The following is a 72,089-nucleotide window of genomic DNA, read 5'->3' as shown; positions in this document are numbered from 1 at the left end:
CATTATTCTTTCATATACGTTCTTAGTAAGGACTCTTGAAACTGTGATTTTTCCATGTAGCATTCAAAAAAAAAAAACCATTAAAACAAATTTCCTTCATCAAAAAATTGCCTCTCTTCAAAGGATCATTATATTTTCGGGGGAGGGGGAGATAGCACAAAATGCCTTGGGCTCCTTTGTTACGTGTTTCCAACAAGGATAGGTGCCTCTAAATCATTCACAGCTCCCATGAGCAGCCTGCAAAGCAAAATGCAAGGGTATAAAACGCCAGAGGAATCAGCGACGTGAGCGATGTCTACAGGAGGCTAGACTCCTGCCTAACAAAGAATGAACTCTGCTGCTGCTATAGTACAAGACAAAAATGTGTGGGGGGGTTGGGGGGGAGTGTTCTGTCTTGGAGGAATTCAGTCCTAAACTAGGTAGAAATTGATTTGTGAGTAATCTTGGTCTCCACTGACTATCTCTGTGTACATTAGGAATCCCATTGTTGGGCACAGGACCCCATTCAGCCATTCGCTGGGAGGTGGTCATTTCTGTGAAGAGGTTTACAACAAAAAACAAAACTAGAAACTTACCCACAATGTGAAAGTCTTGAGGAAAGTCACCCCCCATTGAGCTAGTTATTCCAGCCAAGTAAAGGGACTGAAAGGGCAAGAGATACTTAGGGGGTTCCTGACTTTGAGCTGTTTGAAGGATCTCTAGTTCTGAGTGTAGTGTTTAAGATGCTCTTTGCTGCTTTCCTGACCGTTTCTCTGCTGACTTCTTTAACTCCAGCAAAGGACGCTGGCATCGGGGAGGGTGAGTTTTTGAAAAAGAAAAATGTTACCATTAATTCACACACAACAAAAGCATTTCCATGGGGAATTCCGAACAAGCGTGGGCCAAGTTCTGCACTTGCACTGGAGTAACTACATTGGCTTTAAACCAATGTGAGATCAGACTCAAGCTCTGTGTGCACAGGACATGGCATGCTTTCCAAATCGTACTCACTAGGCATCAGATTGGTATATGTGGGTGTAGATGCGATTGAGTTTAACTGAGATAATATTTAGAAACCTTTGTTTTTCCTGGCTTGCACCTGAATTACTTTCATATACGACTTTATTGTTTTGTTAAAAATGTTAGGGCATCGAAAGCCTTGGATAGGCATCTTTTTAGTATTTTAAATCTAAATAAATAAATGTATTAGAATGTAATGGTTAGTTGTACCAGCATTAAATATGTCCCCATTATGTGATCGGTTGGTAAGTGTAAGCACTGCACATTTACAATTAAGCTTTAAATTAATCCTGACATGGAGCTTTGTTTGAATTGCAATTACTACTATTCTGTTGCTGTGTATGTTTTAATTAGTTTTGGGCATCAATGTTGAGCTAGCATGTGCATTCTTCTATGTATAAATCAACTTGTATTTTATAAAATAACATGAGTCAGATACTCACAAATTGTTGGAGTTCTTATATTGTAATTTAATGATACTCCCTCTCCATTCTGAGATGCTAACTGAATTGCTTTGTTAAGAGAAAACTGGAACTAATCATTTTATACACTAGCAGGCTACAGTGAAGAGATTTGTAAAGAAATTAAATTTAAAGAAAGGAATATATGCAAAAAAATCTGTTTTTTCCCTGTCATACTCCAAATCTGATGTAAGGTTTCGCCCCCTCCCAAGTGCTCCTCCCCGAACAGTAACACAATTTCTCCACTGGGATTCAATATTTTTACTTTGTGAAATATCAGAGCTTCTGGATTTTGTTTCTAATCCAGACTAGAACATTTCAGTCTCGTGGTTATGCCTCTAGCACTTGATCCAGTGACTTCAACAGGTGTTTGATTAGGCGCCATGTGGGTGGGTGTTCTGTCATGGAGGAATTCAGTCCTAAACTAGGTTAACGAAAAATTAAAAGCAAATTGCTGAGTGAAAAGGTGTAAAGAAAACACTGAATGCTGCCACATAGAAAATCTGAGGCTGGTATCTCTTCTAGTCAGATTACTCATTCTGGGTTTTTATATCACATGCTGCTGCATCACCTCTAATTTTATTGTGCAATATATTTTTCCTCTCTGATAACTTATCGATACCTTAACACAGCAGGAAACATATTTTGCCTTTGGTCCCTGAAGAACTACACGTCTCTGTCAGCAGCCTTTTATTTTGAAATCATGATTTGGTGTTAAATATGTTGATTGTCCCTTAAAATTTCTCTTAATCTCTCTTTTTTTAAATACAAAATTGTTCTGAATTACCTGGGAACTGAAATAACAGCATATATTACAATATTTATGAAAACATTTTTCCTTTTCTTTTAAACTGTTGTGAAATGTTCATTACTTTTTGCTAAGCCATTGGGGAAATCACTGGGGAACATTCCGGTAAGCTAGTTGTTAAGCAATGCTGTGTTCCTAATCCTTTTCTTTACACAGCATGTTGCTGAGGTGTCTGACAGATGTAACCTGTGCTACACATTTTTAAGCAGTTTCAGTGAATGGGATTGCTCTGAGTAAATTGCATGTAGACATCTCCTGGTTTTCAGACTGAAATGTCTGTATTAGAAAACACGTTAAAAGGGACCTATAAAAAGGGCAAGGGGATATAATGATCCTGTACCCTCTTGCTTCTTTCTAATGTATAAAGAAGGTCTGAAAGGATTTTTTTCCCCCTGCTTGTTTTTTTAACTTAGAAATTCCAGTCTTATTTACCCTGCAAGGTTTCATGGGCTCCTGCAGAGCTGGTAGGTTTATGACATCTCAGTCCAAGGGAGTGACACCTGATTACTTGAAAGAGTGTTTTGATTTTTATTCCAATTTGTTTATTATTAATATATCACTACTCATTGTAGTCAGTTGGAATTGGGCCAGCTGAAACTGAAGCCAAGTCCAGCTCTGTTTTGGAACTAAGTCAGATGGCCAGATTTGCTCTCTTCCCATCCTTCGTTTTGAGGCCTCCTGTTCTATGGAACTGAGATAGTGGTATTATTCTGCTGGCTTGCCTGCTAAACTGTAGTGTACTTCTGCTTTTGTGGCTATAAATCACCTCTCATCCGTCCCAGGTATAAAGAATCAGCATTTTCTAGATTACATTTGGAGAAGTCAACTCCTTGAGTCTCTTGCTGAGTAGCAGCTCAGGCATGACTGTTTCAGGAAACCATATAGCTATGAAAAACCAAAAATCGACAAAGTTACTCAATCAGTTACACTTAGCGTTAACTAGAAGCAGGGGTGCTAGTTTCACAGCAGAAAAAATAGTTGGTAAAATGTTTGAAAAAACAAACTTTCTGAAAGAGAAAGTGGAAGTGAAGATATTATAAATAAGGAATGTGTATAATTATTATTATTTCTTATTTGTATCACAGTCACACCTAGAAACCCCAAAAGAGATCAACCCCTCCCCCCCACCCCCCACTGTGCTGGGAGCTCTACAAACAGAGCCTGATCCAAAGCCAACTGAAGTTAATGGGAGACTTTTCATTGAATTCAGTGTGCTTTGGTCAGTCCCACAGTGAGACAGAAGAGCTTACAGACAGGACAAAGAATGGAAAGGGACACAGAGAAGCGACTTGCCAAAGGTCACTCAAAGGCAGAGCCAAGAATAAGTACCCAGGCTTTCTGATGTCCAGTCCAGCACCCCATCCATTGGAATGATGTCTCCTACATGCATTTGTTGTAGGCAGCAGCAAACCAACCTAGATCTGTAGAATCTGTCATGTGAGGATGTTAGCACAGTCAGTCCAGGGGCCCATTCATTACTTGCTGTTGCTCACAGTGCTTGCTAGCACCCCTTATTCCTGTCAGAAATCAGCTTTTTGCTGGCTGGTTTGCTGACCAACGGGCACCATGCAGACTCTGGCTTTTTCCAAACAAACCCAGGGAACATGACAACAATGGGTTGATTCTAACCGTGCATACTCCAGTGCGCAGTAAAAAGTCACTCCGGTGAAGTCAATGGGCCAGATTCACCACCCACTGGTTTTAAAATAATATTGACTTCAGTGGAATTACTCAACTGTATATCGATGAAAGTGGTAACAGCCCCAGCAGAGTTATGTCTATGTACAACTGAGGCAAGGAAAGCAGAATCGGACTAAAATTATTGTTGTTTTCTTACAATGTTCACTTTTTCTTAGGACTTGGTGAAAATTTGGTGTAATATGGACAGGATATTTGGTAGATGCTGCTCTTTTTACTAGATCCTAGTGGGAAGTAACCAATAAGACAAGCCAATCTGGACTCTTTTTAACCTGAGGAGGAGTGTATTAGTCAAGGGATGGAACAATAGTCAGAGCTTGTGGGTCCAACTCCCCACAGCTCACTGTGACTGTCAGTAAATCTTACAAGCTGTCTGTTTCTCAGTTTACTCATTTTAAAATGGTTATAAGACTTCTTGAGCTAAAGAAGCTAGTAAATTACTAATGAAATTCCCTCTAAAAGTGGAGAAAACACTGGCTCAAGCAACAACTTGGAGGACAGTAGTTCTTTAGAAATGGGAGCAATGCTGTTAACACATTTGACTAGATCTTTCTGATGGGTTGATACTCTCTGATATACTCATTATACAAACACGGAGGAGAAGGAGAAGATTTTATATCAAAGGATAATGAACATAACCAAAAATGCTGAACTATACAAAGTATAATTGTTACTTGCATATTGACTTCTGAGAGAAACAGATGATAAACTGTTCAACCTGTTAATGAAGATGATTGAACCTGAGGAAAAAAGCTCCAACGACCTATGTAAACTATGGGTTCTACAGGTCTTCTTCCAAGAAGATCTGACAGGAAGTTGACAAAGATGACGCACCCAACAGAATGCTGCTGGCAGGAGGGATAAGCATGCTTTAAACAGGATTAAAAAGCTTAATCAATAAATTGTAACTACAGTGTCGGGCCTGTTTGCTGCGCTTGTGCACAGGAATAGCCTAGTCATGGCTTTCATTCCATTTAGTTTTCATTTGTTGAGTCTCACTTTGTCAAATAAACCTGCTTTTAATTTAAAATAACCTGAGCTTGGAATGCAGGGTGTTAATAGGGCAAGTGCTGCGAGATGTTCACAGGGGAAACAACCTGACATCTGACCCAATGGGAGGCAGAAGCTGGATAGAAGCGACAACTTGAGCACGAGGTCAAAAGCAAGGGCACAGAGGGGACTATTCCTAAAAAGATTTCTCTAAGGAAGCTGATGGCTTGGGAAAAGTTTAAAGGCTTTGGGACATCTTTTGCCATCGTCACTCCAGTGTAAATCTGGTGTTTTGGAGTTTCTCTGTACTTACACCTCGTGTAACTGAGGGCAGACATGGCTGCTTATACCTGCTGAGATCAAATTCTGCTCACCTTCTCCATGTAAGTATCCTTATTGACTTCAGAAAGTTCTGCATGAGTGAGAACTTCAGGATTTTGTTCCAATAATACTTAACGCTGAGGGCTTGCCTACACGGGGCTTTAAAACTGTATCAAATCCAGTTAACCTGGATTGAAAATGCTTGCTTTACACACAATGCAACCTATCACTGCATACTGACTCCACATTGGTGGGAAATCTGGAGTCTTCTTGCAAAGTGAACTGTGTTTGCTTTGAATTGGTTTAGCTTTTTGTTTCTGTGCACACAATTGCTATGTACCACTTTTTGCACAATTTCCCTTCCGCCCTCCAAGGATGATGGGCTCAACCCATCAGAGGATAAGCAGGAGGATGCCGGAGAAGAGCTGTCTCCCCTCTAGCCCCCGCCCCAAGATCTTTTTGTGACTCAGGACCCTGATGACAGCTGCTGGAAAGCCAGCCCCTGGCCTGACCTGCTACCATGGACCAATCCTGCCCTGAATAGGCTGAGCCCAAGTCCCAGCCAGAAAGCCAGGCCGGGACTGAAGAGTCCAATCCTGTGGAGGAAACTTCAGCATGTAAGTACCTATCTTTGAAATGTATTATTATTGTTGGCAGATGTGAGCTACCAGTCCCCGCCACCTCCCCAACCCTCCTTTGTGCTGCTTCAAAATGGCACCCGCCAGCATGGTGCGGTCTGTCCTGCTCCCTTTCCCCTCCTTCCCCCCACCCCCGGCAGATTTGAATACCGAAAACATTCATTTGTGCAGAATTCAGCAGTTTATTGAGACCGTGCTTACAGGAAGAGAAATGTGCTTAGTTTGCACAGTTTACATGAGGTATAAGGCTAAATTTTTGTCATAGATATTTTCAGTAAAAGTCAGGGACAGGTCATGAGCAATAAACAAAAGTTCATGGCCTGTGACCTGTCCCTGACTTTCACTAAAAATATCCCTGACAAAAGGGGTAGGTGGCTCCAGCACCCACTGCTGCTGGGGCTCCTGGGTTCCCCATTGCTGTGGTGCATGGGAGCTCCAGGGTCCCCCTGCCGCAGGGCTGAGCAGCTGCAGGGTCCCCCTGCCACGGGGCAGGGGCTGGGAGCTGTGCGGGCGGGGCTGGCTGAGAGCTCCAGCCCCGGGGCAGAAAATGTCACGGAGATCAATGGAAGTCATGGATTCCGTGACTTCCATGACGTAACTGTAGCCTTAGGTATGAGTGCACGTTGCATGCCTGCTCAAGGCACAAACACTACTGCTGCCCACTGAAGTACAAATGCCCCGTAACACGCCGTCTGGCTGACAGCGATTGCATGACTATTTTCCCCTGCAGTTTCTCCATGTCTGCAGGGGAGATCTAGCAGAATGTCAGTCTGAGAAATAGCTCTGTTTTGTTTTGCACATTATAGGGAATAGCCCCATACGCACGCTCCTCAGTATAGCTTGCAAGCCCCTTCCACTCCCGCAGCGCTTTTGGGGGGTGAATAACTTCACAGCGTATCTCACTAGTCTCCCTTTTGTCTTTTTGAATAAGACCATTCTCTGCCTCCTGATCATCTGCCTCTGTGAAATGTCATCAAGAATCAGGATGGCCTAAAGGGGCTATAGAAGGTATTACTATTCAGCTTGCCCCCCTGCCCCTCCTCCTCCCCGCCCCGCATAGCCCCCTCTTTACACCTCCAACACCATAGCACAAATAAAACTGCCAAAACAAATCTGGAACGTAACTCCAATCAAGCCACCCCTACCAGCATGAAAGCAGACACAGACTGAAATGCAAATGCACCCAGCACCTTTCGTACATGCAGACCACTTACCATTGCGGAGGTGCCCCCAAGAATGGGAAGAGTCTCCAGGAGAGATATCCAATGAATAAAAGCTAGCATGACTTCTCTGGGATATGAACAATAAGCAACTGGGTTTTTTCTCTACAGCCCCGGCACCTGCAACAGACTGTCAAGGAAGGGCCTCTATCTAATGCTGACAAGCCTTCCAACCTGAGGGAGGGAAAAAAGAGGACTTGAGAGGAGATGTTTGCTGAACTCATGGCAGAGTCAAAGAGGAAAACAAAGCTGGCTGAGAGGTGGAGGCTGTACATGAGAAAAAAAATGCAGCTGCCCCATGCAAAGGAGAGCATGGGAAAAACAGAGATGCTGAGGCAGTTCATGGATGCTATCCCGAGTCAGAATGCCCTCTGGCAAAACATGATTCAGCTAGGCCAGCGGGCCCTGCAGTCCCATAATTTAGGTTCCAGCCATCTCCTTCAGCCCTTGAACAATGGTGGCTACTGAGACCAGCAGCAACTCCTAACATCTGCATTCCAGCCGCAGTGTTCCTAGATGGAGCGTTCATTCATCTCCCATATTCAACCTCTGGCCGCCGAGAACATTTGCACCTGGGAGTCCAGCACTTTTGAGCCCTGTGATCTGTCTGAGAATTTTGAACTGTGGCGCTCAAGCCCAGAACCCATGTGGATAAGAGGAATGGGAGGCAAGGGCTATACTTGCCTTTAACTCCCTTTCTCACTCTCCCTTCTCATCCCCCATTTGGTTATACTTGGAATATTGTGACTGTTGCACTTTGAATTGTGTTCGCACTGTGGGAGTAATTAAAAGGTTTGTATATAGTTGGTTACTTAAGAAGACTGGTTTGTTAAATGTATTTCCAAACACAAATAAATTATTTTTCCATTGCCTTTATTAAAATGTTATTGTTTTTTATTGTTGTTTCATAATAAAACTGTTCACAGTACATCCCTTGAGTCGTCATTGCATTTAACACAGACAATCTTTTAAATAAAGCTGAAATGTTTTACAAAAGCACATAGGGAAAGATAAACTTCAATCATCTACCCGCAGTACCCCAGTGCTTGCAATATGTGCATCCCAACAAACACCTCTTCCAATCCATGATCTAACATGTTTGGGCATCAGACTCAAAATACAAACGGTGGGCATTCCTGACTGCATTCACACAGATGTTCGTGTACTCTGTGGGACGCCTTGCTGGGTGCTTGAACCTCCAAGAAAGTCTCTGCACCTCAGCCTCTCACCCATCAGTAAAGCTTTCCCCCTCCTCTCACAAGTATTGTGAAAAGCACAACATACAATTATAATGGTTGCAAAGTTTTTGTTGCCGCTTCCAAACTATTCCAAAAACTGCACCATCTGCCTTTCAAACGGCTCAATACACACTCTGCTACCATTCTGCAGCTATTCAGCCAAAAGTTAAAATGTTCCTTCCTTCTGTCCAAGTGGCCTGTGTGTGGCTTCATTAGCCAGGGAATCATAAGCCGGGTCTCCCAGAATAACCTGATCAACCACAGTGCTCCTGGGGGGGGGTGAACAGTCTTTCTCCGTAACTCTAAATAGAACTGAGTTCTGAAAGATCATCGCATTATGAACCCTCCTTGACCTCACTGCATTTATATCTGTCAACCTCCCACAGTGGTCAATCAGTCCTTGAGCACCATGGACAACTACCCCTTTCTATAGGTAAATTCAGCTTCCTAGTGCAGCAGGGATGGGGGTGGCAAATGATAGGCACATGGGTTATATCAATTGCCTCAGTACTGTTTGGTCCCCCCATGCATGCAAAGCCACCAATAGTCTCTTGAGCATTACTCAGCTTCATGACCTGGTTAGATAGCATCTAATCAATGGCATAGCAGCCTGCTTCAGACTGGCCCTGTCAAATATAAAGGGAAGGGTAAACACCTTTAAAATCCCTCCTGGCCAGAGGAAAAATCCTTTCACCTGTAAACGGTTAAGAAGCTACGATAACCTCGCTGGCACCTGACCAAAATGACCAATGAGGAGACAAGATACTTTAAAAAGCTGGAGGGAGGGAAGACAAAGTCTGTCTGTGTGATGCTTTTGCCGGGGACAGAACAGCAATGGAGTCTTAGAATTTAGTAAGTAATCTAGCTAGATATGCGTTAGATTATGATTTCTTTAAATGGCTGAGAAATTAAGCTGTGCTGAATAGAATGGATATTCCTGTCTGTGTGTCTTTTTGTAACTTAAGGTTTTGCCTAGAGAGATTCTCTATGTTTTGAATCTAATTACCCTGTTAGGGTATTTACCATCCTGATTTTACAGAGGTGATTCTTTTTTATTGTTACTTCTTTTTCACTGTTTCTTCTATTAAAATTCTTCTTGTAAGACCTGAATGCTTTTTTCATTGTTCTTAAGATCCAAGGGTTTGTGTCTGTGGTCAATTATGCAAATTGGTGAGAATTTTTACCAAACCTTCCCCAGGAAGTGGGGTGCAAGGGTTGAGAGGATTTTGGGGGGAAAGACGTTTCCAAACAACGCTTTCCTAATAAAATAAACCCAGATAAATGTTTGGTGGTGGCAGTGGAAGTCCAAGGGCAAAGGGTAAAATAGTTTGTACCTTGGGGAAGTTTTAACCTAAGCTGGTAAAAGTAAACTTAGGAGGTTTTCATGCAGGTCCCCACATCTGTACCCTAGAGTTCAGAGTGGGGAAGGAACCTTGACAGGCCCCAACAGTTGATCTTCTCAGGCTGAATTGGTTGGTTAGAGCTTGGTAATATTCTGTGGTGGCCAGCTTCCAGGTGGCAATGGTGACCTGTTTCTCCCTGGGTATGGGGTCCTACATGTTGTAGGTTGTTGCTGAAACTCCAAAGTCAGTTCTGCAAAAATCTCAATACAGGTACCCCCTCCATCCTGAAGTTCTCTCACCACTGCAGGTCATCCCAGTTCTGCAGAATAATCCTCTCCCACTAATCCACACTGGTTTCCGAGGCCCAGCAATGGTGCTGAATGCTGTGTAGGTGATCCAGAAATCTTGTTCCAACAGCTCCATATCATCCTGTCCTTCCTCCTCATCCTGCTGTTGCCACCACCACAGAGTGTCCTCCTGCTGCCGTAGGAGCTACTGCTCTAAAAGAACATTGTCCTGCTCCTTTATCATCTGGTCAGTGGTGTGAGGGGTAAGGTCCAATGCAGAATTCATCTGGCTCTGAGGGTTGTAATAGAGTCCAAACAGCCTGTGCGTACTTGCACTTATCACCACTGTGGTGTGAAGAATTGCTGGATCCATGCTGGAGGACAGCAATTGAAAATAGTACGAGGTTGCCTGGAAAGGAAGCATGTGGTGGAAACTTTTTTTTTTTAATTGAACCTACCTGGCTTCCCACAATTCACAACAAAAACTATCCCAGGATGCATGCACTCAGCAGTGAAGCAAAGGCCCATGGAATATCCCCTGAAAATGCTATGCCCTTGGTTTGCAGCAAACCACGCCTCTGTTTTCATACAATAGGAAATGAAAACAAAAGAGGCTGCAAAGAAGCAGGGAATGCTCAGAAATTACAGATTACTAGCCATGAACAGGCTGTAGTGAAGAGTCCTGGAAGTTTGGACTGAAACTCCAGCCAAGTAGAGGCTGGGAGTAGTCTGCTGAAGCAGGAAAGGCCCTGGGCAGGAAGGCCTTGGAGGAGGAAGAGAAACCTTGGTTTATTTTTGGATAGTCTGGAAATTTTTATTTTGAATGTCTGTCAATTTAATAAAGAAGGAACAGGAATGGATAAAAGTGTTGAACAGTCCAAGAGCAGAGATTTAGGCAGGCTGTTTGTAGCATGGCCGTAGGACATGAGGGGGCGAACTGAAGGTGCCGAGCCCCGTTACAGGCATTTTGAGACTTAGCTCAGAGTACTTTCAGGTCCTCAGAAGCTGCTACAAAAGTGCGCAATATTAGAACATGCACAAGTTCTTTTACAAGAGGATTGCTGGGGGCTCAGGACATCCCTTCTCCCAGTGATCCCCTGTGAAAACATATCACAGCCAGGGAGAGAGACACACACAGTCTTCTTTGATCCTTACATGAAGAGGGAGTCAAGTTTTGAGAAATTCTGTTTTCTCATTTATTTTATTAATTCCCCTTAACTTTAGCTGAGATTTCAGTGGGTGTTGGGCACCTAACGCCCATGGGCTCCTTTGAAAATCCCAGCCTTCCATTTTGCTAAACCATGGACATATATGGCGTGATACTTAGGCTCCTGCAAGCAGTCTGAGGCCTCAGTCCAAAATGAAGACTAACTGAGATGCTGAGAAATGGAGATGGTTTATTGGAAAAGGGGGAGGAAAGGAGAACTGCTTCTCAGATCTCCTTATCCTCTCCCCACGCCTGCTTCAGCTTGTAAGAAATAGGAGCTATTCTAAATTAGATATGCTCTCTGGTAGCAACTATATACAGAAATTAGACCCCCCATAAATATCAGCTGCCTGTGGAAACTACCCACAGCTAATGAGCCATTCCAGAATGTAAATTAAAAACCAATAACCACTGTGACATTTTGGAAGACAATTAGCACAAAAGGTTGCTCATGAGCAGCTTCAACTGAAGCAAGAACTGCTCATAACATTCGAAAGACTTGCTGTCTGCAATATGGAAAAAATATTTGTAGCTTATTGTGCCAGCCTTAACTGGCAGACAGAATTAAATGTTTGTACTGAGGTGTAATAAACTAGCTGCAGCTGACATGAATTGGTAGTTTGTACAAGAGGAGTAACTCAACTCCAAGCATGCTAAATGAGAGCTGAAAGTATCTGTATAGCACCTCTACAAGCTTTGCAAATAATCCTCCCTGTATCCTTTCAAACACACAGGTAAGAAAGGCTGGGACAGACAATTGCAAGGGCCACATCCTAAATACAATGTTTCCCTCATCTTATCTAGTGCAAATGAGAATGTGTGTTTATTGACATGACTACTAACTGGGTATCCAGCAGCAGGCTTGAGTCTATTTGTACGTCTGATTCACAAGTACCCAAAACTTCAGTGAAGGACAATGATAGCGAGAATTTTTTTTTTTTTTAATTGCTTGCTCCAGCCCTAGCAAAGTTATCTCGGTCTTACCTGAAGCCACTTGTGGCAGCTAGTCCTCATCCAAGCCACAATCTCCAGTAGCATTAGGTCAACTGTTCCACATCACCAGCAGGACTGACCATAATGAGGCTATACAGCTGGGGATCATCTGCATGCTATAAACACCATAACCAGAATTTCCTTACTAACCTACCTAGTGGCTTCATACATACGCTGAAGGAGGAGTGAGAGAGTAGATTCCTTCTCTAGCAGAGGAGTTTTCACCCTGAGGGTCATGACTCGCCCTGTCCTTCCCATATTGCTAAACGGAAAGGGAATGGGGGAGTGTCCTGGCATGGCAAATGTTGGGAATTATGGCTATAATGCCCCACATGAGAGAGCTACTGAGATGGATGAATAATTGCCCATAATCATCCTCTGCATACTTCCACAGGAGGAGTTAAATCTCTTCAAGGCATCCACTCCCACTAAGGACTGCATCTTTGTAAACAACACCGTGTGATCAGCCGTATCAAAGGCAACTGGCAAATCTAACTAGGGCATTGTTGGTTCATACCTTCAGCTGGTGGCACTGACTTACACCAACTCCAGTTAGGTTCATTGTCTCCATCCACAGCCAGGAGCAGCCAATCAATCATCAACAAGTGCAAATACAGCAGTTTTTGTCCCATACCTAAGTATAAATACAGATTGAGCAGGAGAAAGGAATATGAAGACATCAAATATTTCTATACTTGCTCTGCAACCACCACCTCAATAATCTTTCCTAAAGATGGAGAACTAATGCCAGTCTATAGTCAACAAGATTGTCAGTTGACAGTGTCCACCAAACTGAGTCACTATCTCCCCTGCTGGCCTTAGCCAGCCAGGTGGGACAAGCATCTAGTTCACAGATACTGGCCTGAAGTCCTCCACCCACCTCCACCCATCCCCAAAATCCTAGCAAGTAACACTGGTAGAAACTGACTGAGTGTGTGTTCCCTAACTCCTCTGACCCCATGGACACAGCAAGCTCCATTCAGATTTTTACTCACAAAGTAACTTAAATATTCTTCATTGCGAGAAAAAAGTAAATTCTGTAACCACACAGAGGCCTCCTGGAATAATCAAGCTCTCTATCACTTGCTGGTTATGACTTCAAATATGCACTGAAAGCGGCAAAGAAACCTTTCACTGATTCCCACGCAGCCAGGGTGTAAGACTTCATAATCTTTTTATGTCACAATCAGGTAAACTCAGATCAGGACTTCTCCCACTAGCACTTTAGCAGTCTTCCCTCTTGCACCACCTGGACCACAGTGAGCTGTGAGAGGGAAGAGTGTTTAAGAGCCACGGTATCAATAATCATGGATAAACTTATTCATAATAGCCATCCTGCCAGCAGTGCCAAGAAGCCATTAGGTAAGAATACACTTCCTCAGAGCCTTCTGAAACCGTTCTGGTTCTGGCTGTCTCCTTGGGCAGTCCATCAAAATATGTCTCACTCGGATGGGCTAAGAATGCCCAACCTCAAACCTTATCAGTCCACGATAAGCTTGTCATCATTACCTCTCCAATCTGCATCCAAACACTAGATCCAGAGTGTGGCCAACTATATGGGTGAAGACATCAATCACCTGTGAGAACTCTGGCCATGGTAGCCAGGAACTCCACCCAGAAGAATCATTGTCACGAAGGAGTATCAGTTTTAGTACTAGTATCACCGCAGTGATGAACCGGAGGAAACTCAGAAAGGGCTTTCACGGTGCAACGGATTATTTACAACATAAATTCCATCCTGAGATTTGTTCATAAGCACTCAGCTCCAAATTTGGAGTCAGTAGCAAAACCCAAGGCCACTCTTCCTCCTCATTATTCTCTTGGGTCTGAGACAAGTACCTATTCAGAACCAGCTGGAACAACATTAGCTCTGCAGACTCATCTTAAACAGGTCTGTTATACATAAATCAAGGTTCTTATCCCTGGTCAAATCATAGATGATGGTAACTTTTATTGATCGTTGCTCTTGCATTAAACAGCATGAACAAACACCCAGGCTCAGTATAAGCCAATGCCTAGTTCCTGGGCAAACTCCCATTTAAGTCAACAGGAATTTTTCATGAGTAAGAACTTCAGGATTTGGTCCTTTATTATTATTTTAATGTATTATTTAATATATTAAGAAGTAAGTGTGTGTGTGTGTGTGAGAGTGAGAGAGGAAAAGGAGGACTTTTGTCCCTGAAAATTACTCCAGGATGAAAGGTTTCAGAGTAACAGCCGTGTTAGTCCGTATTCGCAAAAAGAAAAGGAGTACTTGTGGCACCTTAGAGACTAACCAATTTATTTGAGCATGAGCTTTCGTGAGCTACAGCTCACTTCATCAGATGCATACTGTGGAAAGTGTAGAAGATCTTTTATACACACAAAGCATGAAAAAATACCTCCCCCCACCCCACTCTCCTGCTGGTGAGTATTTCCTTCAGGTTGGGGGGCTGTCTGTAGGCAAGGACTGGGAGTGGCTAAGTCATTATGCAAGGTAACCTATTTCCCCTTGTTTTTTCCTAACACCCCCCCCCCCCCGACGTTCTTGTTAAACCCTGGATTTGTGCTGGAAATGGCCCACCTTGATTATCATACACATTGTAAGGAGAGTGGTCACTTTAGATAAGCTATTACCAGCAGGAGAGTGGGTTTGTGTGTGTGTTGGGGGGGGGTGTGTGAGAAAACCTGGATTTCTGCTGGAAATGGCCCAACTTGATTATCATACACATTGTAAGGAGAGTGATCACTTTAGATAAGCTATTGCCAGCAGGAGAGTGGGGTGGGGGGAGGTATTTTTTCATGCTTTGTGTGTATAAAAGATCTTCTACACTTTCCACAGTATGCATCCGATGAAGTGAGCTGTAGCTCACGAAAGCTTATGCTCAAACAAATTGGTTAGTCTCTAAGGTGCCACAAGTACTCCTTTTCTTTCTCCAGGATGAAAATTTCTCAAGCCCACAGAAAGTTTAGTGTATAATTTTTTAAAAATTGGTTCTGTTAAAGAAATAGCAAAAATAATAGAAATGTTGTCATGCCGTAGGTCTTTTGCTATCATGTATAAAAGATTTGTTGTTTCCCTTTTAGTACCAGAAAGAAAGGAGTTGTGTTGTTTTATTATTTCAGTGATCCTTAAGAACTCTGACATGACCTTTGAGGCTTATTGATCCAGTGAGCTGTGAATGAGGGAATTGCTAAATTAGGTCTTAACATGATAGAGACATAATGATTTACAACAACCAGAAACTCTGGATTAAAGGTTCCAAAGTAAGCTTTGACTCACTGGGATATTACTATCTGTTGTATTAATAATTTGCATTCTAAAGATTCTCCAGTATAATACAAAGACTGGGATGAGTGCACAACAAAATGTGTACTATGTAAGTGTCTCTACAAATGAGAGATGATTTTTCCAAAAGGAAATGTATATTACACTAACACTAAAAGCAAAATGTTCCGATCTAATTAAAACTATGGCTCTCTAAAGCATATTCTATACTGATTCTGTACATAGAACAATGCAGAATATACAAAGGAAATCTGCTTGGATAAGAGAATCACAGTGTGGCTCAAAGAGGAGAATTTTGTATATAAGAATGGCCCTACTGGGTCAGACCAAAGGTCCATCTAGCCCAGTATCCTGTCTTCCGACAGTGGCCAGTTTTAAAAATAAAACTAATAGAAGTTCAACTTGTCTATGCCTTGTACCATATGGCATGCAAAACCACACACATAATGCTGTGTTTCCTGAAGTCCCTGGGCATAACTGTGTAAACTGATAACTGAGTTGCAGCCATAGTCTTGTTCCTATAGCTGGTCAGGAATTTCCTGTCAAAATCATTTTCAATGGAAAATTTACTTTCTGCAAAATCAAAATTTTCCAAGGGAAAATTTCAATTTTGCTGAAATCTCCATTGGGAATTTCTCCATTGAGAAAATGGAAATAAAATTTCATTTAGGGAAAGTTCAGTGTGTTAAATTTAAATCAAAACATTTTGTTTCCAGTCAGTTTGACATTAAATTGTATTTGCCTAAGTTGACACCGTGCCTCATGGGAGTTGTAGTTCAGGTGCTTCGTGCCCCCATTCTCTCCTGTGGGCCAGGTTATTTGGCCAGACTACATCTCCCATTATGTACCCACAGTCTCTTGTATGACTGAACTGTGTAGTGCATCATGGAAGTCACAGGTCTATAGTGCATCATGGGAGTTCTAGTCCAGCCCATCGAAAAGAATGAGGGTATGAAGCACCACCATGGCACGTGAGGTAAAGGCGGTTTAATGTCAGACTCACTCAGAACAAAATGTTTGGATGAAGGAATGTCAATATTTTTTTGACATTTCTGAACAGAAATTTTTCAGAACTTTCTGATCTTCAAAAAATGTTAATATTTTAATTTTTTTTGGGTCAGGATTTGAATGTCAAAATATCAGAATTTCCTATGGGATGGGATGGGGTTCTGATTTTTGCTCAGTTCTGCTTGTTCCCTGATTTTTTATTATAGCATTTTTTTTTCTTTGTATATATTGTCATTGAAGACATTTCAACCATGGAATCTATTACTCAGCTATAAGCAGTAGGCTTTTTGTTAAATACATACTGGATGCAGAGTCAACTTGGGTCAGGCTACATAGCTTTATTTCACTCATTTAAAATGACTTCAAACTTCATGTTCCGTCCACCATACTGCATTAAGCAATTCACTGTGGAGAGATAGATGGTACCTGTCCATGATATCTACACATGTCTGAAGAATAGCACTTTGGGAAATAGTTACTCTCCAAGACTAGAAAGCAAACATAACAGCCACGTATCTAAATCATAAGATCTTTCATAAGGTTTAAACCTGGCCAATAAAAGAGTTTTACACTGCATCATGCACTGTACAGCAATTCATATGCAATTAGTGGTGTAAATGAACACAAAATCTTAAAACAAAACTCTGATGAAATTGCCAGGTTTCATTTGACTGTGCATTGAAACTATAAATTGGCCTAGGCTCAGTTGCTCAGGGTTAAAAGCCTTTCAGTGAACCTGCTCTGAGACCATAACTACCCAGGATATTAATACGGACCCCAACACCATAGTATCTGAGTGCCTCACAATCTTTAAATACTTAGCTTTAAAATGCCCCTGTGAGGTAGGGAAGTGCTATTGTCCCCATTTTACAGATGGGGAACTGAGCCGCAGACAGACTGACTTGCCAAGGATCACACAGAAAGTCTGTGGTGGGCCAGGGAAATCACTCAGGCCTCATGCCAGCACCCTAACAAATGGCTCCTCCTTTCTCTCTAGGATCCTTTTCTAGTTATTTAGCTATCACCAGCACAAGCCACTACTAGTGTGGACAAGGAACATAGCCATTTACGCTGATGTAGCTGACCCCTGCTAGACACAGCGGTTATCTCAATAGGTACAAATTGTGGCTTTCTTTATCCATAATAAGGGTTTGCACAGTTGCAGCCGTACCAGTTGCTGGCCACTGATGGTTAAATTAAAGGTATTCCCAAAAGTAAAGAAGGCCTGAGTGTAGTAACAAAACCACAACCCAGATGAGGCTTCAGTGTCAACATACTCCACAGTTTTGGAAGGAAAAGCCCACTTCAACAAATGCCAACTGGACAAATAAACTGGAGTCTTGTTCACTTGCAGAGCTCAGCAAGGCAGCTAGGAGTGTTCAGTTACAGGAAAAGGAAGAAATAACATTCCTTACAGAGACAAAGACATTTCTTATTGTACTTTAAATGCAGGTGGGGACAGCAGTAAAATGGAGATGTTGCTATTAGAAAGTAACTGATATTGAAAAGAATTCCTTGAAGAATTAATTTTTGCCAATCAGAATACTAAATGCATACAACTTGGTACTCAGATCTGTGCAAAACGTACTTGTTTCATGCCCATTGCTGTGGTATAAAAAAAACTAGGTAGATAATTTGTTTGATCGAATGTGATGGTGAAAGTCCTCACTCTTTAATATGCAGCAACTTTAATGTTTATACAGAAATCAATGAAACCATCATCTGTACCAAAGACCTGATTGAGGTGGAGATTCCAAGTAAATTCTTTCTATCAAAGAACCCTCCAATCCTAGTAAGTACTCTAATATGTTAAACAGCTCAGATGCTTTAAAAATAAATAAATAAATAAATAAATAAAAATACTGTGTTCACATATGTCAACTTTTTTTCTGGTATGCAATATGGTTTCCCCTGATCTCAGTGACTATTATTCATACCTGTAGTTCATATCATCATGATATTGTGCAAGCTCCTGAATTTGGGTAGACAACAAATGATGGTCCAAATTCTATCATCCTGGCAACTGTTGAGGTCAACACGATCCACCCATGCACCATATGTGACCCTATAAACTATATAATCTAGCAGTGACCGAGAGGAAACAATGCGTGTTTTTCTCCTTTATTCCTCCTAGTACTTTTCCTCCTTGACTCAATCAGATATTAAGTTGTAAAGTCTCATGGTCCTGGCAGACACTATGGTCCAGGCAGACACCTGCATGGAAGGGACAGTGCAGATTAGACCAAAATTTGTGAAAATGCATTCAAGTATTAAGCCCCTTTAAATAAGTTTTATTTGACTTTGTTAAGGGGCCTTAATAAAGCATAATGAGCCAGATCCTCAGCAGGTATGGACAGTACATCTCCAGTGAAGACAAAAGTGGAAGGTTTGTCTGTATGGCTCTTTCTAGAAAGAGCAATTATTTATCTTTTCAAATTGCGATTCCTGAAATGTCAGGAGGGATTGGCAGGAGTTTCTGAATGTTCCTTCTATCAAGAGAGCATATTTCTCCCTCTTGGTTTCAACAGTTTGCAATCCAGGGATCTTATTGCTGATTCACTTTTGACTTTTGGTGGGGGCATGCCCTACAATCAAATTTCACAAACACTCAGAAACAAGAGAGCTTGAAATGAAAACTTGGCTCTACTGTGTGTCTACCAATATTTTTAACAGAGTGAAGTTCTGCTTTGCATGCAGCTTATGCACAGGGATATGTCATGTAGCTGTTCCCTTGAGCTTTTACATAACTATCCAGTACTTAACATTATGTTCTGTATCGCAAGAGAGACATTTCCTTAAGATTCAGGTTACCCTTTTAAAGAGTCTCTTCCATCATTATTCAGGCAGAATGCTTGCATGTTTCAGCAACACTGGAAGAGAAATTTGATGGCAGTTAAGATATTTTCAGTTTGCTGCATAATTTGCTGAGTCATTACGAGAACTATGTTCACATTTGTTGCTTTTTATTACTTGTTGATGGATTGGTCTACTTAGTGACTGGAGTGGGGCAGGCAGAGAGGTGTGAAAAGATTATATGTATGGTAATGTCTTGCCGTATTCTTTGCCACCATTTTCCTGGAACTGCTATGAGAACTGAGAGACTTACTCGCCTGCCTTCAGCTGACAACACATAAATTGGCATGAAAAGTCAGGCATGCTGGCAGCACAAGCCATAACAAAAAAGGAGCAAAGTTTACATTGGAGTCATCTAAATCAAACTCACAGGGTTTTGTTATGCCTGCACTGGGCAGGGGTGGAAGATTAGAGGGGAGAAAACACAAGAAACTGATCCTCCCCAGCTCTCTAGTATGACATTGTGAGAAACAGCTACAATGCTTCTGCCTGACTTCCTGCAGTGCTGTATGCCCCAGAGAGATTGTGGTCATGGCCCTGGGTCGTTAGAGCAATGCTGGATCAGGGCCCTGGGCCAGCAGAGCATTACTCAGGGAACACTTGCCCCGTCTGTAGAACAGATATAACAACTGCTGCTGCTGCTCAGCTCTCTGTCCCCCAGCACCCTGAAAGCATTCCACAGTCACCCTGTAACATGCTGAAAGTCTTGTGCTCCACTGGTCCTCAGAGCCATAATTTGGCCCATAGTATTTTAGACCCTGATTTTGATCTCACCTACGTTGGTGTGAGAGCAGAATCAGGCTCTTTTTTTAAAGAGTCTGGTCATCCGGTTGGCGGGGGTGTTTTTGTTTTTTTTACTCTGTGTAGTTAAGATTAATAGTCTCCTCTTTGTTTTACTATCTGATGGTGAAACATTATGTCTTAAGACCCAGGATGTTGTATAGATTAGGTAGTGATTAAATAAACTGGTGCTACAAGTGTGATAAATTGTACAAAAAATGATCATTTCATTCCAGATCTCTGATTTACACCTCAATGACCCAGAATGCCATGGTACTGAGACAGGAAGCTTCTATGTATTCAGCATTAAAACCAATTTCGCAGACTGTGGGACTAGAATGGTAATATGCACAAGAGGCTGTTGTTGTGAAGTAGTTGTATTACCTCCTTTGAATGCCATGTTTGTTTCTGTGTGCTACAGCTGTGGTAGATTGCAACTGCAGAATAACTCAAATGTTTAACTCTGAATCAAACAATTCGGTATTTTCTCTGCATGTTCCATTGCTGCTACTCAGTCTTAGTTTCTTGTTATTCTCTCAGACATTCAGCAAGACTGATGCTGCCATAAAGAGTTCCTAGAACATTGTAGCACTAACACCAATCATACATGTAGTCTGAATTATTATTAGTAGTAATGTGGGCTCACTAGTAAAAATATTACTAACGCTTAATGTGTTAATGGCTGACAGGGAAGTTATACTTTAACTGTCACTGATCAAAAAGCTCATATTGCCAGAGGTGCATCTGAACAGGTCTTATTACAGGCAATTGCAAAGATTTGCTGTACATATGCAGTTTAGGTTGGAAAGCCCCAGCAATAATAAAATGCCAAATTCTGCCATGAATAAAATCCCATGCAACCCCTTAGACATCAACAGAATTGTATTAGGAAAATGCAAGGAAGAATTTGATGGAGAAGTAGCAACTTTCTCCAATTACATTTATTGGACTAATAAGTAAAATTATTAATCTAACATGAATTACAATTAACAGACCATTGTAAAAGTAATAGGTATCAATTAAATTTCTGAGTTTCAAATCAAAGATGCTTCTTTACAAAAAGTTCCTCAAATACCTTTGTCTCTAATTTCCAATGTATTGTGGGTCTGATAATTTCTAGCACCTAACCACATTCAAAAAAAAAAAAAAAAAAAAACCACTCTGGTCAGATTAAAACTGCTTCACTGAAGGTGCATTGTTCTGTGTTTTTAAAATGTAGATCCCAATCATGCTCTCCTTTACTCCAGTTACACCATCTTAATCCTGTGACTGCAGCGAAGTTACCCCCAATATATACTGGTGTGAGAGCAGAATCAAGCCCATAATATTTTTTCTAATGTCCCCATCAGATGATCCATTACCCTGATATTGTATGAATGTGTAAACCTAGACATTTCCCTTTCTAACCAGTCTCCTCTTGCACAGTATTACATCTCTGTGGAAATAACTGGGAAGCCAGTTATTTGCACAGAGATGAGATTATTGAGTGATTCAGAAGGATGATACGGCTGATTACATGGGTTTATGTGTTTTTTCCTTTATAATCAGCAACCGTAAGAAAGAAAATACAGCTAAAACACAAGACAGAGTTTAGGTAAAATATTATGTGCCATATTTTATTCTCATATATGGGGGATGCACTTCCCACTGACTTCCATGGGAGTTGTAGATACTTGGCCCTAAATTTGTAAAAATTTTACAGTACTCTATGTGACACCCAGTTTTTAAAAAGTTCTTTATCTGGGGAGCGAGGACACTGGACTAGATGAATCACTGGATGTGATCCAGGTCTTTTACATTTATTAAGACTAGAAGGGGCAAATTCTGCCCTTGGTTACATGAATGCCACTCCCACTCAAGTCCAGAGAAGTTACACATAAGTAGCCTTGGTGCAATATTAACTAAAACAACATTTGGAACATTCAAACGTGAAGGATGAGCAAAGCAATAAGGTAGCACAAGATTTTTGTATTTTGTATTATTGCTTTCCTTGAATTTGACATCACCTTTCAGATTCTCAGTATTTGATTATTGAATGAACACACAAACAAGAACAGTTCTACAGCTATTGTGGGGGAAAACAGATACAATCCCCTGTCAAGTATGGAATGGTTTAGTTAAAAGCAGGTTCCCTTAATAGCTGACATCTTTGGAGAGAATAGAACATATTGCCCTCTAATGCTGTGCAAAGCAAAAACCAACATCTGGCCAAAAACTTTTATAATGTTAGTGAGCTTGTTTTGTTACAAAAATCAAACATGTGTACCACAAAAGGCATACTCATTGCCACAGCTCTATTCACATGGTTGGCTCACCTCCACACTCATTAATTTGCCTCCGGGAGCACATGCACTTCCTTGCTTACAATCGTGGTTTGCCTCCAGGCATTACAAGGTCTTCACACACACCTAGCGCTCCACCTCCATGAACATTCTTTATCATATGTCTATACACAGCTTGCCATGACTCCATCTACGCATGTCTTTTACGAGTCTATTACTGGGTCTCCTTGTATGATGACAGTCATATCTCCAAGTCCTGCATATCCATTACCACACACCTACTACCATATCTGAATGCAGAGGCAGGACCATACCTTTAGATTGTAAGGTCTTCTGGGCAGGAGCTGTCAAGTGGTGTATGTTTGTACTGTGCCATAGACTTAATTAACTAATAAATAATAATTAGTTTGAATGGAGTTCCAGAATGTACAGTGATACATGCATCCCTAAGTGTCCAGCGTATTAAGCAAATTAGGCTCTTTATACAGAAATAGCAACAACTCTCTATATTTTGTATTATCTTTCAGGATTCTGATGGTGCACACATTGTTTTCATCAACACTATACAAAGCAACTTCTCTGATATAATTACAAGGACCTTTATCAATATCACATTTGCTTGCCGATACCCTGTTAATTACATGGTGCAACAGCCTAACGGAGAGAATAAAATCAGTGTTGACATCAGGTAACTCCTTTTGTTTTTGTTTTCTAGCTTATACTATTAAAATTGCCCTGCATAAAGCACCATTGAGAACAAAGGCAAATTAAGCCAGAAGGTATACGCACTTCTCATTTGTCTAGTATTACATAGCTCATTTCATCCAGAACCAGGCTGCATAATATTCAGTAATATTGGCTGGGGCACATTTATTGAGAGGAAGGACGGCTTTTTTTTTTGGCTAGGACATTGGACTGGGATTTGGAGATTTCCTTCCAGTCCCTGGCTCTGTAATGGACTTTGATTTAAGGCAAATCACTTAATCTCTCTGTGCCGCAGCTGCTCATTTGTTAAACTAAAATATAGGGCTAATAATACTTCCTTTGTCTTGTCTGTTTTACACAGTAAGCTCTTCAGAGCAGGGGTTGTCTTTCTTTATGTCCATACAATGGAGCCTCTGGGTACTAAAGTAATACAAATTGTTACTAAATTACTAAATCACTGACTAATACGAATTACTAAATCACCAACTGAGGAGCTCTTGAATCACTGCCTCAGTATGCTACTGGCATTATGGTGCACAGCTGATTGCTGCTGGTCACCCATCTACTCCCAGCCCAGAACTCAGAGAAGGAGAAATGAATTCTGGGGCCACAAGGCACAATGTCAGCCAAGATAGGGGAGGTACCAGCAACAGATGGGAGGCATGACTGGGTCATCTGGCATGCATGAACACACTCTCAGCTGTCAGAGTAACCCCAGAGTGTAAGTGGATCTGGGCCTAGATTAATTAATTCACCCCTAAATACCAGAGATGGAATCTGGCCAGGACACTGGGGTTAACAGCCCTATTCTTGTGAAAAATGACCGTGATAGGACCCCAATTCAGCAAAGCACTTAAACATATAGCAAATTTTTAACTTGTGCTCAAGTCCCATTGACTTCAGTCAGACTTGAGCTTGTAATGAGTGCTTTGCTGCATTAGAGTTGAGCCTCTAACTTTGGGCCTCAGTTTTGTGTGTCTTCTGAAAGACAGAAGCATCAGCAGCACAGGGCCCCAGCACCACCCTGGGTAAAAGAATGCTTTTAAACTAATATTCTCTTTCAGCCTGTTTTTTGTTATTTTAAAATAATTGATTCTGTTTCCTGAAACAAGAGGACCTCTGAAGGCAAAAGGGAAAAATCCAGAAACACTAGCGTGAAAAAAATAGAGGAATCCCTGTAAGAGACACTAAGAATTATTTCTAGCTCAGACACACTTTCACAACTCATACTGGCTTGGCCTTCCTGGCTCGTATTATGATAGCCATGGTTTGAGTCTTAGCTAGAGTACTGTGGAGTCTGCACACATGGGCCCAGATCTCCAAATCTGACTAACCTGTTTTCAGGTCATAGAGTGACCAGATAGAAAGTGTGAAAAATCAGGACAGGGGTGGGGGGTAATAGGTGTCTATATAAGAAAAAGCCCCAAATATCAGGACTGTCCCTATAAAATTGTGACATCTGGTCACCCTATCAGGGCAAGACCATTGAAGTGGGGATGCAAAGGTAGCTTTATGCTAACCTCTATGCTAACCTCGTCCTGGAGACAACCATGGGGTGGGCCAGATTCTGTCATAAACTGAAGAAGATCAGAGGCTGCTCGAACTTACGCCTGGCTATCAATGGCCCCAAAGAATCATTTTGGCAGTCAGAGATAATTAGGGCTTACACCCCCTTGCACTAAGCAGAAAGATAGCGGCATAGGAACCAGTAGAGCAGCTCAGACCATCTGAGGATTCCCCTGGCTAGGGAAAGTCCTCAGTGAGTCAGATCCATTGGCTTTATAGCTGTTTTGCATCACTGGAGAGTAGAGCTGTATGGCAGAATGCAAATTCCATTTTGTGAAGCATTCTGTCCCTTCATTCTAAATTAGGAAGGAAATCCGTAGACTCTTGAAAATTCTCAGTGAAAGAAAAGTCTGAAAAAAACCCATTTCATCTTGTTTGGATTTTGTCATTATTTTTATTTGCCATTATAATAGAATACAAAATGAAATGAAAAGTCATTTCCAAATAGAAATGCTTCATTCTGAAAATGTCAAAATGGGATGTTGCAACATTGTCAAATGCATTCTCTGACGGAAAATGGTTCTGTCAAAGATTTTCCAACCAGCACTACTGTCATGATGTTAAGCAGCCAAAGGGTGTGGGACAGGGTCTGCCCCATGGTGAGTCAAGCCATTGAGTGTAGTAATCTAACTGGTTATACCTGATCACCAGGCACCTTGCTGCTTCTCTGTAGTGCAGACTTTAATAAACACTTCAACCATGGCAGTTAAAATGTTTTAGCTTTACTTTTGCATACACTCATGATAACGTGTGTGCCATTTTAATTGATTGATTGATCTGAACTGTTGTTTACAGAACCATTACACTGAACACAGAAGATGGGAATTTTTCTGTCTCAATGATGCTGTACAAGGACCCAAATTTTGAGGATATGTGGACTACTGTTCCCTTTCTAACCCTAGAGGATAACATCTTTGTCAAAGTCAATATGGTACCTAATACACTTGATTCCTTGATTAAACCCTTGCAGGTGAAGGCACAGTGCCGAGAAAGTGAAGGCAAGCATCTGTACAACCATTGGTCTTCACAGTGAGTATAACAGAGACCTTCTGATAGTTAACCAAACAAGGGAGAGAAGGAACAGAAAAGGAAACATTTCAGTCATTAGGCATTTTTATGATAATTTATTTTGATCCTTTAAAACAGATAATAAAATAAAGGGGTAGTAAGGAAAAAAATTTCTGGATGGAATGGATTTGGATGGTGTGGTTGGACAGAGGCCTATGGAATAAGGGAGCAAGGCTGTCCACTGGGGCCAGGGAACTGGTCTCTTTAGCAGCGCTAGGAACCAATGGTCAGAGGGGATGGGGGTGAGAGTCAAAGAGCTCCTCCACTCAGCCTACCTCTTCAGCTCTGTTCTCCAGCCTGTTCAACAACCTCTGAGCCCCTTGCCATATCCGCCCCCATTCATACCCTTCACCATCTACACTCCCTGCCTACAGCTACATCCCCCCATTTATGTATAATGCCCCCATAATCTATCCCCACCCTTTTGTGGCTGTAAAGCCTACGGAAGCCCAGTCTGACCAAGGGTCTATCAGACCTTCATCTATAGTGAATTATGGGCAGTTCACCAGAGAAATAATCTGCCAGAAGAAAGGACTGGAGCTGGTAGCACTGTTCAGCTGCAAAGCTCCCCCTCATCTTGTCCCCTACCACCATGTCCCAGCCCTTATTACAGGGAGGAGATCCTGGAGATGCGGATGCTTGCAGCTCAGGATGTTTCAAGAAGGAGCTACAAGTTTAACTCTGGAGATAGCTCCTTCTGGAGAACTTCATTTGGGAGAGGAGTTCTCATTCTGGTGGACCTGAGAAGGCCTGTTGAACTGGAGATCCTGTGGGGATGGATTAAGACAAACCAGTGTGTCCTTCTATGTCCCCCATTTTTCTTCTACTCCCCTTCCCCCCCCACACACACATAATTTCCTTGACCGCCCCCATAGTTCAGTGAAGTTTGAAAGTTGATGCGGAAATGCTTCAAGTGGATGCAAAGGGGTCTCAACAACACAACCTCTGTTGGAGAGTTTGAACCATGACATAGTGTAACCAATTTGATCTAACTAGGGTGACCAGATGTCCCGATTAAATATCGGGACAGTCCCAATTTTGTTGTTTGTCGTGCATCCTGACCCATGTACCGTCAGGACACCATTTGTCCCAATATTTTGCTTCGGTGGCACTCCGACTTTTTGTGTGTGTGTGGCTTCAGCGGCACTCTGGCTTTCCAGCCCTGAGGGGGTGGGGGGGACGGTGAGCCTGTGGCTGCCCCCCCCATGTGTCCTGATATTTTGTTCTTGTCATCTGAAGAAGGTCTAACTATTGGTTTCATCCTTCATGTATTTTGAGCTTGTCACAAGCACCTAGTAGGTGGTGAGAATATTATATGTTGAAGATAATGAATCTGATAAGAATGCAGATTTCTTTTTCTGTCCTCTGGCAGGTTCCAGGTCATTTAATAATCCAGCTTGAAAACTGCTGGTCTACACCAACAAAGAATCCTTCTCATGCTGTTCAATATTCCTTTATAGAAGATAGGTTTGTATCCCAGCATACATAGTAGATGCATCATTCTAAAAGTACATTAGCTGGGCCCTGTGTATAATGTGATTATGCAGTCATGTAAATTGTTACATCATTTTAAATTCCCATGCAATTATATTCCAGAATCTAAGATTTCATTTAAAAACAAAACACAATATTACCAGTCTGGGTGATTCCCAAAATGTCACACTATACCATACAGTTGGGAAGGAAAAATTTTTCACGTGTGAGCTAAATGTAAACCAATCATGTGAGATCTGCTTGAGTCTGCACACAGCTTGTAATGTAAGTAGCATAAATTTCTGTAATTCATCTCTGTGGGGTGGTGACAGTGAAGACTGAGAACAGTTTAAATACACTAGCTTTTTCCACTGATGATAATTTTAGCAGAAATACCAAGTTAATGTGCTTATTTTCCATTGTTGGATGGAATGGTAATGTCACGGGGCGGCGACTCACCCCTGCAGCACCTCCTGCTGGTGTCTCAGGGAATTAGCTCGTCCAGCCTCCGGAGCGCCCTCTGCAGGCCGGTGTCCTGCTTTCCGCTGGCGCCCATGTCCCTCCTGGATCCCAGTGCCCTTTTACCTTTCTGGGTCTCCCCTCCCTGGGGAACCCCCACCCTCTAACCCCACCTTGCCTCAGCCTATGGGCTACTGCCAGTCACCATCTAGCCCCCTTTCACTGGGGCCGACTGCAGTCTGTACAAGCCAGTCATCATAGGCAAGGGAGGTTTTGACCTGCTGCCTTTCCTGCAACCCTGTAGGCCTTGGAGTAGGCCGTGCAGCCTGCGGAGTTACAGGCCTGGAGCGCCGCAGCTCCTCAAGCCTTTCCCCAACCCTGCTTCACTCCAGGCACCCTTAGGTCCTTCTCCCTCCTCAGCTAGAGGAGGACTCTCTGCTCCTGGCCCACTGTCCTCTTATAAGGGCCATCTGCACACAGCTGAGCCTGCTTCTCCCAATCAGCCTGGGAACTGCTTGCTTCCAGCCACAGCCCTCTCCTGCGCTGTTTTAAGCCCTGCAATTATTTGATATTTGAAATTAAAATTGTGTCGTTTAGTTTTGACTGGACATGTAGATCACATGCTATTATTTCTGTTCCTAGATTGGATGAGAGCAACTCTTAGTAACAAGGTTCTGGTGTGAATACTCAAATTTCTAAGTTCATAGTTTGCATTTGAGGAATCTCAGTGTTGCCAACTTTTGCAATTTTATTGTTAGACTTGCTCTATTTGGTATTTTTCTTAAAACTGCAGTTCCTGAAGTGAAGGGACAATGTGAAAATCTCAGCTATCATTTAAAAAAAGAGAAATTTTCTAGCCCTCATGGTTGCGGAAAAAATCTTGAAAACATGACTCAAGTGTACCCTAATGTCTCAGAAACCAGAAGGCAAATAAAAAGAATCCCACATTAGTGCTAGTTGAATAATGCCCATCAAAACTCTTTTTCAATGGAAAACTGGGTTTTCAAATAAACAAAATATTTATTAAAAGTTTCTCCTATCCTTAGGTAATTTCAATGTTTCATTGAAAAACTTTAACACCTGAAAAACCAAAATATTTTGGCCAAAACTCAAAATATTTCAATTCAAAATGGCACTGCTGTGCATCATTAAGGTTGTAGTTTAGGTGCCTTACTCTCCTACCCTTTGGGGTTGATACATTCACATTGTGAAGGTGTTTATATTGAAGCCAACTACCTGCAACAATTTTTATTAGGCTTGAGGAATTTTTTCAATTAAAATTTTTTAAATGCAATTAAATGTTTCAATTCATTTTGAATTAAAAAAATCATTTAGATATTTTCTTTTTCCTCTTACTTTTAGTGTTTCCCTATTTTATGCACTTGAAAAGGGGGATGACAGTAAAACTTAGAAGAATGGGTGTTTTACTCACATTTCCTTGCTTTTTTCCCCACTGGAAAAATGCGGGGGGGGGTGAGAATAGGGAAGAATAGTTTTAGAGATGAGAGAAGGGGAGGGTTGAAAACAAACAGATCTGAAGCTTTTTCTAAATGAATTTTTTTGTTTTGAAGTTTTTGTAACAATAAAAATTCAAAAAAGTGTATCAAAACAAATTATTCTGCAATTTTTTTTTATTTTGGTTGCAAAGACATTTTTCTGACCAGCTCTAACCTTGAGTAATATGAGGGACGCACAAACAAGATCAGTCATCAAACTGAGACTCTGCTGTTTGGCTAAATCTCCTCTAGTGTCTGATATAACACAGATGAATGCCAAAGATTTATGACCCTTGGATCTAATTATTTTATATCTTTTATCCTACATAGCTGCTCCCAAGTTGTCAAAGATGAAACACTGTCAGTAATAATGAATGGCGAAGGTGCAGAAGCAATGTTTAGGATCCAGATGTTCAAGTTTGTTGGCATCTCTTACAATGACATTTTTCTACACTGCACAGTTCAGATTTGTCACAGTAGAGCAGCTGTTTGCAAGCCAGTAAGTTTTGTATATATCCATGTGTGCATGAGGATTGGGGTGGGGTTATTAATTAATTATTATTATTATTGTTGGGCCAAACTGGAGAAACTATGTGGTCTAGTAGACTGAGTACAGGTCTGGAAATCAGGAGCTCCTAAATTCTAATCTCTATCATTTACTTGATGTGTGGCCTTGAGCAAGACACATAGCCCTCTGCCTCCACTTCCCCTGCAAAATTAGAATAGTAATCCTTAGCGCAAGTTGGTCGAATGACTAAACAGAAACAAAACCCAGGAGCAGTCAACGTGGTTTTTATTTAAGGATAATGTTTATAAACAGAAATCAAATCAAGTTAACCAAATAAAAAAGAGTAACAGAAAACTCTCTCCACCAGAGTTTCAGCCAAGTTCTCCAACTCTGGTTGTGGACTTGATTCCCACTGGCATCCCCCCCTCCAGCCCCCATCTCCCAAGTAGACCATTTTTAAATCCTTCCACCCTGTGACAAGGGAGGGGGAGCTGAGTTTATCTCCGTGCTCCCTAAGGACAACATCGTGTCCCTGAACGCCATCACACTTGCCTAACTCTCAGCATTGTCATGAGAAATTAATATTTGTATAGCAATTTTCAAATGTGAAGTGCTATATTAATTACTGTTGTCCTGTGGTCCTTATTCAGACCTTCCAGAGGCAAAATTCCCATTGACATCAAAGAGTGTTTTGCCTGAGCAAGGTCACATAGTTTGGACTGATTTATAATATTATTTTTAGAGCACCATCAATGTAACCAATGTTGTACAAACACATATCGAAGATGAGGGCCCTGCTGCTGGAAGCTTACAGCTTAATTCAGACATGTCAGTATGGTAGCAAAACATATAGCAGAGTTTGCATCCGTTTCATGTGATAATATAATGTGGTAAGAAAAAGCATGAAATATTAGTTGATCCTAGAGGAGCTATAACTAAGTGACATTTACCAGCGTTCAGCTGACAATTTATGGGCTGGTGACATAGAAGACAAGTTTTCTAAGGGGAGCAATACAAAATTCCACCTCAGAACCACACTGTTCTTAAAACTGTCCATGCAGTTGAATTTTATATTATTAGCAAGGAGATTGATTATATCTTTGTTCACAATACAGAACAGGAGAGAAATCTTTTTGATATCATAAAGGAAGATACAGTACAGCTTGCTCAGTACTTGTCCGACATTATGGCACAGAATGCAATATCAGTGTGAATGATTTTTGATGGTAGATGTTTAGGCATTAACAGCAGCTTCATAAGCATAACAAGGCTTTGTACGTTGGTTTATTTCCTCAAGAATTACATCTGAAAAGCTACCAGGATGACATATTAAGCAAAGAAAGAAATCAAGGAAGAAGTCAGGTTTCAGAGTAACAGCCGTGTTAGTCTATATTTGCAAAAAGAAAAGGAGTACTTGTGGCATCTTAGAGACTAACCAATTTATTTGAGCATAAGCTTTCGTGAGCTACAGCTCACTTCATCGGATGCATACTGTGGAAACTGCAGAAGACATTATATACACAGAGACCATGAAACAATACCTCCTCCCACCCCACTCTCCTGCTGGTGATCACTTTAGATAAGCTATTACCAGCAGGACAGTGGGGTGGGAGGAGGTATTGTTTCACGGTCTCTGTGTATATAATGTCTTCTGCAGTTTCCACAGTATGCATCCGATGAAGTGAGCTGTAGCTCACGAAAGCTTATGCTCAAATAAATTGGTTAGTCTCTAAGGTGCCACAAGTACTCCTTTTCTTTTTAAGGAAGAAGTCAGTATGACATTTTGGAAATTGACTCAAATAAAACCAGATGCTTTGTCTGAAAGTCACACAAGACAGTAGTTCAGCATAAGTAAAATCTGCCATAGACAATTTAGGGTATGCGTCTGTTTCCTGATACATGTGTCATTTGTTGCTACGCACCTTGTTATGTAGGCTGGTTTTTATAAGATGCCCAGAAAACAGTGTACACTTGCCCTTAAAAAAAAACCCAACCTCTTTTGACCTGTAATGTGTTTTCACGTATACTGGTGTAAATCGGAGTAAATCTATTGCAGTCAATAGACGTACCCACACGTAAAGCTGATGTAAGTGAGAAGAGAATCAGGCCTTAAATATCTGGGACCAAATTCAGACCCAGTATAACAAAGTGCAATTCCATAGGGAAATAGCATAGTTCAACCTCCATTGCAGTTGAATCCCTTTACGCCAAGCCTGAATTTGGCCTCTGGTGTTGGGTAGATTTTTGCAGTCCTTTACTGCTAACCAGTTTTTTCAGCAAAAAGAAAAGGAGGACTTGTGGCACCTTAGAGACTAACACATTTATTTGATCCGATGAAGTGAGCTGTAGCTCACGAAAGCTTATGCTCAAATAAATGTGTTAGTCTCTAAGGTGCCACAAGTCCTCCTTTTCTTTTTGCAGATACAGACTAACACGGCTGCTATTCTGAAACCAGTTTTTCCAGGTTTTGGAACAGGATGAAATTGTGCATGCTGGTAGTCTAATATATGGATTGGGATCTTTTAAAGCCTGACCCAGAAGAAAATGCCTATGTGGGCTGGGAACCCAAAAGTTGGGAGGATGTGGATCCCAGTTCCTCAGCAGAAAAGTCAGCCTGCAATAGAAGCCTTTAAGTAAAGGCTTTGTGGCTGCACATTGTAGATGTACCCAGGAGGAAGCGGACTTCTGTCAATGAGCCAGCCCTCTTTCTATAGGTCTGCACAACTCCCATGACTCAGGACATTCACAAATCTCTCGCAGCACAATGAGGGGATAACTACAGCCCTAGTAACTTCCCTGCACAGCTGTGAGTGGAGGGATTGATGGGCTCAGAGCCCAACCAATGAACAGAGTTTTATTTTTGTCTCTGCAGCTGACCTGGATGTCCAGTCCCCAGTGTGTTGCAAGGGAGTGAAAGGGTAGAATTTCTGCCTCCTGATCTTTGTTTTGTTATGGATGCAGAAGGTTTCTTGAATCCTGATCCTTGTTTTTAAAATTCTTGTCTCCCACACTGTACAGCTATTCAGATATATAAACCTTTTAAGCCTCCTCCCCGTCCAGATTACTGAGTGCTGGAAAGAACCCAGTCTCCCACAAGAATGTGAGATTCCCTGTCATCCCCAAGAACTAGAATGCCAATACAGTACTTGGGCTGGGAGAAGCCTCTAATTTTGTCCTCGGAAAGGCAAAAGTACAGGATGACTGATTTGACCTGTGACTGCAGGAAAGGGGACATTTCTTCCTCAGACTAGAGATTATCTTCCATGATTGCAGAGACTAAAGGTCCTGTACAGTTTCCATGGGACAGCAGCCATGTAGGATCATTTTGGATGGATCAAGCTCATTGTTTATTTTGGGGTATAAAATGAGAAAGGTCAAATTTATTAATATCTGAAAATTGTCCCCTCTGGATGTGCAGGACCTTCCAAAATAATATTTTTAAATATGTGCATCATTGTGCTATTGCTACCCCGGCCACGTCTCCTTCCCAGCAGTATTACTCACTTCTGGAGGTGTCAGTGTTTTGTACTGAGAGCCCAGTGTCTTTTATTAAACTGGCAGACGTGCCCCTGATTTTTCCACTTGTGATTTATCCGCTTGAGCTTTCTGCAGTGCCAACCCATTCTTACTGCAACAGCAACTATCCTTTGCATCTGCAATGCACCAAAAGTTAAACCACAGTTGTGCTTTCTTGCCATGTATATAAAATTGCCCTCTATGGGATTAGGCTCTGCTAAAGAATAGCATTTCTTTGCACTGAGCTAATATGGACCTTTTTCTTTAGCCATACCTGTTAATATTTGAGAGAAAGAAATAAGAACACAAGTCTGCAAAGTGAGTAGGTGCTTAAGTGGGTTCAGGGGCTTGTCACAACCCCCCAAACTTTTAACTATTACCCCAATGCTTAGTATTCTGCAGTCTAGAAACTACCTTTCAATTTACTTCTGTATCCAGTACTTTATTAGAGGACCTGGTACCAGACCTGAAATGTAAGTACAGCTAGAAATTATGCATTAAGGTATCAGACAAGAACCCTGTAGTTTGTGATCAAATGTCCAGGTTTGAATCCTATTACTTCCTCTCTCTGTTGTTGTTCCTGAATATATCTATTTGCAATGATTTGTTCATAGAAACACACACATATATACACATATGAATAGATCATTGCAAATTTATTCTTAGATGATAGCTTGTCTTGAACACATAAATTTGAGAGAGTCTTGTTTTTCTAAATGATTTTGGTGCTTGTAAAAGATTGGCAGCCGAGGAAAATGCACTCCAATTTATCCACAGAATAAGTACAGAATGATCAGCAGCTAGCAAACTTTCCCATGCTTCCCTAACACTAAATTGGGGGTGAGGGGGTGAGAGGGCAGTTCTATCTCCAAGTCTATTCAGTCCTTTGTCTTTTTGCTGAGAAAGGCATAAAAGGTCCCAGTTAGTACCATTGTGCAGGTGAGGGTTTCTTTTCTTGTAATATGGACTCTTGTCCACTAAAATTGAACCTACCAAATTCATTTCTAACAGGTCACTGAACAGCCACCAGATGGTAACAATTTAGCTTTGCTCACAGGTAACCCCACTGAGTTTAATGACACTATGGTTCAGCAAAGAGAAGCACATGCACGTGTCTGCAAGATCAGGTCACTACTGACCTGACCCGAATTTGAGCCAGTGACCTACATGATAAGGGTTTGTGTTCCACTATGACTCTCCTGAATAGCAGCTACTCCTGCTTTGGACTTCAGGACAAGCTCTGTCTTAAGTATTGAGTATATGATGTGTGTGTGTATGGTTATCACTGCCCTCTCTTGGAGCAAGATGACTCTGCTCATCTCAAACATTATTCTATTCACAGCATTGCTCTATTCTGTTGCTCCTTCATCTAATCAGAGGCCTGTGTTTATCAGGCAAACAGTTTTAAGTGTGAATTACTTGACCTCCCTTTGTGGAGCATGTATGAATATAGGCATGGACACTTACTGTTTGCAATCTCTTTTTTATCAGAATTGTACTAATTATGGTAGAATAACCAGGAATAAAAGAGAAACTACACCATTTCCTACTCACACAGTCTCTTATGGTCCCATCAAGCGAAAGCTGGAAGATGATGGAGAAGCTAACATAAGTAAGTGATTTATGAAGCCATGTTTCAATGTTTAAATTGAACGTATAAAGCCATGTTTCAAATGTTTTATGTAGCCTGGTGTGATCCATTTTGGTATATTTTAAATGTTAAAAATGTCAAATATTCCATTAACAGGAAAAAAAAATTTAAACACACAAAATCCAAGAAATTCAAACTCATGCATACCACAGACAACTTAGCTTCCTTGCCCAATGCATATTAATTTTTATTATGTGCCAGTTCCTGGATGGTTCTGAAAACCTTAAACTCCCAGAGAAGTCAATGGCCCTATGAGCTGTGATGGAAACCATAAATATGTGTTTTCTTATTTATGTGATTAAGTCAATCTATGTTGCTTTAACTTACTTCCATGACTTCAGTGGACCTCCCATGACTTATTTGGCTTTAGTCCGCTACAGCAGCGAGGCTGGAGCAGCTGTCAGCCCCCACTCAGAAGCAGAGGCCAGAGTAGTGGCCTGGGACCGAAGCAGTGGCCGACAGTCAGCCCCTGCCCCAGGAGCAGTGCTGGGGCTGCTGAAGCAGCAGCTGCCACTGTCACACCAGAAGCCTGGGGCTGGAGCACGAGCAACTGCCAGGGCTGGCGGTCAGCCCCCACCACAGGAGATGTGGCTGCAGTCAGCCCACCGTGGGGATCTGACTGTTCTGTAGCCTCAGGGCATGTCCACACAGCAGAATTCTGAGTCTACAAAATTTGTGGCAGCAAGTCTCAGAGTCCTGGTCTGCAGGCTTGGGTTTGTGGGGTTTGCACTATGGTGTTAAAGATAGCCATGTAGATGTTACAGCTCGGACCGGAGCTCAGGCTCTGAAACTCACCCTCCTTCCTGGGCTTCACAGCCTGAATCAGAATGTCTATATGGCTATTTTTAGTGCTGTAGCATGAGCCCAACCTGGGCTCTGACACTCAGTACCATGGTTTTGGGTGTTTTTTTTTTTTTTTTCTGTGTAGATATACCTTTAGAAGCTAATCTTTGTCCTGTGCTGGGGAGATCCCCTGGAAATAGCCATGTCCAATTCAGTCATCCACCCAGCTTCTCAGAGTGGTGGAGTCTGAGGGCCTGATTCTTCTGTCACTGACCCTGTTGTAAATCAGGAGTAACTCCATAGAAGTCACTATAGTTACCATAGTTACACCATTGTAGAAATTGTGTAACTGAAAGGCGAATCCAGCCCTAACACTCTGCCCAGCCCAGTTGCCACACATGGGATTATATCAGAGAATTCATTAACCATTCTGATCATCTCTCCAACCTCTCAGCAAAGGAATCAATTCTTTCCCAGTTGACAGACAGAAGGGGAAAAATTCAGAAAGGGCCGAGTGAAGACTTGGCCAATAGCTGAAAGGTCTGAAACAATAGTACAAAGGACCCCCTGGGATCAAGATAATCACCTCCCCACTATAACAGGTTTCAGAGTAACAGCCATGTTAGTCTGTATTTGCAAAAAGAAAAGGAGTACTTGTGGCACCTTAGAGACTAACCAATTTATTTGAGCATAAGCTTTCGTGAGCTACAGCTCACTTCATCGGATGCATATGCCACAAGTACTCTTTTTCTTCTCCCCACTATAGCAATCAGTAAAGGGAGGAGAAGGAGGACATCCATCTCTTGCTGGGCAGACTTTTTGCTGTTTTATTTAAAGACAAGACCAGAAACCTGATCCTTTCCTCACCTCCACTAAACACACCCTATGCCACCCTTGCTGCCTCCATATGCCACCTGCAAATAGAAGAGATAGTGAAGGTTTATGATATGCAATGTAGAAGATGGAGAGATCACTTACATGAATTCACACTTCACCCCCAACAAGCTGCCTGAACCTGAGTTTCAGGTGTGATTTCCTTCTTCCTGCCATTACACATCAAACTAACTTTCCCCAAGATAAGTGAGTCTGGTGCCCCTCACTTTTGCCGCCTTCTGCAGCTTATGCATTCGATAGAGCTATGTAAATTTGGTTCCGAATTGGATCCTAATTAATTCTTATACCTTTAAGCAGTGATGAGCTGCCAGAAGCTCAAGAACCGGTTCCTTCACTCGCTCCGGGTCTTCGGTGGCACGTCCTTCAGTCCCTCCGGGTCTTCGGCAGCACTGAAGGACCCGCCGCCGAAGACCCGAAGCGAGTGAAGGACCTGCCGCGGAAGTGCCGCCGAAGGCTCGGAGTGCCGCCGGGTCAGTAAAAATTCACATGGGAGCCTCCTCAGCCGAGAGCTCAGGTGGGACGGACAGGACGGTCCCATGGGCCACATCCTGTCCGTCCCACCTGAGCTTCCCCACCCCTTTAACAACCGGTTCTAAACCGGCTTCAAAATTTAACAACCGGTTCGTGCGAACCGGCTCCAGCTCACCACTGCCTTTAAGACTGGAAAAACACCTTCTGTCCCAAGTAACAATACTGTCAGATGGATTTGATGACAGGGAATTCCTTTGTAAATCCTCTCTGTTTTTTCCCCCCAGATAAAGGAAAACTTCCAGCAGTTGAAACCTTGATCCTTGGAGGATTGCTTATGGCATTTTTAGTTATAACTGGAGTCTTTGGAACACTTTTGCTTCAGTCAAGAAGAGCATATCCTCCTATGCAAGCTCAGCTGACTATGTCACATTTTCATAACTCAGAAGTAGCATCATGATTAGTTGATTCCTCTATCTTACAATATTTGATCTGAGTCACAGCCAGGGTCATGAGGCCTAATAGGGTGCCAATCTCAAATTAATGTTTATTTTATACATGTGATTTTTATTTTTGATTCAACTGAAGGCCACAGATTAATGAGGCTACACTTTTCTGTTCATTTTCATAATAAACAGTACAGTTTATTATGCAATTGGTAAAGTAATGCATGCTGAGAACCTATAATTATGATTTCTGGAGAATTTTAATTTACCATAGACTTGTCATTTTCCCCTACCTAAAAAACCCAGATATTTTTCACCTCTTCCTACTCCACCCCAAAAGGCCACCCCAATTGTTATGGCATAATCACCAATTGGCTATTGTCTCAAAGATAAACAGATTGTTTCTGACTGAAGCTGATGCTGAGTCACTAGTAGAAGTCATGGAACAGACACTTAAACTACTACTGTTTCAGAGACTATGATGGTATCAAAAGTATCATTTGCAGGATCATTAAAGTCATCAATGTTCTACTCTTCCAATTCAATAGACAAGTTTCATTCATTGGCATGTTTTATTTTGAAGTACATGAAGAAACTAAATTTCTGCATTCTTTGAGATGAGCATTAATCCTTTGTATCTTGCTATTTGACACTTTTTGACAGATTTAAGGGATCTGGTTACATCATGATCAAAATTAGTAGTCTAGACTTAATCCCATCCCTGTAACAGTGTTAAAACACTAGACAGGCCATGATTTGTTACAGAAACCCAGTTGGCACTTTGCTGTTTACAAGTTTTAACTATTATAACTGGGAATGGGAATAATTGTGTTGAAAGCAGGAACCCTGACTCAGTCATAATGATAATGTAGAAGGTGGTTAGAATACCCTTTCTTCCTACAAGCAAACAGGTCTTTCATGATTAAAGGCAGAATGCATTGAAGCAACAGTAAGAAAAATCTAACCGGTCATGAGAACTTCTCAAACCACTTTTCTTATAATGTCAGTATGCCAAATGCTGTGAGGCTTAGTATTAGTATTATTGCTATCCTATGGTATGAACCCCAATTTTTACTGTTTGATGTTTTTAATAGGAGCAGATGAGCTTTGCTGGAAAGGATTGTGAAGTGCCATCATGTGTGCCTTTGTTTGAAAAGTTGGCCCTCGATGTGTATTTTAAACTTAGTATGAGGTCTCTGTTTATATATCTTTCCCTCTGAGATCTGTGCATACAAACAGTGGAAGATGCATGTGCAGATCTGCAGGCATAATTCGATACCAAAACTTTTGATTTTTACACCTTGCTAAATGGAAATGCTTCCATACTTGTAAATCTGTTGCAAATGTGTGTTGAAAGCATTTGTACCTATTTTCATATTTACAGCACTCACCAAAACTTTAAATATTTTTGGTGTACACACCAATTCCCATGCACAAATTCTTGCAAAAGAAAAACTATTCTAAACTTGGGTATTTATATCTACTTGCAACTTGAGACAGAGCTTACGTATTTTAAAATTTATGGGAACAATTGGCATGTAAGAAGACTGGTTCTTGGCAAATAATTTGAACCTAGTTGTAGATTTGGAAACTTCTAACATTTTACTCACAAAGAACTACTAATTTGCAGGAGTTTCTCAGAGCTTGCACACACAACCGAACAGCTTGACACTTGATCATAGTTTTTATTTCAGACTTGTGGAAAGAACTGGATGGCATTTGGCCTGAGACTCAATTAGATTTTGCATAATTCACACCACAACTTCCCACTGACTTTTAATAGGAGTTCCACATGCAAAACAATACTGGCTCAAGTATAGATTCTCCGTTTCCCTTTATAAGTAACCAGAATGAAGTTTCATTCATTTTGGACCTGAGCCAGCAGAAAATTGCCTCCACAGTTGCTTACTCGCAGAACCCTGACAGGCCTCTGGACCCTGACGCAGTGGAATCCACTGCATTCTGTGCTCACAGAGTACCACCTTTTCTTTAGTAACCACAGAATGCCAAGTGAGTGATTCAAACCCAGCCTGATCACCCTTAAATGGCAGCTATGCTCATGGAAATTATGTTGGTTGGTGGAGTAAAGCGCGAGAGCTCACTGAGTATGAGCAAGTCCACTAATGTATTAATGCAAGGGTGGATTCTCCCCTCTGGGACTGAACATTTACGGGTGAGATCAGCCAAGGGCATGAACAAAAAGTCCATGTACTTGAAAATTATTCTACTTATTCAAAAAAGTAGTTGGAACAAGGAGACCCGCTATCACAATAGAAGTCCTGCCATAGCACACTGGAAATTGGAAGCATAAGTTCTGTATATCAGCGGTTTTCAACCTGTGGTCTGCGGACCCCTTGGGGTCTGCAGACTTTGTCTAAGGGGTTTGCAAAAGGTTGTTGTTACCATATAACAGTGGTTTTCAACCTGGGGTCTGCACACTATGTCTAGGATTTCGAAAGTGGGCTGCACCTCCATTTGAAATTTTTAGGGGTCTGCAAATGAAAAAAGGTTGAAAACCACTGCTGTACACAAATGCACACAGTACAAAAGAATTAACAATGTTTAGCCAGGTTGATCTCAAACTAGACATGGAATTCAGTTCATATTCCCAGTTGGAGATAGTAGGACTACAAAAACTCCCATAGGGTGCACTAGCCCAAATACAGATACAGGGCCAATAAGTGAAAGTTGGACTTCTTCAACTCCTTGGGAATCTCTTTAGTTGTCTGCTGCATAATTTAAAGGTTTTTTTTTTTTTTTTTTTTTGCTTTTGTATATAGCAAGAACTGGCTCCATGCCTGTCTTCTTGAGCTTACTACATGGGATACTTGTGTCCTGATCCTGTAATCAGATCTATGCAGGAACAAAGATCTCGCCACAGGAATCTGAATGCAGGATCAAGGTTTTTTGTAAATGTTGGCAAACTTGCAAATATTCATTATAGGCAAAGCTTCCTATTATGAGACCATTTTCAGTTTATATATACTACTGAATGAGTAGTATATATAAACCTCTTCTGTGTGTTATTCTTAGAACAAGAAAAAGTAAGAAGTCCTTATGTTCTAAATAAAAATGCATGGGTCCAAGTCTGTATTTCTTACAGTGCACTTATTAGCTATGGGATAAATCCTCAGAGATACCGAGCAGCCACAACTCTCATTCACTTCACTGCAGGTGCTCAGAATTTCTCTGGCTTTGACCCTTCAATAAGAGTTGGCCTGCGTGCTGACCATTTGAAGAAGGGTTTTGAAAAACACAGGCGGAAGCGGGGCATGAGGCAAGTACGCCTTTGGCAGCGAATTACAGGCCCACTCTGCTCCCCCTGGCTTTTCCCCTGGGGGGCAGAATTTAATTCATTCCAGCTAGTCCAGCTCCTACTGTTGGAACAGATTTAAAGTGGCAATAAGTTATTTTTTAAAACGTTCTCTTTTCCCAGGGCCCACGCACGGTCCCACCGAACAACGTGCCCGTGTAAAACACCAGGCAGCATTTAACCCGATCACAGCCCTCTCCAGCGGGCCGCCCCCACGGGCGGGGGGGACGCCGCAGCCGCAGCCGGCGTCCGGCTTCGAGAGAACGCGGGGCCCGTTGCGCGCGGCGCCGAAGGGAGCCGCGCCCTCGCGGGGTGACAGCGGCCCGGGGCGGGGACCGAGCCCCCGCGCTGTGACGAACTTAAGCCTGCCCCACCCCCACGGCCGTCAACCTCCAACGCAAACCGCACTCGTCTGCGGGGGGGCCCCACGTCCCAGCAGGAGCCGAGGCGACGACCGAGCTCAGAGTCCCCAGAGCAACGCACACAGAGGGGCGGGCGTACATCCGGGTACTTGACGCGCACGCGCTCACCCTATCCAGTGGGACGTTCCATCTATCCCTTTTTTTCCTCCCCTCCTGCGGCGTGCGTCATAGCGTCACCGGCGACCCGCCCCACCCCCGCTGCATGCAACCTGGGGCAGCGGGACGTCGCTGGCAGCGCCAGTCCCAGGGAGGAGTCGGCGCGCGCACACTCTCTCCTCCTTCCACCCCGGAACCGGGTCGAATCCGAAGGGGCTCGCTCGCTCGCTCGCCCTCCCTCCCTCCCTGCGCGCGCGCCCTCCCGTCGGCTCGCGCGGCGGTTGGAGGCAGGAGCGGCCGGCAGCGGGGCTGCACAGAGCCCTGCCCGGGGCAGAGCCGCCGCGCGGACGGTGAGTGAGTGACCGGGGCCGGGCGGCGTTTTCTCCTCAGTCCGCATCTTCCCCGTCGGCGCCGCCAGGGGCAGAGGGGGGCGGGGTCTCTGGGCCGGGCCTGGGGCCGGGAGCAGCCGCGCGCCGGCTCGGCAGCGGTGAAAGTTCAGGTGCTGCGGGGTGAGAGGCCGCAGCCGCGAGAAGCTCGGCCACCCCCAGGAGAGTCCGGGGCCGGGGAGGGGTGTTTCCCTCCTCCCCACGGCCCGGGGGACGGGTAGCCCGGGCCGTGGGTGGGTGGGTGGCCGCCGCCCTTCTCTGCTGCCCCGGGGGGGGTGGGGGGATCTCTCGCTGCACGGGGGGGTTCTCCTAGCCCGGCCCGTGCAGGCCCGCCCGGCAGGGACAGCCCGGCGGGGGGCGGGGCGGGCGGCGATCGTGTCACCCCTCCCTTGGCTGCTGGGCTTTAATACCGATCCCAGCCTGCGGTTGGGCGTATGTGGTGGTAACATGCCATTTAGGGTGGCTGGCGAACCAGCTCCACCCCTGCTGTCTAGCTCCCCACCCCTTTTCCCTGTAAGGGCCGCTGCCTGGGTAGGTTTCTTGCGGAGCACACAATGGCTGTGTGAAGGAGACGCTCGCCATATGGTCGCTTTCCCCCTCTATTTAGCCTGCCTATTGCGGCTATTGTTAATATTAATTAAAAAAAACATGTATTACAGTAGCCCCCAAAGAGTAGGGTCAGGATCCTGTTTCGCTAGGTGTGATCCAAATACAAAAAGTCAGCCCCTGCCCCACAGTGCGGTCTTGCTCTTTTACTCATAGAAAAGGGAGCAAATAATTCCTAGTTGCTTAAAGATTTCTCTGATCCTTTATGTGAGTATTATAAGTGACAGTTCCAACTAAGAGAGGACTTGGTCCGTTAGTTGCTTAATCCATTGAAATAAAAAAAGAGGAGGCAACTTGTTCCTATATAACTACAAAGGAGATAGTAGAGCTGAACACTGATAATACTTAAAAACAAAAGGAGTACTTGTGGCACCTTAGAGACTAACCAATTTATTTGAGCATGAGCTTTCGTGCAGCCGATGAAGTGAGCTGTAGCTCACGAAAGCTCATGCTCAAATAAATTGGTTAGTCTCTAAGGTGCCACAAGTACTCCTTTTCTTTTTGCGAATACAGACTAACACGGCTGTTACTCTGAAACTGATAATACTTAGTCTTGCCATGAGTGCAGGGGACTGGTCTAAATGACTTCTCAAGGTCCCTTCCAGTTCTACGATTCTATGATAATAAAGAATAACAAACATAAATATAGGGGGGCTGGGTAGTGACTTTGCCTAAAACTTTTAGCTTTAAAAAAATCATGCAGTTTATTTTTGAGAAGCCTTTAACACCTTTGCAATTTGGCAGGGAGAAAGCTGTAGGGTTGGGTAAGTGTTTTTTCTTTGTCCCCTGGAATTCCATTCAGATTTGTCTGAGAAACTTTTCAAATCCGCATTTCTCTTCTGTTGTTTGTATTATTAACATGTCAAATAAGCAGCAGCAGCACATCCTGCATTGGGAGCCCAAGGAGCTGATAACCTCCCCGGGAAGTGGGGAAAGAGAGAGCTGGGCTGGGTTCCCTTCCCTTTCTCTGGGCCCAGAACGTAGCCCAATCCCCCACCTCACCCAGGATAACAACCTTCTGTCACTGCTAGGTAATATAACTAATCCTGTAACTCAACCTGCGTTGCAGTTTTGAAGGCTTAAGGTTCAAACTCTGCAGAAGATGCACAATAGTGGGATTTTCATATTTGCATATACTTTTGTTTTTACTTTTTTTAAAAAAGTTCTAAGAAATTACACATACAAAACTGTTAAAAGAATATTATTTAGTTTGGGAAGTCAAACAGCTGAAAGTTGAAAAATGTCTAAATTTAGGCTGTCTGTGCAATTTTAATTCAGTTCTCTTGTGTGTATGCATTATGATAGCCTTTAATTACATGATCACGTACTTTTTTTTTTTCTACAAGAGCGTTTCTTTATTCGGTGTAGAGAAATGAATCAGGCTTGTGTGAGCTGATTGCCATATTTGGGGTCGGGAAGGAATTTTCCTCCAGGGCAGATTGGAAGAGGCCGTGGAGGTTTTTCGCCTTCCTCTAGCATGGGGCCCGGGTCACTTGTTGGAGGATTCTCTGCTCCTTGAAGTCTTTAAACCACAATTTGAGGACTTCAATAGCGCGGACATAGGTGAGAGGTTTTTCGCAGGAGTGGGTGGGTGAGATTCTGTGGCCTGCGTTGTGCAGGAGGTCGGACTACATGATCATAATGGTCCCTTCTGACCTTAGTATGTATGAGGCTTTTTGTATGCTCTTTGCCTCATTTGTTGCAGAAGTGTAAAGGTATTTAGAGAAGAAAGGAAGAGACTGAAAGAAGAGAGAGGATGGTCTCATGTTCAAGGCAGGTGAATGCCACATGAAAGCACAGTTTTCTCCCTGCCTCTGTTTCAGACTTCCTCTGTGATGTTACACAAGTCACATAAACCAAAATTTTGGCAGGGGGCTTCTTATGTGCTTCTTATATTCTGGGTGCTCAACTTGAAACACTTGGAGCCTGATAAGCAGAAGTGTTGAGTGCTCACACTGCAAATAAAGTGGATGCTTTGCACTCTGTCAGTAATCCAGTGTGGTCTGGAGGTATAAGTGTAGGGTTAGGAATCCTAACTCTGTCTGTATTGCTAAATCGCTGTATGGCGTTAGGCAAATCTCTTGTCTTATTTTCCCCATCTGGGGATAATGCTCTTATCTCACAGTGGAGATAAATTCATTTGTTAGTGAGGCAGTCAGTCAGATACTACGATGATGAATACCCTAGAAAAGACCACAAGAAAATTAATAATTCTGTGTTAATTGAAGGCTTTGGATGGTATGCAGGAGCCACTACTAGAGGATAAAAAGAAGTATTGAACAGCTGCCTCATTCTGTGAGCATAGTCCATCCTCTCTGCACTGAATGAGGCAATGGTCCTGTTAAAAGTAGTATGTGATCATGTAATGAAAGACTGTATTGTAATGCATACACATGAGGGCAGAATTAAGGTTGCAAGGGCAACCTAAATTCTTGGATTTTCTAACCTGACTTTGAAAACTAAGGTCTTTACATTTTTTTTTTTTTGTATACACTGTAATTATGAAAGTACCTGTGACTTACATATAGTACGTCTGAATATTTTCATGTTGAAATACCTCTCAGTACCACGCGTATATAAAGAATATGCAACGAACATTTATTAATCATTGGAGGGAATATAATCACATGGAAAACAATTTTTTCATTCGCCAAAGGCAAAACAATTGTTCTAAGCACTACTATGAAATAAATCCTCTCAAATGGTTTTTTAAAAGCAAATACAAGGTATATTGGTGGCTAAATTTCTAATTAGTAAGCTCACTGCCTTTTAGTACAAAATCTTAGCAGAAGTAATGGTCAGTACAAAACAATTTAACAAAAGACTTTGGTTCAAGTTGTTCATCAAACTACTGGTATCTGTTGCAACATTTTTTTAAAAACTTCATGTAGGTGCTAAAATTATCTTCAGTTTTGCCAATCATACTTACAGTTAAGGTAAATTTGAGTGGCTTAGAAGTAGAACTCTTATAGAATCAGTAGTCCCGTCCCATTCCCCGCCCCGCCCCCCGAATGTGGGCATGTTTCTCTGCTGTGCAGAAGCATAACAGTTTTGAGTGACAGCTCAGTTACAAATGAGGTAGTTTTTTTAAAGTATGCTTTGTTTACCACAGCCACAGTGCATTGCAATACTCAAAACACTCTGTTTTAGCTGAGTCACTATTGTCATCAGTCCTTGAGAGGGTTTGGACAAGCATGCTTGTTTGGAGCCCATGGATTATATATCTTAGTTTCATGTCTGCTAACATTTGGAAAATACTTCAGTTTTTAACTGGCAAATATAGATGAGAAATTGGTGATTCATTGTCCTCTAAAAATTCATCTCAAAACAATCTTGAAGAGCCAAGCTTTTTTTCTTTACACAGTCGTCTTCATTTTAATTCAGTAACTATAAAACAGCTAGTATATTGACAGATATGATCATGGGCAGCTATCAGTACACATTCGCTTTTGTGTTGCTAAAAGGTACATCCTAGCAACTATTTGAGAGAGCTCTTCAATTTTAAGCCCTTGTTTACATGTCCTTATAACATTCTGAAAGTTACTTTGGGGGCTTAGATATCTCAGTTACTTGTAGCTCAAAAGTGGCTTTTTAAAGCTTAATGAAAAACATTGAATTGTTTTTCCTCCTTGTTTTGTATTACTCAGTTACCTGGTAAAAAAGGCCTATGATTTCTGATGCTCTAAAACTCAAATAGAGGGGAAAATGGGGGGGGGAAACATGCTAGACTGCAATGAGTATGAATGTTTCGGATTGTTTAATGAAGCATGGTTTAATGATACTGAAGTTAAGTTCCTGAAAGTAGAAGGGACATTAATTTTCTTAAATTTTAACACACAGGATGAACTTAAGGGAACTGATCATCCTGCTGTTTAGTGTATCATCCTATGTATGGTGTATCATTCTCCTGTCTGTTGTATGTCTTGTTTATTTAGATTGGAAGGTCTTTCGGGACAGAGACTGTCTTCGTGCAATGAAAAACGGGGGCCTGGTTGGGGCCTCTAGGTGCTACAATAGTACAAAAGAATGATCAGATCCCCAGATACGCATGCATTATATGTAAAATTACACAACAATGCATTGCATCTGCATTTCAGTGCTTGATCACTAGATACAGGTTTTCATATGTTCAGTTTGCATTTAAATATGCTTGTTCATTCCAAGCTGGGCACCTACAAATGTCTGTGTAGAAACCACAGAAACAAAGTTTCAACAAGATGTTATGATTGACATCTATAATTAGGCAAAGGTCATGAATGTAGATGTTTTCCCAGCAAAATTGCCACAACATACATGAATTAAAGTATTAAACTTAACACCCTCTGCAGAAATAATATATATCATATATGCAAGAGGGTGTGTGTAGCTGTGATTTTGGTTGTGCAGCTAAAAATGTCAACCATCATGCATTAATGTAGATCTTTGCATTTATAAGTATAAACACAGGTGCATAATTAATTCTTCTTATCCTTGTGCAGTGTCTCATTACTTCTCTAGGTCAGACTGCTTCCCTCTCATCCTTGTTTCTTAACCTCTGATTTGGCTTTTCTGAAGACAGAACTTTTCTGAGAGAGGGTACAGTCCTAAAGGATACGTTTCCCCCCCTTTGTTTTTACCATCCCTGTGCTCCATATCCCCTAACAGCTACTAGCAGTGCGTGGCTACATGCATATACAGGGCAAAGATAGGGAACTTGAAGGCTCTTTAATGCTGCAGATAAATGCTTAACAAAATCCAATGTCTGGAAATTGAAACTACACAAATTCAAACTGGAAATACAATGCAGATTTTTTAAGACTAATTAACCACTAGAACCTATATCCATGGGCTTTGCTAAATTCTTCATAACTTGTAACCTTTTACTCATAATTGGAGATCTTACTAAAATATGTTCTCATTCAAGATGCCAGTTTTTGAACTAGATGCAGGAATCGCTATGTGAATGTTATGCAGGAGGTCAGACTAGATAAACTTAATGATTGCTTCTGGCGTTAAAATCTATGAAGTAGCAATCTCGTGTGACTGATAACTGGCATCAGACAAGTGTTGCAAAACTTACCATCTTTGGTGCTAAAGCTGTTTGCCCTGTTCTTTATTAAGATTAATAATAAAACTAATTACATTTTATATGTCCTTTGTGGAATATAGAATTTTGCAAAATGTTAGTCATACAAACCTACTTGCAGTCCCAGATAGGCAAGCATATAACTCTTTTTAGAGGATTGTACAACTAGGGAGTGATCCTTACAGTCAAAAATGAAGCCTTATATCTTTTTTGATTTCATCTTTTGCAGAGTCTGCAACAATCAAGGAGTCGTACTGAGGTCAAATTCAGAAGTGATTTACACATGAAGCCAAACTGGCTCTCTAGCTGACTTCCCTCTGCCACCATCTCAGCAGGTAGAGTGCTTTTGTGCCTGAGCCTTGCATTAAGTATAGTTGCTCCAGGTGTAGTTGTCCTGTAGTAGTCTATTGCCCAAGGTTAATCAAAGTTTTGGACTGTTAATTGGGAAATAGGGCAAGAGATCAAGAAAGCATGGTAGACCTGTGTCACAAAAACACAAAAGGGAAATCCTGGTGATTTAAAATGACAATGTTACCTAATTTATTTAAGGTTGTTGGAGGGAAGCCTGAGTTCCACCTGAGAGAGGCTTGCATTCTAAAATAAAACCGGTGTCTTGTAGTCAAAGGCACCAGCTGGAGGGGTCCAATCTAGAAGTGGTATAATGGTCTAAGGGATTTTTTCTTTAAATTATTCTATTTCTGGGCTATAGTTAGAAGACTTTCTGAAGGAAATAGTCTTAATTCAGGGATTGGCAAGCTTTGGCGCTCAGCCCATCAGGGAAATCCGCTGGCGGGCCGGGACGGTTTGTTTACCTGCAGCACCCACAGGTTCGGCCGATCGCTGCCGCCACTGGCCACGGTTCACCGTTCCAGGCCAATGGGGGCTGTGGGAAGCAGCATGGGCCGAGGGATGTGCTGGCCGCTGCTTCCGGTAGCCCCCATTGGCCTGGATCGGCGCGTGACCAGTGGGAGCTGTGATTGGCCAAACCTGTGGACGCTGGCAGGTAAACAAACCGTCCCATCCCGCCAGCAGATTTCCCTGACTGGCCATGTGCCAAAGGTTGCCGATCCCTGTCATCATAAATACTCTGGAGAGTGTGGAGATGGTTTTAAGACAAGAAATCGGAGGCATAAGGGGCCTAGAGACAGGCTTATAACTCCTAGAACTAGTAAAATGTATAAAACTTTCTCACTAATGTTAAAATCTAAAAAGGAATAAGTGCTGAGGATTTTTATTTCTTCTACCGAGTCTCATTTAGAAGCAACTATAATTTTGCGTCAGGCATGATTTTAGGTCATTTGCCTTTCAAATCAGTATAGTATTTGTTTTGATCATTCATCAGACATAGTTTGTTGATGCATAGAACTATAAGATGCTAACTGAATCTCTCTTAGTGGTTTTTTCCCCATAAGATATCAGGAAACAGTGTTGTGAATGTTGTTTTTCTGCTTTCTATCGTATGGTGGTTGTAAATAGTCATGCTTTGTGACAGTAAAGTTAGTAGTATGTTCCTTGTGTGTTTTCAGAGCTCTCTCTACTGAATTTAGTGTCTAAAGTAAGTTTACTGCTTTTTATTCATGTTAGCCATGGAGAGCCAGCACTTTAAGAAAAGGAGTGGAATTTTGTTCCTTCTTGGGCATCAAAAGCCTTGGTCTAGTTGTATACACCTGAGCAAATCTTTGAGGGCAGTTGCTTTGCACAGGTATTGCTGAAGATGTAACTGGCCTGCAGAACCTTATGATGATGATGGTATGTGAGAAGAAAAGAACCCAGCATGACTTCTAGATGCTATGGTGGAAAACCTCTTGTAAACTGAATACATATGATTTGACCTAATTACGAGAGAAACATACAACTACATGAAGTTGCCTTTACGGTAGTTTTTTTCTGAAAACGGACTATGGGATTTTATAAATCCATATCAAATACAAAATCCTGTTCATTGTGTATGCTTTGTGAGGATTAGATTAATTTGTCAATGATCTCTCTTTTTTTATGCTGCTTTCAGAGAAGTCATGCCTTCTCAATTCCTTTTTTCTGAACAAAACCTTTGTTCAAGTATCTCCTAAAACGCACTTGACTCTTGCTACAGAAAGTGTTAATTTGCTCTTAAAAAATTCGTATGGAATCAAGACGTGCGCATATCTCAGCTGAGTAGCTGCTTAATCTTGAAACTATAACCCTTACCCTTGCTAATTCATCCTCCTTACTGTTCTAGTTTTATAAATTTAAAATTAGATTATAAACTCATCAGGGAAGTGCCATATTTTGTATTTATCTGAAGTGCCTAATACCATTGGGTGCTGTATCTATAATAACCACATATTTCTTTATCCAAGAAACAATTAAAAATTGCATAATAATTGTTGTACATAGTAAAATAAAAGGGCTTACACATGTGTATTAAATATATACTGAGATCAGTGTCTAAATGCATCTTGGGTCTATATGTACAGCATAATACATGGCCATCTACTTGTTTTAGATAATTATTTCGTATGAATGATTACCAAATAACACTAGATGTTATTAATTAAGTTCCAGTCACTAATTTTTAATAATAGTATGCATTTACAACTAAAATAAAGATTTTATTTATTTACAATAAAGAAACTAATACTGGGTTAAATTTCCCTCACAGTCTGCACTTGCTTGCAGAAGTGGGAAGGGAAGTTTGAGCAGGAAGTTGAGGCTGCAACCTCTGTTTTGTGGTGCAGAGGCTGCATTAGCTTTGAAGAGGTCATGGCTGTAGTCAACTTATCTGAGCACCTTTGTTCCTCTGAAGCCCTCAATGGGCATTAAAGCTACCCTCCTTTGGTCAAAACCCATAGGGATGACAGGTTGTGGTATATCACCTGCCTTCTTTTAGCAGAAGAGTTCTAGTTGAAGCAAGGATATAGAACTTGCATGTCCCTCTTCCAGTTAAATGTATCTGCCCCATTATTTGAAACTTAATAAAACCGAAAAAAAACAGTGCTACAAATAATATGCATACTTGAAATGTTAGTGTTATTGTCCTGCTATAGTAGAGAATAAGTTCTTATCTCACTTTTTTCTAACTTTGTAAATTGTTTTAAACTTTTGAATGTGGGGAGGATGGGCTGGGGAACATTATGTAAGAGCTTAAATTTATGTAAGAGCTTAAAAAAATTGCCTAACACTTACTAACCTGAGAACTACATTTACTAGTTAAAATGAAAAATTTCTATCAGAGTATGCATCGTGTAGTTTAAAAGAGTAAAATAGGTCTAACTTTGTTTTGTATCTAACTGTAACATTGTCTATCCATTTTCTGTAATGCACTTTAAACTTGCATTTCTTTGTGGGGGGGGCAGGTTGGTTCACCATTTTTCCTTTTGTGGGTTCCTTCTCCTGTGATGGATCCTGATGAATATTTTCCTGAGTTGTCTTCAGTTTTTTTTCCTCCTGCTTCCATGTACTTATCTTTTTATCTACATTGTGTTCTTTACCTTCTCCAGTATTTTTTTCTCCTTTCTTCTCCTCGTCCTCCAGAATCTTTCAATCCAGTTGTTTTCTAACACATATCATAAATCTTCCCCATCTCTCTCTCCTGCCCACCTACACTCAGCACATAAATCCACCCTCTCAAATATAGGGTGTGAAATTTTTACCAGACACAATAGACAGAGGACTCAATCTACTGGTGAAAAACCAGTATGAAAGATGGAAAGGTCAGTAGGGTGGCAGTGTCCAGGAGCCATTCCAGGTGAGATGCCAAATATTTCCACATCCTCCCCAAACTACCAGGATTCCCTTCTGGGTTCTCTTTCTGGATTCTGTCTTTTGTATTAACCATCTGGCTGCTAAAAGGGGATGTCTGTCTTCATTTTTTGAGTCCTCTTCTTCAGTGACTAGCTGCATTGCCTATTTCTGCTCCATGTTTTTCCAAAGCAAACATTAGAACGTAACTGTCAGTTTCACAGGATTCTGAATAGACTGGTCAATTTTCATTCTGCTGCAGCTTAAAAGGTGCTGAGGAGCAATAGAGGCACAGAGATTGGTCAGTCTGGAGTCAGGCAGACGATATAACATCAGTTTATACTTGATTCACATTGGAAAGGTTCCCTTCAAAATCTTAAGGGCTAGAAACTTTTTTAAAAAGTGAAAGCAAGTAGGAAAGTGGCCTTTTTAGCACCCTGACTATGCAAGTTGTGACAAAACGAGACAGGACAGCTACCAGAAAGTGGTGGAAAACCGATATGAGCCCTAGAATGGTAAAAGGCTCTTTTCCCCATGAACTGAAAAGAGGTTACTTCAGGTGAACTTAGGGACACCTCAGTTCAATTAAGGGCTCCCTGTGACCTTTTAAAACCCCTTTTCTGGTACGTGCACGTGTGTGTCAGACAGACAGACAAGCTGCAGCAGAAAGAAAAATCTTTTCCTGGCTGGAAGACTGCTTTCTTGCTTATAAGGGAAACAATCCAGCTAATGGACTGTTTGGGGAAGGACTGGCACCCCAGAGCCAGCATAACAAGGCAACACCCCAGAGAGGTGACAGGGAGAGGTATTTCCTTTTTATGTTATGAACTCGATTCTCTTTGTTTGGCTAGAGCTTACTCCTTGGGCCTCCTCTGAGGCCCACCTTGTAAATATTCAAAAATAAAATCTGATTGAGGAATAAAAATTCTCCGAAGTGGGATTGATTTGCTCCTGGCCCCCAACTGATAGAGGGGAAAATGTTGAGCCCAGTGAGGTGAAGGAGGTGCCTTGCTACAAGGTCTAGAAGATACCGTTTTGAAGCCATTATTAAACTCTGTCTTAATATTTGTATTAGCACAACAGCTATAATCATGAGGTTGTTCCTAACAGGTGGAATTTTAATCCTTTTCATTATGGCAGGTTTTCAAAGCATGTTCTGGCTGATCTGGTCAGCTGACTATATTGTATGTACAATAACATCAAGTGATCCTTCAAATTCTGAGAGCGGTGGTCACCTCACTGGAACTGGATGTATTTTTAGGTTTCTCTGCTAGTAACAGTCAAGCGTAAATACTTCAGCTTCTCAGATGAACTGAACCTAGTTGCTGACATTATATAATCGGAAAAGTACAGCTGTTCGTTCTTTGTATAGTCACTAATTTGACAAAGTATGGTAAGTAACTAATATCATGTAGGGTAACATAAAATAAGTCAGTTCTTTTCCTGGCATGTTCTATCTGGAAATAACGTTTATATTTTCCCTTGTCATTTCTAATATGATTGCAACACAACTACTTGATCTGTTTACTCTTCGAGTTTTATATTACTGCTTTGAAAGAACAACTTTCACACACTGTTAAACATTCAGGTATCTTCAAACCTAAATCCTTTTTTACCAGAGTTTTTCTTTTTTTCAAGTTAACACAAACATTAGTGTTTCACGGTTCTTGCTCCCTGTTTTCAGTGAAGTAATAATGACTCATTTTTCATTTAAAAGATTGTAGCCTTAAATTTGAGTAATAAAGATTTCTTTGCTTGCTGGATCATGTAAAAGCTTAGCTGTGAGGGATATTGTAACTAATGAAAATGGAAGAATAAAAATGAGGGGCTTCAGTAGGTATGCTAGCTTGAAAAATTAAATGTAGTAATGGCAACTAACTTGTCATTCATATATTTGATTATTCCTAAAACAAATGAATACTACTTAAACTTAAATTTCCCAATTGGAAAATGTACACATTTTGATGTAGACTTAAACATTTTGTGTTATGGGTAAGGCTCAGATTTTGTTTTGAATATTTTTAGTAAAAATCATGGACAGGTCATGGACAATAAACAAAAATTCATGGAAGCCCATGACCTGTGATTTTTACTAAAAATATCTTTGACAAAATGGGAAGGGAGGAGGGTCCAGGACCCATAGTGGCTGGGCTACTGTAGGGTCCAATCCCCACCCTGGCAGCTGGGCCAATGCCGGAGGACTCCCATCACCCCCCTCAGCTGGGCTGCTGCGGGGGATCCCCTGCCATGGCTGGGCTGCTGGGGATGGGGGGTTCCTGCCAACTGCCATGGATGGGCAGCTGTGAGCCCAGCTGCCCGTGGCGAGTGGGAGCTCTGAGGGATCCCCAGGGAGGGAGCCCCGGGGTCCCCCTGCTGCCCAGTGGTTAGGAGCTGCTGTGGGCCTCCACCAGCAGCAGCTGAGAGCTGCGGGGCTTCTTGCTGAGACCAGTCCAACCCCACGGCAGAAAATGTCATGGAGGTTTCTGGAAGTCACGGTTTTCGTGACCTCCATGACATAATCATAGCCCTAGTTATGGACAATTGATTTTAGGTTTCAGAGTAACAGCCATGTTAGTCTGTATTCGCAAAAAGAAAAGGAGTACTTGTGGCACCTTAGAGACTAACCAATTTATTTGAGCATGAGCTTTCGTGAGCTACAGCTCACTTCATCGGATGCATACCGTGGAAACTGCAGCAGACTTTATATACACACAGAGATCATGAAACAATACCTCATCCCACCCCACTGTCCTGCTGGTAATAGCTTATCTAAAGTGATCATCAAGTTGGGCCATTTCCAGCACAAATCCAGGTTTTCTCACCCTCCACCCCCCCCACACACAAACTCACTCTCCTGCTGGTAATAGCCCATCCAAAGTGGCAACTCTCTACACAATGTGCATGATAATCAAGGTGGGCCATTTCCTGCACAAATCCAGGTTCTCTCACCCCCCCGCCCCCCCCCCCCATACACACACAAACTCACTCTCCTGCTGGTAATAGCTCATCCAAAGTGACCACTCTCCCTACAATGTGCATGGTAATCAAGGTGGGCCATGTCCAGCACAAATCCAGGCTTTCTCACCCCCCCCCCCACCCTTTTTTTCCCGGGGACGGACGGACGGGGACACACACACACACTCTCTCTCTCTCTCTCTCTCTCACACACTCTCACACACACACACACACACACACACACACACTCCTGCTGGCAATAGCTCATCCAAACTGACCACTCTCCAAGTTTAACCAGAATGTCGGGGGGGGGGTTAGGAGAAAACAAGGGGAAATAGGCTACCTTGCATAATGACTTAGACACTCCCAGTCTCTATTTAAGCCTAAATTAATAGTATCCAATTTGCAAATGAATTCCAATTCAGCAGTTTCTCGCTGGAGTCTGGATTTGAAGTTTTTTTGTTTTAAGATAGCGACCTTCATGTCTGTGATTGCGTGACCAGAGAGACTGAAGTGTTCTCCGACTGGTTTATGAATGTTATAATTCTTGACATCTGATTTGTGTCCATTTATTCTTTTACGTAGCGACTGTCCAGTTTGACCAATGTAAATGGCAGAGGGGCATTGCTGGCACATGATGGCATATATCACATTGGTGGATGTGCAGGTGAACGAGCCTCTGAAACTGGGTTTTAGTTGGGGGCTGAAGGTGATGGCTAGTGGCGTTCTGTTATTTTCTTTGTTAGGCCTGTCCTGTAGTAGGTAACTTCTGGGAACTCTTCTGGCTCTATCAATCTGTTTCTTCACTTCCGCAGGTGGGTATTGTAGTTGTAAGAAAGCTTGACAGAGATCTTGTAGGTGTTTGTCTCTGTCTACACCTGGATTTGTGCAGGAAATGGCCCACCTTGATTATCATGCACATTGTGTAGAGAGTTGCCACTTTGTATGGGCTATTACCAGCAGGAGAGTGAGTTTGTGTGTGGGGGGGTGGAGGGTGTGAAAACCTGGATTTGTGCTGGAAATGGCCCAACTTGATGATCACTTTAGATAAGCTATTACCAGCAGGACAGTGGGGTGGGATGAGGTATTGTTTCATGATCTCTGTGTGTATATAAAGTCTGCTGCAGTTTCCACGGTATGCATCCGATGAAGTGAGCTGTAGCTCACGAAAGCTCATGCTCAAATAAATTGGTTAGTCTCTAAGGTGCCACAAGTACTCCTTTTCTAATTGATTTTAGGTTACTTTAAAACACTGTCAGTGTATCAGTGAGTTCATGGTTGGTTTAAACCAGTGAAAGTCCACTGTAGATGTTCAGTGTTGATTAGTAGGGATTAAAATAACAAATCCATGAAAAGACCATCCAAAAAGATTTGAAGTTTGGTAATAAGATACGAATAAAACACTCTACTGACACAATTACACTTCATCAGCTGGGGTTCTGAAGTCCTAAGTGTGCAGGATGCAGAATTTTGGTGAATTTGAAGTACTCATTGCCTCCTGAAAATGTAAATCCACTTCTAAAGTATTTTTTAAAAATATTTTTATTAAGAAGCAGATATACATTTAGTGCAAACACAAACACCTAGCTAATACTGGGCTAAATTAGTTGAGTCTGACTAGTATAGGTGATTAAATTTTAGTGTCTGATCTGGCATTAATATAGTGCCCATTAGGTTTATTTGAAAAGTCTCCACCACGTCCTCCCTGCCCAGACACTTTAAATTTTGTCTGGATGTGTGTAATAAATACTTGACTCAGTACTAGTGAATGTCAGCTAATGGCTGAGAGAAGAGGCTGGGAACTTAACAAAAGATGATTTACTAATCACAGAGCTCAAATTTCACACAATCTGACTTTAAAGACTAATATAGCTTGCTAGGGTGCATTAGTGCTATAGTAGCATGCTCTTGTATAAACTTATATAGCCTATTTAAAGATAGTGTTTCATGATGGCTACATTGATTTATTTATTTATTTCCCGCTTTTGTATTCACAGAGCCAAGCAATAGCATTCTTAGTGGCCAAGTGGCGCTCTCGGAGTCCACCGCCAAATTTGGTTAGCAGGCACTTCTCGACGATGTGCATCATTGTTTGATCTGGGCTGCAGCTGAGTTAGTGAAGTCACTGGTCACTTTTAACTATGTTTGTAGCTCTCTTGAAAAATAACTATGGAAAAGTGAATAAACCAAGCCTTGCTGCTACAGGGCTATTTCTCCCCTACCCACACACACACTCCCTTCAACCCTACATTCAATGACTAGGTCACTTTGTGATGGGGAATTTTGGGGAATTTCTCCCCTTCAGTAAACTTGCTTTTCTATTTTCACGTTTTGGTATGGGTTGACAGTTTCAATGTATGATTTGAAGGATTATCAGTACATCCGTTGGGATCAGCTGAACATGTTAGCAAAATTAATTTTTGTCACTAGCTAATTTCTATGATCCAAAGTGAATGTAGCTGGTTGTAATTTTTTTCAATATGAATCCTTACTTTTTCTTCTAAAAACAAACACAGCATTCCCTCCCCAATATTCATTTTACTAACACAGTTGCTGCCCCGATCCCAGAATCATGACAGTCCTTCACATAAACCCAATGTGGATATGGCCTCCTCCCAGGCATCACCACGTATCTTATCCCCAGCAGCCCTGAAAGCATCTCTCTTCCCAACCTGAGAATGATACAGTTCTCAACCGCTTCCAAAATAGCAGCCTCTACTACTTCAACAATAGTAAAGACAAGCTTCTCTTCCATCACCATGAGTCCTACTTTTTTGGGTCCCTCTCTCCACCCTGTATTGGGAGGGAGGTCATGAGTGAGTGACTGTTGTGCTTCAGAATTTTTATTTAGAGAACAGAGATATGAAACGGGGGCAAACAAAGATCCTCTTTTGAGCTTGGAATAGAGCTGCAAACATGGTCTTGCAAGCAGACCCTCTTCTGTGGAACTCTCCATGCCCTTTAGTTTTCCTAGCTTCGTAGAAACAGATTGCAAGCTGCGTGTGTGTGTGTGTGTGTGTGTGTGTGTGCAGGGTGGGGTGGTCCTATCAGAGAAAGTAATTGTAATATGGTGAAAAGGATGCTTTCTTTGAATAACCTGCTCGATGTTCCTTTTCAACTAATAGAATCCGAAGGGGAGGGAAATATTTTTCCATAGCTGTAAAGAGGCCATTTTTAAACTATTTCTGTTCAGTTTAGAAATTGGTGCAGGAGTCATCTTAAAAGGCACTCCTGGCAGAATGGAAAATTTATGGAAAATTCTGTTACGGACCTTTCTTCCCCCACCCTCCTTTTAATTATTTACAGTCAAAACATTTTAAAACTTCATTAAAGAATTTCCTTAGACACTGACTTAATCTGTAGGACATATGCAAGAAGCCTTTGACTAATTGCATAACTTTAGTGATTGGTAAACTATTTACAACATATGATGAAAAGCTAATTTGTTACATATAAATAAAAAGGAGCTCTTCATAGTGGGGGAAAATAAACCAGCTGTGTTGTGCCTATCAAGTGCAGCACATATGTTTCTTTGTTAGTAGAGTTCAGCAGAGTGGGTGGCCAAAACATTTGAATTATTCAAATTTAGGGGGCTGATACTTCACATTTTGAACTTCAAGACAACTTTAAGCATCAGAAGAGCATAGATTTAAAATCCCATGAATAGCATTCTGTGACAAAAACACCTTAAGTTACTAAAAAATATAAAAACTTGTGAGTTCGTTGGTTGGTTACTTACATTTGTCAGTTTAGACAATGAAAAATTTCTAGTCACTTTCATTTTTATTTATAGTCAGTTAATTTCATTTCAGAGTTTTTGCTATAGCATACTGCTGCATTGCTTGAGTTGAAAACATTGCAGGGTATATTTGTTTGCCATTGGAAATAAAAATCAAACATGGAAACATTTCTGTTCTATCAACTTTAAGTTTTATATTCAGCTTATTTTTAGAAAACTTATTTATTGATTTATTGGTGGGCAGAGGGATGTACATTTGTTCTGTTCCTTTAAATCTCTACAAAAAATTAAAGATTTAAGAATATTTTCCATACTTCATCAGTGTAGTCTTTCAGTAAAACATGTCATGAGAATCATGGAGTGATGCAGTATGATGCTTGTGATATTGTGAGATTGCTAATTGTGCTAACGCAAGGGGTTGAAGCATAAATGAGCAACCTGTAAATTTATTTTTTCCAAGATTAATAGTTTAACCACAAAGGTTTGGGGTAAACATGGACTGAATGTGAACAGCATGTGAATGTGAAGAACATGTTGTTGAGCAATTGTCTCCTTTTCTCTGCCCTCTAATTTTAAGTGTATTCCTCCCCTGTATCTTAAAAATGTGTGTGTGGGGGGAGATAAACTGACTTTGAAACATAGTAATGCAATGTACTTTCAAATACAAATGTTTGCAGTGGCGAAACATGGAATGCCGTGTTTACTCTGCCCTCCAAATCAGAACAAGGAATCCAACTTTCTAGTGCCAAAGTGCTTTACAGTCGCAGCTGCTTCACAATAAAACTGATCACATGACTCCAATTATGTGGCGTTTCTTTGTTGCTCCCCCATCTTCTCACTAGTATTAGCATAACCAAATAGGGAGGAGCAAAAGCCATTTAGGACACCTGGAAATGCACCTTTTTGTTTTTACTGATGGAGTGGGGGGGAGGGGGTTAGCAAATTAGAAAGGATAGTAAAACTGTGGCATGCTAGAGCTTTGAGCAAACATTTTTCATAAAGGTGTGAAATTATTTTAAAAATTTAAGTTTAAAAGAAGTGTCCATGATCTTGTTTGAGGTCACTTTAAAACAGTGTAACTTGATTTCTTCTTTGAGTGACCATTGCACATTCCCACTCATGGGATGCACTAGCAGTGCAGCTTTGCTGGTGGCCATTGGAGTGCCCCCCTACTGTCTTCCCCTCGCTGTTTCTCAGTGTTTTATGGGCAAGATTGTAAAAGGCACCATGACACTCCAACTACCTTATTACTTTTCAACTGTGGCAGCAGATGGACTAGGAACATCTCCAGACTTACCCATCTTCTTTAAAGACTTGGTGCCTTAGTTAGATTTCTTAGTTAGGATTAATATTAGAAATTTTAGCTCATTTGTTTTCTTTATAAATGTATTTTTTATGAGTTCCTGCACCTTGCTTCAGACTTACTGATCCTATGGTGGATTCAGAGGGGAAGAGACTAGCATTTAAGAGGTTTGCCTCTTGTCCTGCTGTGTTCTCCATCTTGAATAACAGTTGAGTAACAGTTACAGTTGAGTAACCTTCATTTCTCTGTTACTCAAACTCTTTTTTTTTTTTTTTTTTTTGGTAAAGTGTTACTTTATTATTGTACTTATGGTTTGTGATCAATTAGTGTACTGTTCATTTATACCTCTGTATACATTATAGACCAAGAATATGTAGTTATTTGTTTTATTAGTAAACTTTAACGAATACTGAGTTAAAATTAAGATTGTTTTATCTCCTTTTTCTTCCTCTCCCTGCCCAGAGCTGGACTTGCAATCATGGAGGAACATCAGCAGCATTTACACTGTGTCAATTGTGTCAGTCGGCGTTGCATGACCAGACCAGAGACTGGAATTTCCTGTGACTTGATTGGCTGCCCGCTGGTTTGTGGAGCAGTCTTTCATTCATGCAAAGCTGAGGAGCATCGCATTTTGTGTCCATTTGAAAGAGTGCCTTGTTTGAATAGTGGCTTTGGATGTCCCTTTAATGTAGCCCGAAACAAAATTGCTGAACATCTAGAAACTTGTCCTGCAAGTGTGGTATGCTGCACTATGGAATGGAATAGATGGCCAGTCAGTTATGCAGACCGGAAATCTTATGAAAATCTAAGTAAAGATGTTGATGAAGTAGAGCAGTTAGATATGGCTTTAGCCCTTCAAGACCAGCGCATGCTATTAGAATCCCTCAAAGTAGCAACTATGATGTCAAAAGCAGCTGATCCGCTATCAGAACCTAGAGAGCAGACTTCTGTTAAGTCAAGTGCTCCTGACACAGTGCTTTCAAATGGGTTGGTACCTGCAGATGAAGATTCCTACAGTGCACTTTATCAAGCTACTGTGGAAACTACTAAGAGTTTAGCTGCTGCATTAGATATACTGAACACTGCTACAAGAGACATAAGCATGTTAAGTTCAAGACTATGTATTTTGCCATATGGGATAAATGAAGATTTTCAGATTAAAGAACAAACTGCTAATGGATATATCCAGAGTAAATTGTCAGACCATGAATATCCAGATGAAGATAACATGGGAGCAGTTGGTGGAATTGACTTTGATGTCTTGAGTCAAAATTCACAATCGGAACAAAATGGTTCAAGTGATTTTTGTTATGATGTAGTGCAAAAACATGACTTCAGTGTGAATCATGGTAATGCTTCTGCTTTGTGTAATGGTTTTCATGCAGAAAATATAGGTACAGAGGCGTTGGACCAGAATGAAGATCTAGATGTGTGTGATTCAAAACCATCTAATGTAGCAAGTAGTGAATGTATTGCATCTCCTGATGGTGGAGCACTGAAGTCTTGCAGCTCCTTTCCTGTAGCAGCACAACAACTTAGTGAAGTAATAACGCCACACAGTTTATTTAATGGCACTGTTAACCATATACAACTGCCACATGACTCCAGTGGAGAGGAAGTGTTAGAGAGGCAATTGGAACAAGAAAGGTTGAGAAATGTAGATGTGTTTTCTCTGATTCATCATCGATCATACAATTTTCTTGTTAACCACTGTTGGTCTACACCAAAGGAAGACAAAGCTGTTGATACATCAGATTTGGAGATAACAGAAGACCCTATGGGTCTTCAGGGGATAGATCTAATCACAGCAGCTTTGCTGTTCTGTCTAGGAGACTCTCCGGGTGGTAGGGGGATATCAGATAGTCACATTGTTGATGGATATCACATTGATTTTGGGACTCAAACATTTTCCCTCCCATCTGCGATATTGGCCACAAATACAATGGTAGGGGAAATAGCTTCAGCTTCAGCATGTGATCATGCCAACCCACAGCTCTCAAATCCAAGTCCTTTTCAGACACTTGGGCTGGACTTGGTATTGGAATGTGTGGCTAGATACCAAACAAAACAGCGTTCAATGTTTACATTTGTTTGTGGACAATTGTTTAGGCGAAATGAATTTTCTTCACATTTTAAGAATGTGCATGGTGACATTCATGCTGGTCTCAATGGCTGGATGGAACAGAGGTGTCCCTTGGCATACTATGGGTGTACTTACTCTCAACGTAGGTTTTGTCCTTCAACACAAGGGGCAAAGATTATTCATGATCGCCATCTGCGGTCATTTGGAGTTCAGCCTTGTATATCTACAGTATTAGTAGAACCAGCTAAAAGCTGCCTCATTGGTCCATGTAGTGACCATCTGAGTAGTCTTCCTTTTGAGGTTCTACAACATATTGCTGGTTTTCTAGATGGCTTTAGTTTGTGTCAGCTTTCAAGAGTGTCACGATTAATGAGAGATGTATGTGAAAGCTTGCTTCAGGCACGTGGAATGGTCATACTGCTTTGGGAAAAGAGAAAGTACCCAGATGGAAGTTCTTCATGGCAAATAAAAGAAAAGGTAAGATAGGAAGGTATGGGACATATCTGCTCTTGTCCTGAGGATGACTGTTTTCCCTAACATCCCCTCGCCCCCTCCAAATAATATGTATTCAGGTTAATTGATGACATGGTGTCTCTTGAAAAAGACCATCTTCTCTGGAACCCAATGCTATTTATTCTGAGAGCCAATATGAAAAAAAAAAAAAAAAAAGTGCTACAGTAAGTAGTTTGGTTGTCACCTTCCCAGCACATTCAACGTATCCCCAACGGTTTGGGGAATGGGATTTGAGGTAATTCCTGTTCATTGTTTCTATTGTGTAACTTTACTTGTGTAAAGTAATAGTTCTGTAATACTGGGAAAAATTGAAATATTTATCTAGAAATCAGAAATCTGCTTCCATAACTTTATTTAATACTATATATATCTGAAAGCGGGAATTTGTCTAGTTTTAAATAGTATATAGATTCTAAAATTCTAAGTTCTATCTGGGTGTTTATATCATGTCTCTTGCCATGGTTCTGAGTGTCTTCATCAAGTAAGTAAATAATTTTTAAACATTCAAGTGACCTGAAAAATCAAGCATCAAGTTACACGTTACATGAAGAGCTGAGTACCTGCATCTCCTTTCTCTTCAGTTGGACTTGAAGATACTCAGCACGACTGATAACCAGAACCTTACTTTTCAAACTAGAACCACGCTGACTTAAAACCACACAATGTTTTTGCCTGACATGTAACTTCCTGATCAAATGTGTTCAGTTTAAAAGTAAAATAATTCTTTTCCCCACCTCAGCTCCTGCCCCAAACTTCCATCTTGTAAAGTCAACCTAGAATCTGAAAGTCAAGGTGGATATTACTGACTGGAACTTAGTAAACAGTACAAGCTGATAATGTTGATTTAGCTGTAATTAATGGGCGGACCCAAATTAGTTACAAAACGAAGTGTTCATGGTAGTACTAGTTTGATTCTCTGTTTACAAAGAACGATTTGACACTAAGCATGTACTTGTTTTCCAGGTGTGGCGGTTCAGTACAGCTTTTTGTACTGTGAATGAATGGAAGTTTGCTGACATTGTAAGCATGGCTGACCACTTGAAGAAATGTAATTATAATGCTGTAGAGAGAAGGGAGGAGGCTGTCCCGCTGCCATGTATGTGTGTAACACGAGAACTCACTAAAGAAGGACGTTCACTCCGCTCTGTCTTGAAACCTGTACTTTAAATGCTATGTCACTTCACTTGCACATACACTCAAGCACCTGATATAACCTCTGTGTAATACTATGTGACACTTTATTAATGTACTAAAGATAATTTCTAGTTAAATCTACTCTGTCACTATGTATATAATGTTTTGAAGTGACATTTATTTTTTATAATACTGTTTAGTTGAAAGTATTGAAAGTTGCCTTAATGTTTGAAAAATTTGGAACTTGCTGGACAGGGTAGTTTTATCTAACTTATATAATTTTAAAAAAAATTCTCTAATGTATGTTTGTTTGTTTTTTCCTGATTCACTGGTGCCCATATTTTTGCTGAATTAATAATATTTCAGAAATGGACTTCTAAAGGTATGCACATTCAAATAGGATACTTTGAGTTGTAGTGAGACAAGATCCTGACTAAACACATTTTGTGTGTTTGGTCTTGTTACAAATTACTAAACATTCAAAAGCTGAACACTATTCAGAACTTTGAAGTAGATGTCTCAGACAAACCCTTGACTTTTTAAGCACATGTGTGCGAATTTCTTAGTTTAATCAGTGTTCTAGTGCTCATCCTAGTTAATATACATGTGACCTAGGATATGAATTTTTTAAAATATGTAGCAATGAGCTAAGTGAACTCTGATTTATGGCAGATTAATTTTAGCACAACTTTCTTTTGACGTTTCAGCAGTTGTTACTTTTCTTGGGAACTAACAGTTATTTCACTTGAAGTTAAAACCATGAAATATTAGCCCTTAGTTGGCATTTGAGTTAAAAATCACTTTTTTTAAAAAAAAAATCCCATTCCCCAATCCTGTAGTTGATTAAGGGAGAAAATGCCTGAACAAAATCTTCCTATTTCTGGTCATAAATTGGAATATGGGATGCACAACTGTGGATTTAAAATGCAGATAACAAAAGGGCTTAACTTGTTTTATGGTATTGTAACATGTATTGTCTTTTGTTTCTGTTAATTTGTCTATAAAAATGCTACACTGGTTGAGGGCATTTTAATTGCCTAAGTGTATCAAAATGTATCATCTTCATAAGATGAGGCAGTTTCCATAAGTTGCACAAAGGCATATCCAAAATGTTCTGTTCAGCCACAACTTTGATTAAATGAACAACTCTAAATTGTTTCCACAGTCTCCTGTAATGTAGAAACTTGCATAGCATTTTGTGAATAGGAAGTATGTGCTATGAGAAATGCCCTGATAATTGCAAAAGTATTATAGCTTAATTCAGAATGACTTTCAGACTTTTATGTTGGTGACCATGCACTGTTGCACTTGGTAACTGTGCCATACACTAAAACAGAAACCAACCAGAGGTTGGAACGATGAAATATAGAATGTATTTCAATTTTAGGTAAAACAAGATACTCTTAAGAGGATGCTACAAAAATGGCTACATTTAAAGCTTGTAACTTCTATAGGAGATACTTGTTTATGGCTAACCTGGCTACAGTTCACAATTGCAGCATCTGTGTATTGTCCATTCTGGGTCCAATCCAGCTAAACAGTCATTGCCCTTTTCTGTTCAGAATGCTAAAGATGCTCCAGAAAGAAACCAAACCCAGTTCTTCAGTGCCATATGACAAAACTGTTGAAGAGCTCAAGCAAAACAAGCTCTCTGCATCCTGTTCTCTAGAATGTCTGAATCTTGTGATCATGTGTCCTCTTTTCACACTTCTTCCTCCCACCTTGGATGGGAGCAAATTGGGGAAGAACCCTCTGGAAAAAAAAAGTTCATCTGTTTTCAGTAACTCTCCATACATATCCATGGTGGTAGCTGCAGGGAACATGTATGATATAGTAATTTGGACATACAAATTAGGTTTTAGTTGGAGGTAGAAGGATCCCTACTTCCCTGCTCTCTAGTATGTTGGTAATGCTGTTTACTCCCAAAACCAAGAGAAAAGAAACCTCCGGTCTCTTGCAGGGAAAATTTCCCTTTCAGCACTGTATCTCTTAGCTGTAATGGACCCTTGCTGCCTTTCCCTGACTTCCAGAAGTAGCTGTTATACTGGAAGAACTCAGACTATTTAGATGCATCTTTAAAGCTGTCTCCCAAGGTAATAGATATTCACTTAGCCAAGGACTACTGTGACTTTGGTACTTAGTGTTCTTTGTAACTACCAGGATCCTGCTTCCTGTAGAACAACTGGGCTGGGCAGAGCTGTTTCTCTAGAGAGAAGAGGGTACTGCAAGGGCTTATGTTGACAGAATGTAGCCTGTAGCTCAGTGCAAATATGCAGCTAAAGTAAAATCGGTTCTGCTGCTTTGTTAAAATAGGCATTTTAAATACTAGATATTTTCATCTTGACAGATAACACTACATTCTCAACACATGCACTTTTGTTCTCAAATGTTAGATACTGACTTTTTTGTTAAATATAAGTTTCTATTTTTATGAAAATCTAGAGCTATTAAAATATCAGTGCTGTAAACAAAATTTCTGCTTGTAAATTGTTTCATATGCAGGAATACATTACGTAATTAGTATAACAGCATTTATTTTACACTGCTATGCAGTATGTAAAACATCAGTAATATGTAATCAGTTTATCAAACTTGGCTGTTTTTGTTCATATTTGTCCTGGGACTTTAAAAATATCTCTCATTTCCCCCAAATCCTGATTTCCCTGTTACAATCTCCTTTACAGCATATGTACACAGCAGTTGCATTCTTTGTCTTTTACTTGATGCTGCATTGCTACCTTTTAAAAATGTTGTTTTCAATCATTAGGCAATTTTTTTTGCAATGTCTGTTAAAATTCTAATAAAATACATTTGGAGTTTCCCTTTATTTAGTATGAATTTACCTTATTTTTTGTTAAGCTTCTGAACAGTTCTTTCAGTATTTAAATGTGGCACTCTATGGCTGGCTATTGGATTGCAGTTAGGAATATTTTAAAAATCAGATTAACTCAAGGGAATTTCATGGTCAAATCAGACTTCTGAAAACCGGAAGATATATAATCTATAAATACACTTAATCTCTAAACCCAAATTCACTTTATACTCCTGAAGAATGTAAATTCCTTCTCAATATGTGTTGATTTCCACATAATTAAAACAATGATCAACTTTGATGTTTTGTTTTTGAAGCTGACAGATGCTGTTGTGTAGGTTTTCCTCCACAATTAAAGATAGTGGCTTTTGATTAATCTAGTTCTATCAGTTATCCTTATAACTCATTCAAAAAGCTCCAACTGGAAGTAGTAATAAGGAAAAATTACACTGACAAAAAGGTTATATTTTATTGGTTGTAATGCTCCTCATGGTCATGAAGAACACATTTCAATATCTAGTCTCCTGGGCCTATGGCTAAAGTTTTTGGGCATATGGAGAAGGCTGTTGCTTAAAATAATAGTAGCAACAATGCAGAGCAACTAGGCTGTGAGGAAAAATTATAGTGGGGGTAGGCTTTATACTAGGAATGTGAGGAAAAAATGTAAATCTGAAAACCCTTGGGAATTTTTTTTAAAACTATACTAGAATTATTCATGAAAGACTAAGGCTCCATTCACGCAGCGGCTTTTTACTGTGCTACAGACTGGTATGGGGATAAAAATAAAGAGTTTGTGTCTACACAATACATGAATATTAATCATTAACCCACAGCTGCCTACTCTGACTCATGGCTTGGTTCCTATCAGTATATAGGCATATGTGGCTATTTTGTTAAGCAAATCAAATTTTCAATTGAACATCTCACATTGTGGAGGATGTCACCTGGTTTTTCCTCTGGGGACTCTTTCTGTGTGCATAAGGTATTCCAGAGGACATACCTGATTAAGTTAGCAGGAAGCCACAGGCAGATTTAAAATGTCTTACCTGTTTTGCGGGGTAAATTGTTGATAGCTGTGACTGGCTGTTTGGCCTAATGGGGACTTTGGTTACTCTGACAAGAGGAGGGCATTCAGGCTGAACTTAATTCTTCCAAACACAGAAGGCGTATTGGGGCATCTCTTAGCTTGTGGAGAGCAGGATCCAGTGAACTTAGGCAGCACGGAGAGAAAATAATGTTCATGATGGTGCATTACAGTCAGGGGAAAGATGTTGAAAAAGTCTCTAATAACCAGTGCCCTGTCACTATTTCAAGGAGCCGGTCAGTTCTCAGAGGCTTGCTATGGAGTTGGTTAATCTCATGGACTGGTGGGTAAAACAACTGGAGGAGCTAATGGAGGAGGAGATTAATGACAGTACTGATGAAGCAGTCTAGCCACAAGATGAGGACCTTCCCAATTCAGATATTGTTTGTAAGAGTGCAGTGAATTTATGGCATGGACAGGGTTGGGATAGAGCATTGGTTCCTCATTTATGTATTCGCAAAAAGAAAAGGAGTACTTGTGGCACCTTGGAGACTAACCAATTTATTTGAGCATAAGCTTTTGTGAGCTACAGCTCACTTCATTGGATGCAGCTGTAGCTCACGAAAGCTTGTGCTCAAATAAATTGGTTAGTCTCTATGGTGCCGCAAGTACTCCTTTTCTTTTTGCGAATACAGACTAACACGGCTGTTACTCTGAAACCTGTCATTTATGTATTGTGTGTGATTGGAGGGGAGGGGAGAAGAGACATGCTGGTGGATCCATCCTTCAATGATAGCAAAAATTCTCTTGCTACTACTGCAGTTCGCTTTTGAAAATTTTACTCCCAGGTTTGAAAATTTTGGCTGCTGTTGGATAAAATATGCAGTTAACCTGTTTTCTAGGTATATATTTTCAGACTTCTCTCTTGCGAGCTTTTACTTTCCATTCAGGGATACATTTAAAAAGGGTTGTTATGACTACATTTAGCCAGAGGTGTCTATGCCATTGTGTATGTGAATAATCCCTTTGATAAGAACTCCATCTGTCCATCCAAGTAGAATCATAACTCTGCTGGCTAATCTTAGTTCTGAAGCCTGGCAGTGTTACAGATTCAGGTTGTATTATGCACACTGGGTCTTTTGACACACGGACAAGATGTTCATGATTTAGCCATGCAGTTAAAGAAATCTGCCAGCAGATAGTATTTTATCCAGCGTGGAAAAGCAGTTCTGCTTTGTGCTAAAGCAGGTGTGTGCAAAATGAGACCTGAAGGACTTAACTATAGTAGTACATTTTGATCAAATCTGTTCCAGCGGATGCCATTTTGGGCAAAAACTAAAATAAACTAAGGGTAAAAACATTATTAGTCATATAGACAGAACATCATTCTGCCTCTGTGTGAGAAACGTGTGTCCACAGACTCTTGTAGTGGAATTGTGGAACTAATGATTAGGGGAAGTGGTGGTGCTATTGCACAAAAGTAGCAATCACCTCTGCTACATGTGCATCGGATTCCACTTGTCCATGACTAAGAAATGAAGTTCCAGGATGGACATCATAATCACTGTCTCATGCTTTTAATCCTCGGAGTATTCTTAAAAATAATCCGTGTAGAAAAAAGAAGCTTAAATCATATTTAAAATCACTGAAAAAAGATTTCTTCAGACACTATAATGACTTCATCTTGGAAGTCTAGCCGCTTGCTAATCTGTGTCTGTTTGAACAAACACCTGAGACAAATCTTTCAAACAGGGAAAGTGCGAGGATTCTCATTTTCCTTTTATTCAAGCAGTCAAACAGATGTGATTCAAACTTGGTCTTTTTTTTTTTTTTTTTTTTAAAGACTATATGTGTAAAATTTTGTCCTAAAAACCATCCTACTCACTCAAAAAGTTAGGAGATACTAAAAGCTGATGTGGTTTTCTCAACCTTAGCATTCATGATAAATGTCAGTGAGTAAATACTATTCACTACATGAGCTACATAGATGGGTGTAGCTCAATATGCACAGTTACACAATATAACTATAGGAAAAGTATTCAAAATCTTAAAATTCTCTTGAGGAAAAAAGCTACAAGGCTACCTTTATCAGCCTCCCTTGAGATGAGCAGAACTTTCCTTTTTCATAGATTATGACTTTTTCTGAGATAATGTTAATTAATCTTTTTTCAAAGAGATAATATATTTTTTGCCCATCCTCTTTCCTTGAATTTTAGATAAGGCTGACCTAAAAGCCCCAATTTTGCACCCCTTCCACAGTCGAGTGAAGTACTAAGCCAAGTAGTCCCATTGACTACAGCAAGACGATGTAGGTATGTGCTTGCCAGTCTGAGTGATAGTTGCCCAATTGGATCCAGGGAGTGTGGAAGTGATGATAATACTGAAATATTGTCCCAGTAGCTCATGGTTTGTTCTTTTAGTAGGACGTTATATTTTACTTCGTCTGCAGCAGCACCTAGTCACTTGGGACCAGCGATGGTGTGGCATATTGATCTAAATGAATCTTGTTTGCCTGTGATAACTTGGCTTTTGAAAATGTGTGCTGAATCTCTAATGTTAAGAAGGCAATAACATCTAGTGAAGAGGATCTGCCAGTTTCTCAGCTGCTGTAAATCATAGCAGTGACCATGAGATGGTCGAGTACAGGATCCTGACAAAAGGCAGAAAGGAGAGCAGCAGAATACGGACCCTGGATTCAGAGAAGAAGACTTTGATTCCCTCAGGGAACCGATGGGCCAGATCCCCTGGGAAGCTAATATGAGGGGGGAAGGAGTCCGGGAGAGCTGGCTGTATTTTAAAGAAGCCTTATTGGGGGTGCAGGAACAAACCATCCTGATGTGCAGAAAGAATAGCAAATATGGCAGGCGACCAGCTTGGCTTAACAGAGAACTCTTGGTGATCTTAAACACAAAAAGGAAGCTTACAAGAAGTGAAAACTTGGACAGATGACTCGGGTGGAGTACAAAAATATTGCTCGAGAATGCAGGGCTGTAATCAGGAAGGCCAAAGCACAATTGGAGTTGCAGCTAGCAAGGGATGTGAAGGGTAACAAGAAGGGTTTTCTACAGGTATGTTAGGGACAAGATGATCAGGGAAAGTGTGTGCCCTTTAATGAATGGGGGAGGCAACCTAATGACAGACAATGTGGAAAAAGCTGAAGTACTCTATGCTTTTTTTGCCTCGGTCTTCACAGACAAGGTCAGCTCCCAGACTGCTGCAGTGGGAAGCACAGTAAGGAGAGGAAGTGAGCAGCCCTCAGTAGTGAAAGAACAGATTAAGGATTATTTAGAAAAGCTGGACATGCACAAGTCCATGGGGATGGATGCAATGCATCCAAGGGTGCTGAGGGAGTTGGCTGATGTGATTGCAGAACCATTGACCATTATCTTTGAAAACTTGTGGCAATCAGGGGAGGTCCCGGATGATTGGAAAAAGGCAAATGTAGTGCCCATCTTTAACAAAGGGAAGAGGGAGAATCTGCAGAACTACAGACCCGTCAGCCTCACCTCAGTACCCAGAAAAATCATGGAGCAGGTCCTCGAGGAATCCATTTGAAGCACTTGGAGAGGAAGGTGATCAGGAACAGTCAACATAGATTCACCACGGGCAAGTCATGCCTGACCAACATGATTGCCTTCTATGATGAGATAACTGGCTCTGTGGATATGGGGAAAGCAGTGGATGCACTATACCTTGACTTTAGCAAAGCTTTTGATACAATCTCCAGCAGGATACTTGCCAGCAAGTTAAAGAAGTATGGATTGGATTAATGGACTATAAGGTGGATAGAAAGCTGGCTAGCTCATCAGGCTCAATCAGTAGTGATCAACAACTCAATATCTAGTTGGCAACCGGTATCAGGTGGAGTGCCCCAGGGGTCGGTGCTGGGGCCAGTTTGTTCAACATCTTCATTAATGATCTGGATGATAGGATGGATCACACCCTCAGCAAGTTAACGGATGACACTAAGCTGTGGGGAGAGGTAGATACGCCGGAGGGTAGGGATAGGGTCCAGAGTGACCTAAACAGATTGGAGGAGTGGGCCCAAAAAAATCTGATGAGGTTCAACAAGGACAAGTGCAGAGTCCTGCACCTAGGATGGAAGAATCCCATGCACTGCTACAGGCTGGGACTGACTGGCTAAGCAACAGTTCTGCAGAAAAGGCCTTGGGGATTACAGTGGATGAGAAGCTGGATATGAGTCAACAGTGTGCCGTTGTTGCCAAGAAGACTAACGGCATATTGGGCTGCATTAGTAGGAGCACTGCCAGCAGATCGAGGGAAGTGATTATTCCCCTCTGTTCGGCACTGGTGAGACCACATCTGGAGTATTGCATCCAATTTTGGTGTCCCCACTACAGAAAGGATGTGGACAAATTGGAGAGAGTCCAGCGGAGGGCAACAAAAATGATTAGGGGGCTGGAGCACGTGACTTATGAGGAGAGGCTGAGAGAACTGGGCTTATTTAGTCTGCAGAAGAGAAGAGTGAGGGGGGATTTGATAGCAGACTTCAACTACCTGAAGGGGGTTCCAAAAAGGATGGAGCTAGGCTGTTCTCAGTGGTGGCAGATGACAGAATAAGGAGCAATGGTTTCAAGTTGCAGTGGGGGAGGTCTAGGTTGGATATTAGGAAAAACTATTTCACCAGAAGGGTGGTGAAGCACTGGAATGGATTATCTAGGGAGGTGGTGGAATCTCCATCCTTAGAGGTTTTTAAGGCCCAGTTTGACAAAGCCTTGGCTGGGTTGATTTAGTTTGGGTTGGTCCTGCTTTGAGCAGGGGGTTGGACTAGATGACCTCTGGAGGTCTCTTCCATCCCTAATCATCTATGATTCTATGATAAAGTTACACCATCTAAGAATCTGGCCTATTCCATCTCCAAACAATTTTCAGTTGAAAATAGCAAACACATATTTCCTATGTAGTTCAGAGTTCATGCTTTCATTGTTACTGGATCTCCTGGCATTTGTTTTGGAGGGCTTGTTAAAATAGTTCAATTACAGGGTACTGATAATCGCATGTGGGGCTGTCAGGAATAAACTTGATGGGTTTGTAATTACTGTGCAGCATTTTTAGAGACCTAGCAATAGACTTCATGTAAAAGTTTGACCTTCCTTTGCACAGTGGGTTAAATGATTAATATTCATGTATTGTGTAGACACAAACTTTTGTGTCTGGGCTTTGTATTTATTATTTGTTTAGTTTGCATCTAAATATGGCATTTCTGGTAACTATTTGGATCAAAGAATCAGGAATTACAAATACTATTCATTAAATTCTTGCTAGAGCCAGAAGTGATAAATAAGTTCCTATCTCTAGTTTACAGTTTTCCCTGAAATGTAGATTCAATATTATATTTGTGTCCAAAATGCTAAGAATCCCAAAGAGATGAAATTACATAATTTAAATGATACATGGCTAATAGTGTTGGAGGCAGCGTTGGTCTAAAGGTCAGAGCAGACTGGAAACTTAAGTTTTCCATCACTCTGCC

At 41.3% G+C, this 72,089-nt stretch overlaps 1 protein-coding gene across 3 annotated transcripts; it reads left to right on the top strand.

The window, feature by feature from the left end:
- Positions 1 to 41,456: 41,456 nt before the first annotated feature.
- Positions 41,457 to 65,589, top strand: FBXO30 (F-box protein 30). 3 transcript variants are annotated; one of them, XM_077813167.1, is made up of 4 exons: positions 41,457 to 41,608; positions 47,545 to 47,650; positions 59,495 to 61,592; positions 62,592 to 65,589. In XM_077813167.1, exons 3-4 carry the CDS (start codon positions 59,511 to 59,513, stop codon positions 62,793 to 62,795), a joined length of 2,286 nt encoding a protein of 761 aa, XP_077669293.1. In that variant the 5' UTR covers positions 41,457 to 41,608; positions 47,545 to 47,650; positions 59,495 to 59,510; the 3' UTR covers positions 62,796 to 65,589. The 3 variants fall into 3 exon arrangements, with proteins under 3 accessions (XP_077669293.1, XP_077669294.1, XP_077669296.1); XM_077813168.1 differs by lacking the exons at positions 41,457 to 41,608; positions 47,545 to 47,650 and adding an exon at positions 52,183 to 52,428; XM_077813170.1 differs by lacking the exons at positions 41,457 to 41,608; positions 47,545 to 47,650 and adding an exon at positions 59,188 to 59,240.
- Positions 65,590 to 72,089: the final 6,500 nt, after the last annotated feature.

Source organism: Eretmochelys imbricata, chromosome 3, assembly GCF_965152235.1.
Source record: "Eretmochelys imbricata isolate rEreImb1 chromosome 3, rEreImb1.hap1, whole genome shotgun sequence".
NCBI classification, from domain to species: domain Eukaryota; kingdom Metazoa; phylum Chordata; order Testudines; family Cheloniidae; genus Eretmochelys; species Eretmochelys imbricata.
This window is presented reverse-complemented; position numbering and strand designations above follow the sequence as displayed.

Coding starts and splice junctions, on each gene's coding strand:
- FBXO30 (XM_077813167.1), top strand. CDS start 59,511: ATGGAGGAACATCAGCAGCATTTACACTGTGTCAATTGTGTCAGTCGG. Junction 61,593..62,591: donor CATGGCAAATAAAAGAAAAG/GTAAGATAGGAA, acceptor CTTGTTTTCCAG/GTGTGGCGGTTCAGTACAGC.